Here is a 59,625-nt window from a genome sequence, read left to right on the forward strand (position 1 = left end):
TTGGCCCCCCCGCCCCCCCCAGAATGCAAATATCTCTGCATGAAAAAGTGGAGCAATTCTCCATCTCTCATTAAAGACACAAACAAAGAGTTTGTGGTGATAAGAGCAGACGCCGTGTGGATGTGATGAACAAAATCACATGATCCCTGCAGCAGAATTATTACCTTACATCCAAACCTCTGCCTGCTGCACCCCCCACCCCCCTCCCCTGAACTCTCAGGAACAAATCTGTGGCTGTTGTCTACACGTCTGTGCAGAGAGTACTCAAGACCCAATTCTCCAAGGCCATGTTTGAAAGACGGCTTAAATGTGTCGGCAGTTTACACCATTTCAACTGTGCATTGTGGTGTTTCAAAGCCATAACTCTGCATGTCGGTGAAAATGAGGATATATATTTTGGAGGAACATTTAGATTTCTTATGCACCATAAACCACACTCCAGTAATAGTGTGATCATGTTAGGGAATAAAAACAAAAATGCTGAAGGCATGGCAGGGCAGTGGTTAGCACTGTAACCCCTGTCAGAAGACATGCAGACTGGGGTTGGGTTTATCGGAGACTCTAAGTGACCATGTGAATGTGATTGGTTTGCGACCTGTCCACGGTGTAACCCTGCCTCTCGCCCAACGTCAGCTGGGATTGGCTCCAGCTCCCCCCCTGTGACCTTTATAGGTAATGGATGGATGGGAAATATTGGTGAATTAGCCTCAAGTGAATACGCTTCAGTTTAACAGGTTTTTCTCCCAAATACATAACAGACAGTGCAATAGAACCCTGCAAGACCCCTTGGATCACTGGGGAATGGTCTGCCAGTTGTGCCCAGGGTCACTCTAAACATGGAGAAGCAGCTTCTTGTCACTATTCAGTACAGAGCTGGAACCAACTGCCTTATGGTGTATTCTAAATTTTTTTTAAATCAGTTTGAAAACCTTTTATTCACAAGTGCCTTTAAATGAGCTATTTCACAAGGTCATTCCATCATTGTATTTAATTCTATTTTCATTTTATTATCCAACTGTTATTTTTTTCCCTTTCACCTTGTTTCTATATTTTGATAGATTTATCCCTTTTATTTTTTTACTCTTTTTAGTGCTCAAACTGTGCCTTCAGATTTGTCTTTTTTTTTTTTAAACATCAGTACAACACTTTGAATCTACCTCTGTGTTTGAAAGGTGCTTATAAATAAAACTGCCTCCCTCTGATAAATGGTAGATACACACACAGGTCTGAGGAGCCATCATGAATCTGTTTGTTGCATTTGAAAAGATCAGCCTTCAGAACCAAACTACGGTAAGAATGATCTGGATTATTGTAGCTGGCTGACATCACTTTAATCTGGATTAGTTAAACCATGTTCAAAGATCAGTCTCAACACTCCAGAGATCCAGTTCCAAGATTTCTGTTCTGCGGAGGATCGTCATGATGGTTTGCTGCTGAACCAATAAATAAGGACAAAACTTGTAGTGAAACTCTGTTTCTTTATTCACACCATTTTCTACTCCAGCTATGTTAGAAGTTAACATAAGTGTCAATCCTCTAGTTCCTATGCTGATCTCTCATTCATCTGTACATACTATATAAAAAAAGTCAAGATTATAATATGTTTAGAAATCCAAGAGCGTTGTGGGGCGAGGAGGGTTCGACAGTTGTTGAGGGGTATAAAGTCCTTCCCCTCACTTCCAGCCTCCTCCACCTCCACTTTGACTCTTCTTTTTCAATTTTTTTTCGTTAAACAAAAGAATATATTGAACAAGGCATTTTTTTTTTTAACCAGAGCTCAGAAGGGGGCTTGGACATTTGTAAAGCGCTTTGACTGTACAGCTCACGCAGAACACAACCAACAGGTCATATACAGAGCATGGTAAAAGAGGAATAGTATACTGCTTGGGCACAACACAAACACAATACAATGCCATTTGACAAAAAAGTACAATTGAAAAGAAAAAACGAATTTTTCTCTTCAACTTTTTTAAGCATTTCATAGAAACAAAAGAGAAAGATAAATTGCAAACTTGGAGTAAACAAATCAAGAATATATATATACAGTGAGGTAAAACACATTGGTCTTTAAAAGGAGGTATTTTCTTTTCAATTAAGTGACCTTGTTAATATGTTAATTATGCTTTTTTAAGATCTCAGCTTTTGGATGATATCTATTAAGCAGATAATGCAGACATCAATGCAGACACAATCACATGCAGTCTTGTCATTTGAGGTGAAAGGTAAAAGAAGTCTTGTCAAACTTAGGCACCAAATAAAACATGATAAAGCTTTCTGCCACCCAAAGGCCTCACAGCAGCATCGACCTGGAGAAGCAAACTTTGTAACTGAGCAGAGCCTGAGCCCTTTAGTGACCCAAACCCCTGATCACATCGACCTAGAACACTTCCCTGGCCTTTAAGCACTGCCGATGCTTCAGCAGAGACCATCACACAGCAGGTCTCCGCCGAGACGATAGAGGGAAACCACGAAAGGTGAACGATTTAATCTTTTGACCCTAACACGGACCTCTTCACAGTGTGTGGATCATACGAGCATAGTAAGGTCATTCATCCTGGTGATCCAGGGGGACTGAGTGGGCGAACATGGTTGGCCCAGACTTTGCATAACGAGAGGCAGAGACATAGAAACAGACCCGTGCGTGTGGCGGATATTTGCAATGCTCACTAAGTTGCTGCCACGACCTTTGGGTTGAGCTATGCAGGTTGTGCTCAGATCGGTTATTTACTCTGAGAGGTCTGATACATTCACAGCTGTGGGAATTTCTCAGTGCGTGGTTAGAAGCGGTAGAGCTGCTGGCATAGTTCATGTTAACCTCTCCATCTTGGTCCATCCATCCATGTTCAAAGAGCAGAAGAAAACTCTTGTTTTCCACCTTTCTTGGTTAAAAAGTGTTGCGTGAGAAGACTGCATATTTGTCTGGGTTTGAGTCACTAAATGGCTCAGCCGTGACGCTTCTCCCACTCGTGACCTTCACCTGTGTTGACCAGGGAACTGAGGTTTGAAATTGTACGGACGCTGCATATCAGCAGTGTACGGTGACCCCACCTTCAATCTGAGCTACACACAGAAAAGACAGGGTGAGATTCACAAAGGGGAGGTACAGTGGGTTTTCTTTAAATTTTTGTGATTGCAATAACCAATCAAAACTGTCTGACCCAAATAACCCACAAATTATGAAAACCCCAATGATTTCCAAACAAAAGGAGGTACAGCTGACAGTATGGCCGCTTTTATACCCCTGAGGTCAATGCATGCTTGAAACAAAACAAGTTTTCAGTGATTTCATGCAGCCTGTAAACGCTGCTTTCACATACACATAAAGACGCACACTTAAGAAAGTCTCTCCTGGAAGACATTCGTGTTGTTGGTCAAACTGACGGCATCAGAAACCTACAAACTACAGTGTGTTGGATGCAGCCCTGTTTTGAGTAACCTGAAAAAGATTTGAGATAACCAGACCTCCGTTACTTTCTCCTCATCTCTGCTTGAAGCTAAAGGTTAGATTAGCTGCTATTAGCATGCCACTCTTAAATTTCTGATCCAAGTGTTGCTGGTTGAGTTGCATTGTGGTCAATGTAGGCACCAGATTTTGTAGAAAAAGTAGAAAACTGTGGAATTAAAAAGATAATACCTCTGGTTCTGCAGCATCAATTATGAATTTGCCTTACCCCCCCTAACAAACAAATGTTATAATGCTAATGCTATATTAATTTACTACTAAAAGCAGTATGCTTAACTTGGCTGTGTCCGACAAGTTTCAGAACTTTCCAAACCTAACAAGTTGACGAGTGTGCAGCACGGACGTGAGACAGTTGAAAGTGACTACTCTGTCTCTTGTCTTGGGTAGAACTGAGGGCAACACCATGAATGCCTTAAAGGAGAGAGCGTCTGAAAAACCTGTGCAATCCATTGCATCATACACACTGGATTGTTTCAAGCGCACTCTGAGTTCAGAGGGACATGGAAATAAAATTTTGGCAGGGATGGATGCGAGTTGCTTCAGCCATCATGGAGCTGTGAGGCAAGAGAACTGACTGCAATGAAGTGTGGCCCCTGTAGCAAAGAGACATCTGTCTGTTAGACAACATGGAATGACAAGAGAGAAAGGCAAGATAGAGAGAACGACTGCTCTATAAAGAACACAAGAGGAACAAGAATTGGCTGCAAACATTTTTTTACAGTTAAGTCATCTTGGGTTTTGAAAAGAAAAAGTACAAGGCTGCTGGTGACTTTAAGACAGAATGAAGGTTGTCCGAGTAGAGGCATACCAGAGGTGCTGTTGAGTTGAGCTTTTGTTGTCCCAGAGAATGACATTGAAATGAAATATGTATACTGTACAGTTTAAATCTTACCCAGAGGCCCAGTCGGACAAGCCAGGGCTTTCTTAAAGGGATGCGTAGAGATTTAAAATTTAGGGTTTCGTGTACCACCACCAATCCCTCACCCTGCCACCCGCATGGCTTAGAAAGAAGAAGAATTGGCCCTGGTTTCGCCTGGCAAGGCCCAGTTGGACCACTAGTTTACACATTTAACATTTAATTCAGCATAGTTTGTCACCCTTTTTCTATTTAATATAGCAGCAATATCCACTTTACTTTCTTCAAATATTAGGATAGCTTTCTTCTGTTTTCTACTCCACAAGGTATTTACAAGAATTAATAAGTCACTTCTGCCACTGCTGAACATTTCTACATAATTGGGAATTCTGCATTCACAGCAACTCCGAGCAGTGGTACACAGGTGGGTATGTTACACCTGAACAGCTATTTGTCAAACTGGTTTTTCACCGAATTTGTCAAGGACAAGGGAATTGCTGAATAAAACCTGTAGCAACTGAATATGTCATTTCTTCAACAGTTTGTGGATATTATAGCCAGATATATTTAGCAACCTATTCAATTCTACCACAGCAAATAAAGCTCACTGTTGTTCAAACATTACTTTGAATTAGTTGGGTTACACTACTTCTGATTCCCTGCTGTGCCCGGCTTCAGGTTTCTTTTCGGATATTGACCATCAAAGTCTTGAAGCCTAAGATACATTTTGCATATATTCAACATTCACATAATAATTAATTCCATGAGTTAACTGACTGAACTTCATCTGCTGACAAAGACTGCAGGCTACTTTCAAAAGCACTCTAACAAATGAATAACTTTTTACCGTCAAGCTCTATTTGTACCTCCGTCAAGTTAGTAGATTACGCAAAAGAACTACCAAACTAATTTCCATCAAACTTGGTGGAGGACTGGGGTCTTGGCCTCTGTAGATCCCTATACATTTTTGTGCATGTTCAGATTAAAGCAGGGATCCATGATTTTCTTTTTAAACTTTCTTTACTTTCTATGTTTATAACTGTTGGGACATACTGTTGGTGAAAAATAGACAGAGCTACATGTTGATCCAAAGCCTGACTAAATCTTTTCTTTGTCCTGAAGACAAACTAACAGCTTCCAGAACTCAGACTCTCACAATCCCCCACGTTTTTTTATTGCTTGGTTAAGATGTCCCAACTTTAGCCAATTTTGGTCACTGTGTATTTTGGCAAGCTCTAAACTGCCAAGATTTCCAAATCCCTCAACTTTGTGAACTACTTGATGTGGTAATTTTGGCTACAGTTAAGTTAATTGTTAACTGCATCACAGTTCCAAATTCATAGTTTGATAGTCTGAGACTGGATCAGTAAATCAGTTATATTTTCCTCTTTCTTTGAAGGGTGGTGCCCGGTGGTGACTATTATCAATTTATGATTTCATATTAAATATTTTCTCATGGCCAAATGAATTGTGAACATATGGTTGCCCAAAGGCAAAACGCGTCAAATCATTCAGGTCATCAGATCACTTCCTCTTTATGTTATATTTCTACTATCTTCTTGTCCTTGACGGAGGTATGAGTTTTATTGATAGAGATTCTAGTTTGTTTTCATTCGACATGGAGTTGCAGTTACTGGTTTAAAAACTCAGTCTACTTAGGCAGGAATTAGACAAATTCTAATATTATGTTTGTTATTACATGATCAGTTGCTACAAGCCATTAATATAGGTTTTATTGTTTGATTGTTTTGATTGTTTTGAAAAAAGATGTCCTTGCTTTTGCATCGAATCGTCTGAACTTAGGCTTCGAGCGGGGCAAACTGCCTCTAGGTGCATTTTAACTGTGTGGGCCTCAAACTGGAGAGAACAAGCTCCTGTGAACCCCATTAGAACCCCATTGAAAGATTGGCACGGTGGTTTTCAGACATGGTCAATGGAGGTTGCAGCTTTCCATTCTGCAACAACTGATTGAACTGATGTGCACTTTGAGAGAGCTCATCAGTGAAATGAGCTGCTGCGGTGAGAGAGGCGGACTCTCCGCTCTTCCAGAAATAGCGGCTGCAAACACTGCTTCAACACACATCAGCGAATCTTTGAGAAGACTGCCTAACAACTGACAAATGTGCTGGATTTGCGTCCGAGCAACATGGCACAGAATGATCAGATTTAGGCAATCTGAGGATATTTACATCCAACGGCAGCTCTCACCTCGACTTGGAAAAGCGAGGTGGACAACTAGGTAGCAGCACATCAATAGGTTATGTATCCATTATGTCAGAAAAACAATGAAGACAAGACGAACTCACCGACATCCAAACTGCCACACAGGAAAACCCTGCAGTGGTTCAGAAGTGCACTTATTGCTGAACAATCAAGGGACTGTGGGATTTTTTTTGAGAATAACACTGTCTGGCAGATCTCATGTACAGGGTGTATTCATTGTTGACCTTTTAATACCTTTTGTATTTATATTGTAATTATGATTACGAACTATGCTTCAGATGGAAACAATTCTGTAAATTAAGAGAATGGGTTTAGATGTATGGCAATTTTGGCAACAAGACAAAACAAACTAACAAACTATTCAATCAGGTGCTACATTATATTTTTTTTATCCTTTAGATAGAATCATGACACTATTTTTATCATAAAGATCCATGATCATATATCATGGATCCCTATGATTTGTATTTATCTCACAAAAGATTAGAAAACAATAACAAGGAAAAAGAATAAGAGCAGATCCTGACTCCTCTGCGTTGGTCCCTTAAGGCTTGCTAAGCTGAAATGACATAAGTGTCCATTGTTTTTTTCATCTTTTGTTTTTCATAAATGTACATTCTAGTAGAAAAACAACTTGCCACAAATAAAGAGAAAAAAGATACACCTGGAAAACCTATGGCTTAGTAAATATCCGTTTGCTATATTTAAATGAATGTACCTCACTGATTTTTTTGTTGTGGATTATCCTAAAGAGAAGAAACCACTTAAAAGGTTGATCCGTGCTGCTGCGCAGTCAGCGGCGCAAACACGTGTGAAAACAGAAATCAGAAATCCAAGAGTTTACATTTATAGGGCGACGACAGTAATGCTTACAAGTCTTTGTCTCTTTTTGAAAATCGCCACAAGCTTTTTTGTGTGTTTTTCCAACTGAACACAGTTTGAGGTGCTGGAGCTTAGTTTCCAGACTCAGTCCGCTGAGTAGAGAAGCTGTAAAATGAGTTGTTGCTGAGGTGTTCAGGTGTCAGGGGGTGGGGAGATGTGGGTTTGACGAAATGGCACCAGGGTGTCGGCTGGGTTGCGGGTGCTGTGACGTGCAGCGTGTCCTTTCTTGCTTTCCGTACCTATTCTTGGGTGTGCATAGTACAAGCTTGCAGTGCTCGGCCGGGCTCCCGCAGTCCTTCTCTGATACACACACGCATAGAGCTGCATACACGCGAGAACACACACTCCACGGCAGCCGACATGAGAGGAGTTGGGTTTTTAAAGCACTGGCACTTTCCGGTAACAGCTGGCTTGGAAGGCATGGTGGCAGCTGATTGTTGTTGTTGTTGTTGTTCTTGGTGTTTGTGGTTTAGCAGAGTATAGAAAATAGACACATTTATCTACTGTATATTGCATATGTTGCAGCATGTTCGCCAAAAATGAATGAGGTCATCATGTCCTGTTAAGTTTTGCAAAAGATCCCCTGCCACCAAAAGAAAAAAAAAAAAAAAATACAATAAATTAAACTGACCTGTCCGACTCCCTGACAACATGACGGGAGACGGGGAAACACAATAACAGAAGAAAGAACAGGTGCAAAATTCTTGCAGAGATGAGAGGTTCTGCTTTTACAACTCAACTAGAAGAAGCCGACGTGTGTGTGTGAACCCCACAGAGCAGCGCACACACAGTCCCATGATTCCCTCGCTTCAGTCCCCAGTGCTACTGTACCATGACTCAAGAGTAGGGCTGCAAACAACTTCACACAACAAACTGCTGAATCATCATGAAATGGGAAATGTTTCTCCAATGTTGTTTCCTTAGCTTAAACTATTTATTTTAATTTTGACTGCTTTGATTCAGGGGAATTGAAATTTAAACAATAAGTATGTGGCAGTGGTTAAACGATACGATGCCATTTTCTGTTGCTTATATTTAAAAAGCGAATAGAATTTGTTTGCGTTCAAATGTGTTTGATTAAATAGATATTCACAGATTTTCTTTTGTTAGATTAGTTGTGCATATTACTACATCCATTATAGAATGTATGTACGCATGTAACAGTCTCTGAGTGTTGGGTCCATGCTTTTCTTACACTCAGGCCCTTTGAATATTCCATCATTTAATAATGATTCAAAGATGTAAATGAGTGGCTTGCAGCCCCACTGAAGAGTAGCTTAATGTCCAAAGTAAAGAGTGAAATGCAAATGTATAAATCAGGAGATGATAGTGAAGATATGAGGACATGAAAGTGAAGCTCCGGCAGCTCAGAGGCCTCCCGGCTGATGATCAGCTCCCTGTCTGGACTTGAGTAGAGTTGAGGAGGTGTGAGCTCTTATTGGCTGGGGGCGTAATGAGCGGTGGAGGCGGGAGTTGAGCGGGACACCAGTTGCCTTTATCTTTGAAAGAGACGTCTTGCGATGAATGTAGTGAATTAACATGTGGGAGAATGAGTTGAGGGTTCCTTTGACGCCTTTATCCTCTTCAGAAACAACCATCTAATCTGTCCATCTGTCCATCATCCATCCATAGATCCAGCCATTCATGTGTGTGTGTCAGCCCAGTGCAGCACACACACACACGAATGGTTCCTGAGTTTCAGGTGTAGGATCTAATAGGTTAATGAAATGGGTTTTGAAAAAGCTGGAAAATATTCTTCACTTCCCTTCAAACAAAAGTGGAGGAAGAATCGATGAATAATATTGAAGATAGTAATGCTGTTACACTAAAGATATAGATGCCAGTCAGAGATATGTGTGTGAGTGTGTGTGTGTGTGTGTGTTTGGTGATTGCGTCTACATCTTGATTCCCTCCTGTTGGCTGAGTTGGGACAGGGTTTTCTTGATCCGGAGTGCAGTGAGTCGGGCGGCGCCGTTGGCATACCAACACTCCCTCATTATCTTTGCCATCACCCGCAGGGCCTGTAGAGGAGAGAGAGGACAAACATTAATGTGACATAATTACAGCATCATTCTGGAGCAGTGTGATGTCTTGGGAAATGCACTAATCATCTGTAGTATAAATAGAGACAGATGTGATGATGCTGAAAGGTCTTTAGAGCGAGATGATGAAGAGAAACACTGAACGTGTTGGACAGTTCTTTTTTTTTAAGAAACAGGAAAATGCTAACTGTGGCACAGCTGTCATAATGTAAGTTAGTGTGAAACTGAGCTGTTGCCATGACAAACAACCACGTAAACTCCAAACACTGATGAAGGATGAGATGCTGTTGAAAGCTCTTGAAAGTAAATGACTGGAAAAGGTAATATTACCAGTTTGAGACTAAACTTTCAATCATTTTCACTGTTCTCACATCTGCATCTGTACGATATGCTCCAGTTTGAGTAAATGACCATTCGAAATGTGTTTCTGTTTTTCAGCAAACACTTCAGGCCACATTATTCTTTCTTTTACCATTATTACATCTTCAGGAATCACTAATTGAGCAAGAAAAGGGTTTGTGTAAGAGCAGAGACAAACTAGACCAATCATTTTTGGTTCGATTTTGCTTATTCTGGGAAACTTTTTTTAACAAGTGCAACTTAAGTCACGACTTGTGTCGAGACATTGTAAACAGACTGGACCGACAGAGAGCCGAAGCCTCTAAAGTTTACACGAACTTCTTCAGATCTCTGTTGGTTGGGGCTGTAAACAGCATCTGGCACGTATGAGTCGATGTTTGTTCGTGTCTCACTTTCTGTCAGTCTCTCGCTGTGTCTGTCTGCTGAGACGCTTATGAATCATCTGTAAAATGTTCAAAAGTGCTCATCAAGGCACCCAACACATTTTAGTCCCCCTTTCATCAGGTGGACCAATGCCAAGCCCACGCGCATGCTCACACTTTTTATATTACCACCGTCACATTTACTGAAAACCCCCACCACTCTTCAAATAAATGTCTTCAACAGCAACGCAGAGGTACAACTGTACTAAACTTGACTCTGAACGAGCATTCCATACACACTGGGATCTTGACAGGGTTGGGCAATATGCATTATTTTCACTGCTCTGAGTGCATATAAACACGATAATTATCTTCATGAAGACGAAATAATGTTTTGTGTTTGATGAAACTGCGTTTGTTTGTGTCAGTGAGAAAAGAGAGAAGTGAGCAAGAGAAATATGAAATATAAATAGTGCCCGTTTGTAGGTTCCTTTGTAGAGTTGAATTAATTGTCAGAGCCGGCCCATTTTAGCAGCAAAATAAAAAGACGAGAAAAGACAATGGGTACAGCCAGTTGCTGTCAGACAATATATTCGTTCAATCGAGTCGCTTTGATCACAGTAAGTGGCTTCACACAATAAGAAAAGCCAATAGAAGAGAGTGAAATGTACATTTATCCAGGGAAAGTAACCAGGCTTTCATCATGTTCTTTAACTGTGCTCTTTTTTTGCTGTGCCCATGCTTTCTGTAAAAAATGTATCACTGGATACATTAGAAACTAGAATGCCAACTCATAGCTACACAAAGGCCAACAGTCTTAGATTTATCTATAAATATTAAAGGTTATAAGCGATTCGATATAACATTTAGGCAGTCAATTTTCTCTATTACTGCACATGGCTGCTTTGTCATCAATTAATACAATCAGTCAGACAAACATGAACTCTGTTTTTATTAGGAAAGTTCTTTAAAAGGTATTATACAGTAACAGTACAGACTGTTACTGTTATTACAAGTGTGCCGTAATTTACAAAAATTAATTCAAAAATCAGACGACACCAGTGAGTCTATGACGGTGGTCAGTGCTCTCCGCACTGATTTAACATTCATTCAGTTCAGACTTGTGTGTTGCATCTAAAGCTTAAAAGGACAAACTCTGATTATAGCCTTTACTGCATCAAGGTGGCCCCGTCTGGCCCCTCCTTAGCAGCACCACTGCACTGAGGCGCATTATTTCAAGGGTCCACAAGTGACTCTGCTCCTCTGATGTTTTCTAATCATCGCAATTAGAACTGATCTTTATTTAAAACCTGCTGAATTCATATTTATGTGCCTGGATAAATGGGGCGTCGCTTCTTCTGCAATGATCAAGTTAAGTCCGGTCACTTTAACACTGATGTCCTGACTGTGCACGTCACGTTACATCTTGTGTTGTGTAGCAGGTTTAAAAGTGTGTCTTGAACTCTAGAGCGAATCAAACAAACACACTCACACCATAAACGTCAATCCTGTGCGTGTCCTAACTATGTGTGACCAGTGATGGTATTTATTGTTAAAGTTAAAGTGAGCGCAGGTCAGGGGGGAGTGAGGCGGAAACGGGCTCCGACAGAGACTCTGACACGAGATGGCCGGACCATTAATGAGCCTCTGCCCTGATCCTGGGTCAGCGGTGTTATAAATATGCAGCGGCGAGACATCGTTAAAACAATGAACGTAGAAGAAAACATGAAAGGAGTGTGCTCAGCCTCTGCATCGATGCAGAGTCGTCAACGTCTGCATCGTGATGAATTTAAGAGTTGAGAAATGTCCACACCTCTAATAAATACTGGTCTGTCTCACCGTCTACCATCTCCGCATGTACGCTCAGACTGACTGGATGTTGAGATCAGGGCTCTGTGGGGGCCACACCATCTGTTGCACTTGTTCTAGCCACTGAATTAGCACTGCTAATTGCTTACATCTCTGGCTGTGTGTTTGGATTGCTGTCATGAGTGAATTTGGGACCGGTCAGATGGTCTCCGGCGGTTTTATGAAACTAAACATCTTAAGTGCACACTACAGTATACACTCTTTATTGGCATTAAATGTGCTTCTCATGATTACAATTAAATAAGATATTCTAATAAGACAATCAATGCGAACCCTGTAGTACAGTGTAACCTGAAAGTAATCTGTACATATTATGTGGCGTTGTTGTTATCTGACTTTTACACAATTCTTCCTTTTTAAAAGGCAGCAGAATGAAGTGCATGCTATTCTTAGAATCCCATAACTCAACATGACAGGCACAAATGATACCTGCTGGTGATAGGTAGCTTATTAAACTCTTTTTTCTTTTCCTTCCTTTTTTAGCATCTAAAAATACCTACAACTGATACATTCTGAGGTTCGCCTACTTATTTTGTAGGAGGCAGATTCCAACCCCAGTAATCTTTGCTACTAATGGATTAAAATCAGTCTCTGTGTCTGTATGTGCACTTCCTTACTGAACCTGTTAGCCTGTGACTCATCGTTGTGCACAATTAGTGGTTGGTATGTGTGAGTTGATCTCAGACATTCCTGTGTCTAGACAAAAAACAGAAGCTGACTCGTATTGTACAAAGTGAATAAACTGGTTTTGGGACGCAAATCTAAACGAGTCCAAATAAAAGCTGTGGTACTTTGAAAAGCGCATTAATGGTGGGAAAATACAAAAACAGAATTGAAATGTTCACATTTCACTTGTCTGTAAACACTTAAACCGTGAATTTAATTGAAGGAGCCCCAGTTGGTTGGTCGTAAGTACCCTGAAGTATCTGGAACAAGAATGGCACTCGGATGAACAAGATTCAGGAATCATGTTTAAGAAATAAAATAAAATGTTAGGAAAAAAAAGTGCAAAGATTGGTGCCTACTTCATGTAGCTCATTCAGAATCTACATCAGTCTATGTGCAGGTGTCTGTTTTACACTGCATTGGGTTAGATTGTTGTATGTGTATCCAAAATATGTAACGACATGAACTGGGTCACAGAAAAGACTTTTGATGTGAGTGTATGTGCTGAATTAAATGAATGTAATATTATCATAGGTTTTCCAAGTCTGCAGAGAAGCAAAGTAAAGGCTGGCTTTACGTTGAATCACACAAAAGCTGAATGTGTTTTAAGGTTGATGGCAAAAGTGTCGACCTGTGTAACTTCAACTCTGGCTTGTTCTGAAGTTGGACCCTGTCCTGATCTTCAAGTGATGGCCTGTCTGAGCCCAGAGGCATCGCTTTCATTGAGAATAATAGCGCGAGAGACAATTTCCTGTGTCACTTTTTATGTCTTCAACCCCTGAAAATGTCTTCTGGAAAAACCTACATTGAATGAATATGCATTGAACTGTTACTGCGACAAAATGTCAGCAAATGTGGTGGTTTTCATTCTGATGATCTCAAGTCAGCACATTTCGATACCAAAAAAAAAAAAGACCTGCGGACACACTGCAAACCGCGCAATCATGCCTGAGCCTCCACACAGTGATGCCGCTTACATGCACCACTATCACCTCAAATTAAATCATAATGACCCTCAACAAAGTCAAGAAAGCAATATTAAAAATGTGTGTGCCCATAGTACAGTTTTGAAATCCGAAACCCAGGCCTGCAGATACAACACACACACTGAGTGGTTTCTTCCTCTCTGGGGACTTTGGGAATGAGTTGAGTGCTTGTGCTCCTGTGTGTCTGTGTGTGTGAGAGTGTGTGTCATATGAATGAGTGATGGTATTGAGAAGGATTCTTGGGCTTATTGCCAAATACAACTTTTCAAACATGTTGAACATAAAACATTACTAGACGCCTTGGCAACATTTCTATATCTCAGTTTTCAAGGATAGACATGGCACTGCATGTTTTTGCTGCACATACAATTCAGCAGAGAGGTTCTCCCCTACATTTAGTTTGGTGCAGAATCAGACAGAATCAAAACTACCACTGGACTACTGAAAAAGACCTGGTATTAACGTCTGTCCAGAGAGAACCAAACACAAGAGGACAGCGTTATGTCCTTCTGTTCACACCCATCATTAAAATCCATCCTGGATGTGTCTCCTGTGAACACATGCGATCAGATCTCACTTCCCAGCTCTATTTGCAAATAAAAACCTCTCAATTTCTGTTCACAGAGAGCAAATTATGGTATTTTTACAGATGTGTCCGATGACAATGTTTGTGTTTGTGCCTGCGAGCAAGAGAGATAGAGAAGGGAGGCATAGTCAGAAGAGACTGAATGAATGTATGAACTGTGAAGAAAGATTTAACCAGTTTGAGGACTGTATCATTATGAGGTGATCAGTTTGACACTGTTGCATTGGCCACAAAGAAAATGAATGTATAAACACAGAGAAGCGTGAAAATGTGTTTAAACTGTAGCAGGTCAGAGATGTCAGCTGAGTAGGCAGTAAGGTTGGGCATTATGCTATCATTTTACAACAACCACAAATGATTTGCGGCGCACGCCAGTATCGGCGAGTGCAATCATGGAACTGCTGTGATCACCACTCTGTGTGCAAAGAGGCACATTTGTGTCCACAAGGCCCAAATAAGAGGGGGCTAAATGAATGAATATACAAATAAACATAGTAAATAATAAGTGATTAAGTCATTTATCCAGTTGAATGAAATCTCAGAGGCAGACTATTATATCAGCAAAATAAAATGACAAATCCCCCAAATGGATCTGTCCCTTTCACTTCACCGCAACTCTCCATGGCCCCCTTCATCTCTCCCAGGCCACTCCTCACAGTTCTGATTTAACATTCAGCTACTGTAGTTAAAGAGGAATAAAATACCGGGGAGCAGATGCGAGATGAAAATGTTCACCACGGACAAGTCTGTGATGTATAAAATATATATATATATGCAGATGCAAAAGTGGATTGCCACATGCATTCCATTATGGATAAAAAAGAATGAACAAAAATGTAACTTCCCCCAAAATCCTGCGACACAAGTCTTACCTCACAGCTCTGCCAGCGGTTAGGAATGTTGGGCCGAAGCTTCTGCTCACAAACCACCTTCCTCATCTCCTCCACTGATGGATCTGACTGAACCAGGTCGTAGTAGGGCAGCTGGTAGTCCTCATGGATGCCTGCCAGAAAACAAAATCTGTGGTTAATATTCTGGTTTTACATTCTGGTGGTTTTCAGACTGGCTGTTCCTGCATCCACCCCTCCATCTATGCAAATAATGGTGAGCCAATATTTCCATAATTAACTGTTCCTCTCTTGCTCCATTCATCAATCATTCCTCCTCCATTAATCTGTCAACCACCCATTCATTCACTCAATGATTCACCCTCCCTGCCATCCCCTTTCATTTGATCCTCACCTCCCATAGAGCAGCGGCTGGCGATCTCCCAGAAGACAAGTCCCATGGCGTAGATGTCGGCCCGCTTGAAAGACTCAAAGTGTTTCATGTTTATGGAGTCGTCCAGAACCTCTGGAGCCATATACCTGAGCAGAGAGATAATGGACTGTTATCAGTCTGTTCTCACATTTAAGCACCCATTGCTAAAATGATGATCTGAGACAGATGGAGATTATTGGAGAAACAGTACTGAGCTGTAGAGTGCAAAGACCAGCGCGAGCATACTATAAAAAGTGGGTACTTTTCTGTCTTTGACAGTTTCATGTCCAGAGCAGCATGCACATGTACAGTACAAAACAACATGTCGGTGTACAGCAAAGAAACTGAGTGAGAGCCACAACGCTGTAATCCAAGGTTTATATTATACAAGGGTTAAAAAAATACCAAATGTCATAAGGTGCAGACGAATGGATGTGAAAATTGTGTAGCACAATTATAGTGGTCTTGTTAAAATGTGCGGAAAATGTTAATAACCAAGTTCTTGTAGCTTGACAATGCTAAACAGGCCTTGAAGAAACAAGCTACATATCTCATTCCGTTTTAGATTGTTTTTTTTTTCTTTTTACTTGAAATGTTTACATTTATCATGACATCATGTTTGATGCAAAATGAGTTGTGGTATATAAATCTGAGAAACGTATGACCGAACAAAAAAAACTAACAATGTGCTGTGTAACCACTGACTGATTTAGATCAGCCACTTTCTGTCAACACAATCTCTCCTTCCTTGCATGGATCCTTATCCAGACAGATATAATCACAGTAATGACTGCAGCAGTTTGATGTTGAAAGGCTGTTGTTTTTATATATTGATGACATCAGTGTAAGGGATGTTTGGTTATGTCATTTTTTTCATCTTTGTTCTCTTGTTGAAATGTCAGTCTTCTTAAATTCTGTTTTATGTGAATTCATCTCTCTCATGCTGGGGTGTTAGATAGATAATTCCCAATTGCTTGTTTTGTATTGAATACAGATATAATGGCAAAACAATTACATATCTACATATTCGTGAAACAGAGTCAATTTGTTTGAAGGCAACATCTGCTCAGAGCAGAGGTTGATCAAAATTTACTTCAACAAACATTGTGTGCAACAACAACAGCCAAAAGAATTCAAGGTATACAATATTTCTGTGTTGATGAACCCATTTATGCTAAAGTGATAATAGAAAATTCAAAAATTATTTCCAGAAGCATTGTCTCCTATGTTCTCTTGTTTACTGGTGTGTTACTATTCTGTTGCTTCAGCTCTACAAGGAAACATGTCTGGGGACACAAAGAGAGCAAAGAAAAACACTCAGAGACTGACTTCGGAAGAAATTCACTCGATTTGACTCACACAAACAACTGATGCAACATAATTGCTTCATATAAACTTTGCAAGAAGACTGAAAGCAGATGAAAGGTATAAGAATGAAGGAGGAGGAGGAATGATCACTGCAGACAAAAGCTGCTTCAGTGTTTAAATGACCGCCTGACTGACAAACTCGAACAATTCTCTTAATTCTGTCAAAAAGACTAAAGCAAATAGTTGGAGCAAGTGAGCAGGAGTTGTGGAATAACGCTGGTTGATGCAAATTAAAAACACGATTAACCAGGAGACAAGTTTAAACTGGGGACAGTAAAATACTATATATCAATCTATATAGTAGTGGGTCAATTTTAAACCTTATCTGTCACAATGAAAACCTTCCCTTCAGTTCATTTAATCAGTGCAGCCATGTGAAGGCAGCAGAGCAGATGTGAGTTTAGATACAGCTTCCAATTTGAAAAGTGCCACATCGCAGTTCCATCCACTGGGCTGCCGTTATTTAATTAGCGCAGTGGAGGAATGAGAAGAACCTTGAAAAACGGACCATATCAGAGTCTCTGAGGGTGTCAGTCTTTGTACGTACTGAAATCTGATCAATCAGTGAGAGTTAAACCTGCGAGTATGGATGTGCGCAGTGTTGATGATCTCTAATGAGATGGATTCAGCAGTGTAATCAAATAATTCTCACTCTGGGCTTAAGAGACCAAGTCAAAATCAAATTCTTTAACTGATTCGTGTACACATGATGAATGGATGGCCTCCAATCCGAAAACTGCTGTGCTTCAGATAAATGAGGAAAACATCACACTGTCAACATCAGACCTTTAGCAATATTGGCAAAGAAAGCAAGAGCAACTTAGAGAGGGCTTCATTTTGTGGTAAACAACAAGGCAGCAAATACACGACATTTTAAAGGCAAGCTGTCGTCATCTATATATTCATTAAAACAGTGTGTTGAGCCGAACAAGAGTGTTATTGCTTATTAATTAATTCATAATAATAAACATTTAACCTACTGCGATTTTAGATAGAATAAACAATAGACTGAAATATAGTTCAATTGAAGATGCATGATATGCTGATGGCATTGTAATAAGGTATATTTACACATATATATGCATAGAAAGGACATTCTATTTTGCTAAAGAAGAAAAAAAATATATAGACTAAAACTGTATGTAACATTAAAAACAACAAGGGGCAGAACGTGTCACTGAGTTATTCTTCAGTCAGATGACTGTGGGACCCAAACTGCCAAAAGCTGGACAGAAAAAAATTTGTAGTCCTGAAAACAGATGCCTGCACAAATACAATTTTAATCAAAACAATATGCATTCACTTCTCACACAAAACTATAGGTTTTTAAACAAGCAAAACTTTTGGTTTGTGCTGATACTTTGCTGAAAGCTTGGCATCATGATAACAAGTCTAAAAAAGAAAAGGCACTGTCGGGATCAGATCATCAGTATGTAACATGGATTTCATCCAGAGCCAGCCAGCTTCTGTCTCCAATGACCCAAGGCTTCCTGAATCATTTAGAGGCAATGAAATACACCCGCAGCATCGAACCAGCACACAGAGGAGGAGGAAGGGGCAAGACGTACACAAGACCACAGCGAGGGGGGGCATTCCAAAGCAAAAGCTATGCTGCTATCACCATGGGAGGGGGAAGAGTGTAGGAAACAGAGCACTGCTGCCTTTCCAACCCTGCAGCTACACAGGTCTGCATTACAGAACAGGAGATGTATGGATGTAGAGAAACAAGGGGAAAGTGAAAGTTCTCTCTGTCTGGAGAACTAGAAGAAGCTGAGTGGAAATGTACAAAGCAAGGGAACGTATTTGAGTGGGTGTTATAATAATTAAATAACCTTTGAATAAAGAGACTTTTCAAAGTTTGACTTGTATCTTAACAACCTGTTGGATTTATGTGGGGCTGCGCTAGCCAATTAGTTTGCTTTTGTTTATTTACTATTAGTTTAATGACAGTTTGGGCCAAATTAAAAAAAACACAACAGTTGAACTATATCAATGCAACTGTGTTGGAGCTGCATAACAAATAAAATAGATTGGATTACAAAGGGGTTGGTTGTTTAGCACAGTTGATGAGCAGTAACATTGAATGCATCTTTCAACATGTTACATCGTATACATGTGATTGACATTAACATTTATTTTAAGTTAACCAAAGATGATTGATGGTAACACAAAAATACACAAATCCCTGAAACGTCCACACGAGAAAAATTAAAGAAGGAAGCAGATAATGAGACACTAGGCTGCCGCTGACTCACCGTAAATGTGATGAGTGTTTAATTAATTTGGCATCATTTAAAGGGCTGAACATTCAATTTTCGCAGGGAGGATTAGAGGGGTAATGTTTCCTTTCCAGATCCATGGAATGATTCTGGGTGTAAATCTGCACTAATGCCTGTGGGCGGTTTATGTGATGGAGGATTGCAACTGGTAGTTGCAGTAATGGAAATTGTTTACAGTGTTGCTACAATGCGTATATTTCACTGCTAATAACACTTATCTTTTATCACCGAATCTGAAAATAGTTTTGAGAATAAATCAATGAATCTATAAATGTCAGAAAACTCTAGGGGAAATAATCAAATGCTCTTTTTTGTCCGTCCAGCAGTCCTTAGCACAAATATCATCACTTTACTAACTAATGAATCACTTACCTCAACAGTTGTCTTAGCTCTAGTCTCTCAACACTACATGATAACACTTGTACGCCCTCACACCTCCTCTGCATCACAGATCCTTTCACAAATTCCTGATAAATCTCTGTGTTGGCCCTGATGGCTTTTCTCCTTTTTTCATAGACTCCTTGAGCTTCACAACACAAAGGAAAGACTCAAGGCTACATAGTGGTTGCCCTGGTGACTAAACAGAGGACTCGTTTCAAGGTCTGTGTTGTCCAGAGGTTCCAAGTGGCCCCGGCTGTCAGGGTGAACAAATCTCTGATGGCCTGAGCACCAACACAACCTGTGTCCACCCTCTGGAATGGCATGCGAGCCAAAACTGACAAAATGACTCATATGAACCACAGATGAAATCTTGAGAACCTTGCGAGTTAAAATAGAGTCCCCTCTTGAAGATTGAATATTTGGTGACACAATAATGGCCTGACTTCTTTATTTACTCTCCCAATTCACAGCAGTGACTTGTTTTGAAGCTCAGACCTGCTGTAAAAAAAAACACTACAACCTGTGAACACCTGCCCGCACGGCCAAGTAGAGGTGAGTTTGTCCCAAAAAGAATCTCATGTCGCGGTGGAAGATACAGCACAGAATTTTGACCAATAACCTCCTGCTACAGTGAGCGCAGGACAGGTCTGTTCAATCACAAGTCCACTGCTCTTACAAATCTGATAACAACCTGTTTACATCAGAAAGGGGTCAGGTTACCTTTTGGTTCCCACTCGGTGGTTTGGAGCGATGTCGATGGTGTCGGTGGCCGAGTCATGGCGGACAGCGAGGCCCAGGTCAGCGATGCAGCAGGTACCATTCTTCTTCACTAGAATGTTCTTTGACTTGAGGTCTCTGTGGGCTATTGCTGGTTTGCCTGAAGAGAGACACAGATTCACAAGTTCAACAAAAACCCTGTGCTGAAACCCTAATATGTATAACTGGGCGTTCTATTTATCAGGAGAAAAGTCAACATGAAAAAAGACAAGGGTGATGATTTTACTTTATATTTTATTACCAAGATAAAGCTGTTTGGGCATCATGGAGGACCAGGAGTGTCACACAAATTGCAATAAAGATTTTCATTAATGGGTGAATAATTGTACAAACAAGCATTCATAAATTAAAGATTCATAAAGATCAATCTTTAAATTAACAAATTATAAAGTAATTCAATAAATACAGGATTACAAAACAATTAATGTTTGAGGCAATAATGCATCAATAAATAGTTTAAATCAAAGAGGGGTTTAAAAAAACCAAATACATTGCTATTACAATGTAAAATACATTTAAAAAATGCAGTTTGTAAATGCAGGAGTCAGGGAAAGTATGTTTAAATGCCTGATTAAATTCTTAATATAGTTTGTGAATCTAGTTAATTGCTTATCTTTCTAAACCTCATTTTCAATTTGATTTTTTAGATTTAAATTCATTCAATTTAGAATTATTTTTGCGTTTTGAATTATCAATTGTTTTTTTCTAATTCCTCTTTTTATTGCCAATTAAAATAATTCACACGGAATTTATTCATACTGTAGTCTACTAATTATAAATGCACTTTATTATAATTAAAGGTTAAAAAATGGATTCTGTGACTAATTGATCATTGCATACTGCTATGGCATATTTAATGCTTTTTACCTATTCCCTTGACACTTGTGTTCTTCCATAGGATGGGGTAATTTCTCCCACCACATACTTTTCATTTTGTTCTGAAAGAGCGGTTATAACTGAGAAGAGAGGCCCTTTCCACCGGGCTTTTTCAGACATATCTCACTAGCAACGATTACATATGCATCGAAGGGGAAATAAGGCTTGCGCACTATTTCAATATCTGACAGTGTTTGGAATTTCAATTCTTCGCCAATGGTTATTGTTTGCAATCACAACAGACATCTTTTCCTGTCTGGACTATTGCAGCGCACTTTATACATTGCCTTAGTCAAACCTTAGTAACTCGTTTGCAGCTTGCCTACAAACCGTAGGTCTGATATAACACCAATCCTTCACTGGTTGCCAGCTAAATACAGGATTGATTCTTTCAATAACTTTTAAAGCTCAATGTGGACTGGCCCCTAATTACATTTTGGAGCTCTTGACTCCCTACAATCCCAGTCGCAACTTGAGATCGGCCAGCCTGTCCATTCCAGCTGTCCCTAGGTCTGGCTGGCTACTCAGGGTGACCAGGATTTCTCTGTCAGGGCCCAGAGGCTCTAGAACTCCCTGCCTGATGAAAGTAGGCTCACTCACTCTGTCACTATTCACTGCTCAAAACATGATTTTATAGGAGGGCATTTTTAACGTGATTTGTAACTTTGTTGCTACTGTGTTGTTTTAATTCTTTTTATCTTACCGATATTACAACTACATTTTATGTGGTTTCTTAAATGGGATAGCTTTTTTTTTGCTTTTTTGTTGATGTGTTCAGCTACACGTGACATCTATTGCACCCCTTTCCGTCCTGAGATAGGGATCCCTCGCATGTGGCTCTCTCTGAGGTTTGTAGGTTTTTTTACCGTTTTTTACAAATTGGGGTTTTCGAATATGGGCTGTACAAATAAAATTTGATTTGAGTTATTGATTGATTGATGTACTGAGCGTGTCACATGCCTTTCGTAGTAATGCCATACAAGCCAGTAGCCAGTCATATTTACCTTTAGCCTCAGCGTAGCCCCAGGTTTGGCTTTTAAAGGTATAATGGTTAAAAGGTTGATGATGACGCCAAGGTAGCACTGAAGATTATCATTCATTCTTCGTTTTTTTTCCTCTCCACAGTCACCAAAGTGCTTGCTCATTGTGGGAACTGGGGTTCTCTAAATTTAAGGTCTAGACCTTAAAATATTATGATTTGGCCCTTAAAATTTAATTGAATACCTTTATTTTTATTCATTGCTTTTTTTTGCCATGTATTTTGCTAAGCACTTTGTCACCTTGTTTGGATAAGTACTACACAAATAAAATTATCAATATTAATGTTGTAACTGGCCACCCACCCAAGCTTGAAATTGCTCTGTGTAGATGGGGACTTAACTGTTTGTGGTCAAAATACAAACATAAAATCTACAAGAAGTCGAAGGGTGAGCACTCAGAATGACATTTTTCACTGTGATAGCCACCACTGCCTGTGTGCACAAGCTCATTCTCAAGCCCGCACTAGAGGAACCCTTTATTTTCCTCCAGACGCTGTCATTTCTGTTCATTCGTACAAAACTGAAAAAACTAAATGCCACTCACGATGATGGATTTCCAACTACAAGAAGACCTGTTTTCACCTCATATTTTTAGAAAACAGACAATACAATGGATACACACATGAACAGCAAATTGTCGTCAATAAATAAATGTGTCACATTAGGCACTTTTTTCTTCTTTATCTTACTGAACATAGATAATGAGTTTTCACAACTGAAAGTCTAGACTATGGTCTGAACCAAGGTCAACGTCTTTGTTACATTGTTTACACACTGCTATTTAAGGATCAGACTTAAGACTTTTGAAAGACTTAGATCTTGACATCATCACCTACGTAGGATAAGACTACCTACGATATAGTTAAGTGCATAGAACAAAAGTAGTACAGACTTTTTTTATGCTCCAGTTTGCTTTATGGAGGTTTTTCTTAAACAATGTGATTTAGAAATTAATTAAGCAAAGTCTGTTATTTGTACTTTGCAGCTCAATCGATGAAAAATAATTGATGATTCCAATCCAATCGATAAACCTAGTAGCTGTTCAAATTAAAACATAGTTTTGCACATTTATATTCGTATCCCCAGGCTGAAACACATGTGAGCCTGGAACTAATGAGTGTGTCTCACCTTGTGTTCCCACGATCTCCATGTGGAGGTGAGCGAGGCCGCTGGCTGTGGACAGAGATAGTTTGATCATGCCCTCCACAGTGACGGTGTAGCGGTTCAGGTAGTCAAACAGGGAGCCGTGTTCATGGTAGTCTGACACCAGCCACAGCTGAGTCCAAGTCCCGTTATCTACACATTAACAGGAAGACAAGCAGGGAGATAAAGGAATTAATGTGGGTTTGTCCTTGTGCTACATGTCCTTCCTTGTGAGTGTATACGTTTCTGTGACAATATAAAAGTCTTTTAACTGCTGTCCATAGGTTTTAAACACAGGTGGAAGACACAAGAAGGGATTTTCTATGGTTTACCATTAACAAAAAATGGCATTAAAAAAATTATGAAGATAAACAATCATTTATATTGATTATTTGAATCAACACCCATCCACCCACCCACCCCCACACCCACACAGACACAGACACACATTTTGGGAGCTGTGTGAACTGTTAGGCATAGGCATTTTATTTAGCCTCACAACTGTGTGCCCTGCTTTTTCCATCCTTACAGTCCGTTATTTGTGTTAAATCATTTTCCTTTTGGCTGGCTCCAGTCTGATTTATATTCCAATCTTGTTTACTGTTTGCTAACCCCAACTCTTTCACTACGGCCTCTCAGAGTTCTTCTGGAGCGTTCTTACCTTTGTTGTCAGCAGCAATGAAGCCCAGAATGTTCTCATGTCTTAGCATCACGGTCTGGTAGATCTCAGCCTCACGGAACCAGGAGCGTTCCTCCCGGGATGAAAAAATCTTCACTGCCACCTCCTCGCCACGCCACTTACCCCTCCACACCTCTCCAAAACGCCCTTTACCAATGCTCTCCTGGAGGATGATGGTTCTGGCGATGGTCCTCTGGACCAGCAGCGGCAGACCTGGAAAGGAAAAATTATAAAAAATTAAAACATTTTCACATAAAGAACGTGTTTATTTCTGGAAAAAATGTGGAAAGATATAAAAGCAGTTAGTAGGAGGACATCCATGGAAAATGTCCAAGGCTTGAGCTCAAGGACCACACGTTCTCTCTGGGCTGATAACAATACTACCAGGGAGGACAGAAGACAGAGCAGAGCTCACTCCCTCAGTTAGTTGGGTTACGAGCATGCTCTGGGACATTCCCATGATGAGGTTTCTAGGTTGACACAGTCTCAAAATAACTTCAAACCTATTTAGAAATTTTTAGAAAGTTTTGTACTGACAACATCCTTTTATTAATTTACAGCTGACATGCACAGTGATAACATATATTTGAAATAAGCTAATGTTGACCAAACCATTCGTTTGGCTGATTTTTCAGTCTCTAGCAGATACTGTAACTGATCAACACTGTATTCTTCTTTGTTACTACTACTACTACTACTAATAATAATCACACACTCTTGATGACTTTACAAATTACAACTCAAAATCATAAAACAAAGTTAGGGTTGGTGTCATAAAGTGACTGCACATTGTGTCATATTCTCTCCATAACATCACACTGACCATAAAATCTAATGTCTATGTTAGGGGAACCTGCTTTTTGTCCACATAACTTAGGGAAGACAAGTCCCCATAATGTGACTGTGTGAACAGAGTTATGTCCACAGAGCAAGGGAATTACCTGGACCCACACACAAACCCAGCCACAACCACACAAATTGTGCAATATGGTGTTAACTGGTGGGAAGACTGAATCCAAGCAGTTCCTTGGCAGTGTGTTGGAGGTGTCAGTCCCCACAAAGAGGTGCTAATTTTCAGCTCACATAAAGAAGAGCTTTTGCCAGTGTGTGTATATGCATGCCTGACTGCACCCTGAATCTGTGTGTGTGTGTGTGTGTGTGTGTATATAAACACACATTCAAAGAAACAGGCTCACACAGGCTTTTTGTATTTAACTGGTAAAGGGCCCAGAGTTACAACTATTGTAAAAATACTAGAGTACATACCTCTGCCAGAACAATCCTACAAATGAGACTCTAATTCTAGTTCAATTATAACAAATAATGATTTGCCATAAAACATGGTAAAAAAAAATTGGTAACACTTTATATTAGGGAACACATACCAACCATTAACTAGTTGCTTATTAGCATGGATATTAGAGGCATATTGGCTCTTTATTAGTCATTATAAAGCACTTATTAGTGCCTTATTCTTAATGACCTTATTCTGCAAACAGTTTTCCCTTAATAACCTCCTAATTACTTGCTTATTGATGGTAAGTAAGGACATGGTTGTACATGGATTACAATCAAGTGCTTGAATATGTTCACTTTGTGTGTTCCCTAAAATAAAGTGTTAGCAAAAATGTGATTGGTTCTTCGCAGGTCCAGGACCAATCCCTCCAACAAGTTTGGTGAAAATCGTTTTTACGTAATCCTGCCAACAAATAAACCAACAAACACACCAACTAACTAACAAACGCAGGTGAAAACAGAACCACCTTTGTGAACTTTAAACCTCTGTTAAAGTAAAAGTAACTTTAAAGAAAATAATTATATAATATACTTGAGACATACTTCATATGTATCACACTGATGATAAACAGAAACACAAAAATGAATACAACAGAGAATGAACCATAGAAAAATGTTAAACAAACCAGTTCACTTCAGTTTTTTTAAACTAACTATTCAGCTTTAGAGGAGATTTACCAGTGGACTCTATTAATTCTGGAAAAAACATGCTAGTTGTTTCCCTCTGTTTCCACAGATTCTTATTTATCAATGAGAGGAAGAAGTGTTCTCACTAAACTCAGTGAGAAAGCAGTTAAGCATAGTTCTCAAAACATTTGCAGGCTCACACTCAGATATGCACCCCAGCAACAAACTGTGACGCAACAGTACTATCTGCTTTTCCCAACAGGTGCATTCGAAAATCTGCTGCTGTCTTTTAGATAATAAAAGACTTGGTAGAAATACAAATATGTGACATCTGAAGAATGACAGAGCCAAAATATGAGCTCATGGCTGCACTTTGACATGATTACAGATTTATGTTTATTCTTTAATTAAAAAAGTTATTTGGAGCTTATAAAAGTCTTTTTCAGCATCTAAACCTCCTAAATTAGTTTTTTTCATTGAACAGTTTCAGGGCAACAGAACAGCTTAACGAGAATAGCTCACAGCTTCTTCTTACCTTCCTAAAAGTGTTTGGTAATCATTGATTTTCAAAGTTATGAGTATGGACATGAACCTTAAAGCTTCCTAACGTGCTGAGATACATCATCAGCCCTTGCTATACTGTTAGATTCACTCTAACACACTCAAACACAGTTAGCCCCAGAGTGGCATCAGTGCCCACCTGATCCAGATCCAGAGGTGGTCATGTCATAGATGAGGTCCTTCAGCGTTGTTCCAACAGTGATGAAGGGATGGTCCATGGAGGGATCTTCTTCATTAGGGACCCGGTGGTGGTGGTGATGGTGGGCCCCGGCGGCCCCGGCTCCCAGACCCCTGTGGCTGTGGCAAACATAAAATGCCACAACAAGCAGCAGGCAGAGAACACACACTGGGCCGGCGATCACCGCTGCAAGGGCCACTGGGCCCAGAGGAGGAGGCTTTACTGTGGGGACTGCAGGAGAGAGGAGACAGACACAAAGATCAGATTAGAAAATAAAGTCAACAGTTTAAATGTCTCTACCTGATCTGTGAATGTGTATCTGAGAAACTGAGCTTAACGTGCAAGCAAAACACACACTGTTGGAAGGTTAGCATGGAGCATACGGAGGGCTGGCAACTGGCAGGCCTTAAGTGCTAGCCACGAGCCAGGAAGCTAACAGGCCAAGTGGTGCGGGGGCATATTCCATCTGCTGGGATGATGGAAGATTTGGTCCAAAAGTAACACACAATGGTTTTTTCTATAGTAAAGAAGAGATTGATCTGCATAATGCATTAAATTAGCCACGGATCCTAACATCACCCATCACAACTAAATGTCATAACACTGGTTTTAAACAAGATATTCTTCCACACATATGGGTGTGAGACAAGATCATCATTTTAATACAAATAGGTGTGCAGCCCTTGCCCATGCAACCATACAAAGACACAAGCACGCACGTATGTCACCATTGCAGTGGTGTGACCTTTCTCAAAGAGGCTGCCCAGGGAAAACAGATAGAAATGATCTTGTAGATTAATTTTACAAAGATGTTTATCTCTTTGAGATTAAGGTACTTTTAAGGTACGTTTTTTTCAATGTATATATGAAACTTGGTTTGCCTGTAAAACCACTTAACTTTTTCTTCAGTTTTCCTTTGAACTTCTTAGAGATTCGTGATAAAATGACTCATGTTTCTGCGGGTACAGATTCTGTGTGGTTAGGTCCTGCTGCTCTGCTACTGGTCTGATTAGCACAATGTGGTTTCAGAATGGTTTGGCAAATAATCTCATAACATGTCTCATAACAATGAAACAGCTTATCTGTAAAAGTAAAATCTATTTTGTTTCAATTTATAGCAGAAATTGAGAAAAGCGGAGAACAAGAAAAAAGCTGCTAAGTAAATTGCATTATGCAAAATCATTACGTGCTGTGGTTGTGAAAGAGTTTACAGCAATGGACAGAGTGGGTGCAAATGTGCTGCTTTGTGTCATTCTTGTGATGCAGTCATTTCTACATTTTATAATGCACCTTTGAATATAGATCTTTATGTACTGCTGAACCTATTCTTTATGAAGATGGTCATAATTTAATCTTATTAAAAAAGCTCACATGTGTGGCCTTAAGCCTCATTAGAACAGGTGTCAGTGTCAGAAAGGTGTTGACTGTGGGAAGCTTATGATGCTTAAGATATAGAGCGGGTCTTCTGGTGGTTCAATCGCTAGATCCTCTGTATCACGTGTCAAACAGCTCTCGGGCAAGAAACTAAACAGATTGACCCTGACGGTTGTGTTGACAGTGTGTATTGTATTTACATCAGTATTTTTACACAATAGTACTTTTCTATGGTGCATGTATGTTATGTACACTACCATTAATATTGTGTTGCACCATTACCTTCAGCTCCAAGGCGGATAATCAGGTATTTAGTGGAAGAGTAATGATCAAACCCAGATCCGCTTTGTACGATGCTGAACTTTGCTGACTTGTTTTTTTTTCTATGACTCAATGGACATTAAAATCTGGTGGAACTGCTGTGAATTCAAGATGAATACAGCTGCTGCTATCCTCTGGCACTGTCTGAGATCTTTAAATTGCGATAGCAGTATAAAAAGTGTGCAGCAGTGTGAAAATACTGCACCACAAATCTCACTCCTAATTCAAGAAAGCGACACATGCTAATTGTAAAGTTATCGGCAGAGACAGACAGCAAAAAGCAGGGTTCCTACTATTTTCTCCAGGATGTTTTCCAGGAATCTTTCCTGACGTTGAGGATAGTAATTGGTGGCAAACAACCATATAATTAAATGGTAGGCCTAGTATTGAAACAAACACCATTTTCTCCTTTCTTAATGATGCAAGGTTCACAATTATGTGTCTCAGTTATCGTTGCTGGCTACAGCCATCACAACTGTCAAATAAGGTCATCTGACCGCTTTTTATTCATTGAAAACAATGGTTTTGTTACTTGAATAACTTTCATTGAATTGTTGCAGTCACTCTAAACAACATCTTATACACAGGTCCCTCATATGAACCTGTGAAAAAATATGAAACATGCACCCTGAGCATGCCCTCGGGTGAGAGCGTGTGCGGTTTTCCTGTGTGTCTGTGAGACTGAGAAAGCGGCTCTGAGAGGAATATCAGACGATATTTAGGCTAAAAAATGTGGTGTAGATGACACAGTTTCCAGTCTAATTTGAATGTTGGGGCTTGCTGACATCTGGACGACACCACAGAGGCAGTATGGAGGCATGTAGTGTTTTTTTAGAAGGGGTCCCATTTACTTTAGTTGTATTGGATTTGACTGCAACACTGTTGACCCCAGAAACCCCATAAGTGTTTTTCAAACATTTCACCCATCCCTCCATCCGCATAGTGTGAAGTAGACGATGAGGGAATTTTAATTTTACAGTGAACTATCCCTGTAGGTTTTATGGTGTACCGGTGCACATATAGCCCTTTTAAATATATAATGACGAGGGGTAAACAATACCCAGTTGTTTGCTGAACAAAACAAATGATTTGAGGGCACATATTCATAAAGAAGAGAGAGAGTATGACATCAAACTGAATTGAAGCCACGTCGGACTTCTATGATGCAGAAATAAAAAGGGAATAAGTGTTTAAAGTTACATACAGACAAACCCCTACAAAGATTGTCTCTGAACTGCACAGAAGTTAACAAAAAACGAAATGGAAAAACTCCACTTTAAAAATTGAAATGGGAACTAGAATTGAACATTTAATAGTCGAAGAGGGATTGGCAAGCCATGAGTGAAACAAACTTCTACTAACTTCACAAGATAGAGGGAATACAGATGAGAGAATTTCATCAGCTTGTTGTATTACACCACACATAAAAAATAAACAATTGGGCGAACAGCAGCAGTACTGGAGAAAGTGTGAGCAGAAACCCAATCGCTCACATATTGTCTGGTCATGTATAAAATACACTCTGGGGCAGGGTTATTGACATTCTTGAGGAGATTTTCGGAACCCCCCAGATTGTGTGACCGGGATTTCATGCCCCGGGGACATAATTTAAAACAATCTCTGTCTAAATCCTGATGCCCGCATCTAAACAGGCCAGAACATGGAGCTGGTTGAAATGTGACCCTGCTGGTGGGGAAATATATTCCATGGGAAAAGTGACCCATTATCTCAGGACTACAGCAGAGAGTAGCAAATAGATTGTAGCAAATAGATTGGATAGAAGAGAAAAGATGGGTTGTGTTCTCTGCTGGTCTGAAAAGAATGGATCAGACATTGTGAAAAATGTGCCTGTGTGATTTTTCTTATATACTGTGTGTGTGTGTGTGTGTGTGTGTGTGTGTATATATATATATATATATATATATATTTCTATCTTGATATTCATTTTATCTCCTTAAACAGAAGAAATGCTTCTGATTAATGACTCTGGTGCATAATCCAAGCTTCTGGGGAACTACTCATTATAATATTAAAGCTCTCTAAATTTCTGTTTAATGCTGTTGCGTCATTGTAAAGTCGTGTGCAGCCCCAGCACCACAATTCTTCTCCCTCTGTTCGTTTACCTGTCTGTCGATGAGCCGGTGAACAGCGTCTGCTCTGTGCAGCTGTAGTCACATTATACAGCAGTAGAGTCTTCTCACACAATGAGGAGAGAGTCTAAAGATTAAGTAATATATAACTGTAGGTATTGATAACAAGTATTTTCCAGATGAGCTTGAGATGAAATTAGATTTTTTATTTATATTTAAAACATGAAACAGGAGGTGTGGCAGATGTGTCACAACAAACATGTAACTGCAGCAACCCTACTGTGTTTTTCTTACCGGGGAAACTATCGAGATCGGGCTCTTTGTTGCAGTAGTCCGTGGTACAGCATATTGGGTAAATACCCGTGTCATGTTTGACGGACGGGGCACAGATGAAGGGCCGGTCTCGCGGGAACAGTTCACTTTCCTGTACACACTGGCGCTGCTCAGTGGTGTATCGGCTGCCGGACTTGCGTATGGCGACGAAGCAGACGCCATCTGTCTCACAGCTGGAATTTGCGCTGCAGCGTTCACAGTAACACTGGAGGGCTGGAGGAGGAAAGAAGCAGAGAAGAAAGAGTTACTACAACATGCTCCAGTAATATGTCATGGAGCTTTAAAACATTTATCTCCAGCACTTCTGCTGCATCTTCGAGCCAAATTCATTTGACATTTGGGTTTCACCAAAGAAATCTTAGTTTTCAAAGCTGCAGTTAGACCCAAGTTGACAGTTGATCAACTGAGACTGAATAGAATTACCAGCATGTAAAATCTTCTATCAAGGCCAGGACTGGGCGCAACACATTTCTCCTACATTCATGGTAACATTTTAGAGAAAAATCGGATTCATTTCTGTTTGCGTCTTACAAATTTTTTTTCCCTCTTTTGTGGCATGTCCTCTTTTTATCCACTATCAAACATCTCATGGGGAAATTCATTTCCCCATTTCTGAGCCAGGAAACTGTTCAGCGTGAGTGCTGCTTTTTCTGCTATTTCACACCTCAATCCAAATTTCCTTATATCCGTAAAGGGAAAAAAAAGCCTCTTTCAAACGTGCACTTTCTACTTATCTTGTATTGAGAGAACTTTAAAAACTTTTTCTGTCATTGTATGAACTGAACTTCAAGACAAAAATTTAAGGTTGACAACCAATCAGAGATTTCTTAACAGCACTGTACAGTGGTGCCTCCCTCGTGGGTGTCTCTGTCTGTGTGTCTCAGTGTCTGTTATGTGGGTAATTGGGAGGAAATTCTCAAGCAGGCAATGTGAGAGGTTACATCTCTCCAGTCACCCGCACTTAATGACTAATTTTCCTGTAAACGTTTTCTCTGTTACTGCAACTCTGTGTGAAAGAGGCAGATGAACATGCAGGCATGCACGCACACGCACACAAACACAGCTGCAGTGCAGCTGGAGAGCACACGGCTGACGTCACCAAAGGGCCAAGAATCTGATCGTCTTAAAATGTGTTTGTTTAATAGTCGTCCACATCTGACAGAAACGGAAATTCAGAGCCTTGTGATCCTTTCAAGAAAATGCTGTGACACAAATGTCACAGCTTAATATATATTAACTTGCTAGTAACAGCAGACACAAATATACAAGTAATGTGGGCTCCAAATGCCGGAGACTATTTTGGGAAAGTTGTACAACGCTTTCGGAAGCAATGGGGGTTTTATAAGTGCATTTAGTCAAGTGGTATTAACTTATACTAACAGTCAAATACTCGACTTACTTTTCTTAGTCTGTGGTAATATCTGATGGCTGTTGTAGAAATCAACCATCACTGACAAATATTTAAGAGCCTTTACCTCTTTAAAGTCTGAAGTTACTCTATAGGTCTCACACACACAAGCAAAAAATCTAGCAAAGGTCACACATCCAAGTGGTGTGTCTTTGGTGCATTGGCCTACATTACAGAGTTCACCATATACACCACGTAATATCTTTACCAACAAAAAAACAGATGAAAAGAGAACTAGATTTACGAGGGATCAATATTAGCAAGTCAAAGAGGGAGACTCATGCATGCCTCACAGGTACACTTCCATTTCAACTGACATCATGTAGTGATGTGGAGAGCTTGACAAAGCGGCCTGGTAGCATCTACAATTTAAGAACAACCACCCACCAATACAAATAAGTAATTTATCATCTTTATTTCACTTGTGGTGAACTTTTTCCCAGGTCGATAGTGAATAATTGCCTGATACATTAAGTCCAGTATGGAATGAATATTCATTGGCCTAAATCTGGTTTTACCATATGGATCAACTTTCCTGAATTTCTACATTCATCTTCTACTTGTAGCTATAATATGACATGATGAGGACTTTTGGGAATTACAAGTTTTTAACTTCCCTTAATAACAATATGATGTAGAAAAATGTGCTCAGAGAGGAAACTCGAGGTCATAATTGAATCTAATAAGCAGTGCCAGGCCCCAGGCTATTCATTAAATGCACTACTTTATCTTGTGATTTGCTAATTAGAGCTAATCATTAATTAGAGTCCAAGAGCTGCGAAAAGACAGCAGGGGAAACCCCCAGATACACAATGCAGATATGTGATGTTTTGACAGGCTTTCAGTTATTTCAGAGGGTTAGAATGTAAAATGTATTCAATTCCTGATGTTTCAACTAAGCTGAGCTTTTTCTGTGAAAAGATCCTGGAACCACAGCTCTTTAATCACCTCTAAACACTGGGAAATCACAAGCCAGACAGCAAGGAGGTGCTTCTTGTCGGGAAGTCTGTTTAGCAATTCTCTAGACATTAGAAGTGGTGTTATCGAGTTCTATGAATAAACCAGGTCACTCTCTCTGTGTCCTTGCCTTCAGCACAGGGTAGACAGGGAGCTCATAGCCTGGTATCACTATGCAGCTCAGAAACACTTCATGCATGCCTGGCCACCCAAAGGCAACACAACACACTTTCTAAGAGGAGACCTTTGAATAATTAACAGGTCAGGCACACAGCGTGTGGGATAAAGAGGCTTGACACACGCAGACACAGAAGGTTTTAACAGTGTGAAGGGTGCAACAGCTTCACAGTGATGATGTTAATAATTCAATCAAAATGTTCAAATTCAAATTACATAACCGGAAAAGGTGTTTTTAATATTACTTGAAAGAATCAACAGTCTGAGAATGTTGCGACTTTATCAAAGTTTCACTGTAACAGGATTTCCTATTCGTGGAATTCATGGAATTGTCTGGAGGAAAAATCCAGACAAGCAAAGTCAAGGAGGCGAGTAAGTCGAAACAGCAACAATGTGTGTTGCATTTTTGAGGCAGATCAAACTGTGGACAACAGGAGAAAACTAAATAAAAGCCAGCTGACACTGGTCTCCTCTTACTCAACCTCAGATAAGTCAGATAAGTCTCGTCTGTCCCATACATTTGCAGACTGTCAGCACAGTGTCAGTCAGGTATGTCTCACATTTCGAGACAATAGTTAAGACTGAACGCCCACAGCCAGGACGTCAGTGTTACAGTGACTGGAATAAACTGGATTCATAATCATGAATCACTAAATACATCTGGTCGTCTGTTTGTATGCATGCACGCACGCACTTTAAAAGGTTGTACTTGTATAATTATATTATTACATTATAAAATCGTTACAAAATGATGACAATAATATCATTTATAACAATATTTTCTGTCACAATAAATCGTTCAACAAGATTTGTACTGTGACAGAACTGACTTAATATTTTCAACATGCACTAAGTTGGAGGTTTCCTTGCACAGTAACACATATCCAAGCAAAATGTGTATTGTACAGTGAAATATCCTTAACTGAATGGATTTGGAATGATTTCATTAATGCTGGAGGTGGGACCAAAGACAATTACATTGTCATGTGTCATGCTGTTGCACTTAATTTTCTCAAATAACTAATTAAAACCCTAACTTAAAAAAGGGGGACAATTAACATATGAAGATACTAACTAAAATTACAAACTATTTATTAAAAGATGTATTGCATGTGAACACAACCTTTTATTTTTGTCCATGTCTTATCCACTAAAATTGAGAAGATGGGATCTATGGGCTTCTAAAGGATGACAATCCTACTTGCCACCCACCACCAAACTGAACAAAGAGGAGGTAAAAATGATGACTGACATATCTATTTTTTGTGGATAAGAAATTGACGAGAACTTTAGCCCAGATTCATCAAGGGGCTAAGACCGACGCAAAATCAAAACCAGCTGCCAAATTAACACTGACTACGAGTCTACAGCCATTCAAGTGAATCTGTGAGGCTCAGGGCTGGAGTTCAATAGCATAATATCAAATTCAAATAAGGTTTGACATTCACTTATAAAATCTGACTCCTTTAGAATCTCTTATCCTATCACATTAAGTCCAGATTTCATCATCTTGTGCTATTAAAGTTATAAAGGGGTAAAAATCTAAGTTCCAGATTAGATCAGTTGAGCAGTTGCTAGGCAAGAAACAAGCAATACTCCAGTTTTTAATGCCAACAACTAAATCAATAAACGTACATTTTAATAAAGCAGGCATACGCATTTTTAAACCCGTAGCTTCAAGCTAAAAATGATCCTTGTTTAATGTGATCGCAGTACATTCTCATGAGCAACCGAGCAAAGTGACAAGCACAGAGAGAAGGCAGGTTTTATTCTGAAGACCCCACGCCCATTGCAGGAATGAGCACAGTTGAAGAAATGACTTGTGTTACGACCAATTCTGTCTGCTTGCTAAGGGCAGGCAATACCTATTTGATATTTTAACGGCATGCCTGTGCGATGGGATTTCTCCTAGTGTTGCCACATGCTAATGCAAAGCAACATTAACGTTTGCCACTTTTATCATCTTAGTTTGGCAGGCTTACATTTGATGATTAGCACAGAACCATAATTATAGCAGAGGCTACGTTGAATGTCATTTTAATGTAATAATGGTATGAAAGGATAAGTCAGAGTATAACCTAAGTGAATAAGATTCACCCGCAAGGTAACATGAATGTCTGTGCTACATTTAATGGCAACTCATTAATCTGTAAAATATATCCATCTCGTAGTTTGGTGGTTTAACCGACACAACACCCTCACCCAAACGCTCACCTTTATGGGGGAAAAGGACTTAACATTCAATTAAGTAAACCTGCTGTTATAATCAACCTACTTCATTGATTGTGGCGCAGACTTTCTGATATATATCAATATTCTCAAAGTTCAGGGTGATAGGCCCAATGTGCACAAGTTTTGAGTGTTATATAATGTAGACCTGTGTGTGGTTCTAAATGCAAATCATGACACAGTCAGAATGTAGGTCCAGAGATAAGCTAACCAGACTGACAAGTCTCTAGATGTGCACAGCGGTCGTTGGTTTTATAAATCAACAACACAGATGAGTCAGAAAGATGTGGAGAGGAAACCAAAGCAAACACACCAATTTCTTCTGTTATTAAAGAGGGCAACAGTGTCTGAGCCAGTTATTACTTAATTAGATTTGTCTTATATGTTTTTTTTGTTCCACTGTAAAGTTAGCAGGAGAGTTGGAGGAAGAGTTTTATTAAAAAGCATTGACCTGCGGGGATTTCACATTTCAGTGCACAGCTGTAGTCGCCAGACAATCAACTGAATGCTTTCATGAAACAACTGCGAAATAATCCGAAATAACACGCCTTCTACGCTGTCCCCCGAGGGTGCAGACTCTTTCTTCTTTATCATGATCCATCCTCTCTTTCTCTCATCAGCACAGTTAGCGTTTCTCTGAGTGAACAACCACTTAAAAGCACCTGCAGACAACACCTCAGAGATCATCCCAACTACAAAGAACCCGGGCGATATGATAGCTGAAGTACATTTGAACAAATGGTTTACAATCAAAGCTCAGGGGGAAAAATTGCACTGCAGATCTAGATGCATGATTGAATATGAATTTTGCTGATTAGCATGTTTATAGATGGCCAGGTTTAGCTGAGAAATGCTTAAATTATAGAGAGAAAAAAATCTATGGGGACATCTTAAGGGTTTAGTTATTTTTTTTCATTCTCGCACTGGTGCCTGAAGCAACATGTTGCTTACAGTGGGTCCCAGATGTGAGGATTAGTTTCAGATATTTTTCTCAGACCGAAATTGTTAGTGTTGCTCACATCGTTGAAAATGCACAGAAGCAAAGAAACAAAATGACACCATTGACAGTTTACCTGGAAAGAGATGAAGCTGATGAAATAATATTATAGAATTCCAAATGTTAAGCACAAACAGGGACTGATGCGGTCTTTTTAAATTAAAATTCAAAATACTGTTTGAGATTGGTCAACAAATACATTCTAAGGGTGATGCCACACTTGAAATGCTAGACCATGCGGCGAACCAAGGTTTGTGTCTTTTTTACATTATTTACATTTGATCTGGTTAGTTTTGGTTTTACATTGAAATTTAAAGAGTGGGCTTGAGACTTTTCAATGACATATATGTCCTGCCGTTCTCACCGATGTGGGCTATGTCTAATTAACATTGTTTGATTTGTTGGCCGGCGTGTGTCTGACGTCTGCTTGTTGGTAAATGAGCTAATGCATTTTTCAACAAAGTTGTTCACTTTGTTACTTTTATCGCCACATATCATTATGGTATTTCTAACAGCAAAATGAAATCATTGACCTTCAAATATTATATCATTGGATGGGAAGACTGCAGGAATCCTGCAAGCATGTTCCTCTTCTATTTCTATTGTTTAATAATATCTAAACTTCCTGCAATTTAAAGTCCAAAATTATCCCAAAAATTGGAATTTTCACATCCAAGATCGGAACCATGATTATTTGGATCTGGACCCAGACTGCCTCTTTTGGTTGACCTACATTCTGGTTCGTTAAGTGTAAAAGTCCCTTGATGATATTTAAGATAAGACAACATGCATTGCATTCAAAGAAATCCCAAAGCCAAACCTGTGTAACATGGTAGACCCTCAGTATTGAGGACACTGAGCTAATTAAATCTTTCATAAGTACTGGGCACTTGTGTGGGCCAAGTGTGACTGGTGGGACTGGTAATGAAGACAACTGGGACAGACATTCACACAGTGTGTCTGATATGATAGAGGAAGTATGAGAGAGGAAGACAAACACAAGGCCGGTCTCTTACAATGTGGTCAGACAGAATGTGGCTGACTAATCTGAGATGCTGCTTAGAATGACGCCAGGCAGACAGCCAGACTAAACACACACACACACACATTGGACCAATAGCCTGCCTCGCTGTTCCCAAGACTGCTCTGGCATATTTTAATATGAAGGAAGAGTTTGTGTGTGTGTGTGTGTGTGTGTGTGTGTGTGTGTGTGTGTGTGTGTGTGTGTGTGTGTGTGTGTCTGTGTCTGTGTGTGCGTCTGTGTGTGCGTCTGTGTGTGCGTCTGTGTGTGCGCGTACGGTGAGGTATCTATGGAAGCATGGAATTTGAACTGCTGTCTTGTCATTACTCTGTGTTCTTATTCTGGATGTTTGATTTTTCCACCTGTCCCTTCTCCCCATCTTATGATAGATAGATATATATATATATATATATACACATATATATAAATATATATACACATTAAGCTAATAAGTTAGGTAAAAGCTCAGACAAGCTATATAGTGATAAGTTCGTGGTGTTGCTGAGATATTTTTCTGATATGCTTCTGCCTTGGAAACTATTTGTCTGTAAGTAATATGTGTAAGCAATGTGTATAATACTTACTTTGTATGTGAATATGGTCATGTTTTTATACTTTTCTACTTTTCTCTGTAATGTTTCAGTTTTACAACACAAAATCAAACCCAGTAAAATGCAAGAAAAGTCAAGCCTTGTGTGTTTAATGGAGCATTTTGGATGTCACCTGGCTGTCTTTGCTCAAGAGTACACTGATATTATAGGCACTATGGTCATTTAAAGGTACAGTGTGTAGACATTTTTGAGTGTTGAAGTGTTGAATTGCATGTTACAGCTGAACACCCCTCACCTCACCCTCTCCTTCCAAGCATGAAAAAGAAATTGTGGCAGCCTTTAATTGTCATAAAGACACAAAAAGTGTTTAGTTTGTCCAGTCTGGACTAATGTAAATAAACATATTATGCCAATATTTCCCTTTCACCCAAATCTTACACACTGGACCTTTAAAATGTGTGAGCTTTTAGTAGATGGGAGTCAAACTTAACACAGAGATGGTACAGTATCTACTTCTGCTGCTTCCATTTCCACATGACACTGGATTTAAATTTACAATTAAATCATTGGAGTGTCTCTTTAAAAATCCGGATCAAGTGTGGATCTGTTGTATTTTAAAACATTCTCTCGCAATGTCCTGATATTGCCCTTCACAGAAATCAATGATGTCAATAAAATGAAGGAGAATTTGTTCAGGTTAGGATTTCTCCGTTTCTGGATTTCTTACATCATCATCTTCACCATAACGCAACATCTCCACGTAGACATTTGTGCCAGCCACTCTCTGCCTTTAATGCTTAAAGTTCACTAGGCTGTGAAATAGACCAGAGAGAACGAGTGGAAGTGGGAAGAGTGGGAAAGTAGGTCAGTTGTTCATTCTTGAAGTGTAGTCCACAGATTTTCAAATAATTCAGAGAAAAGCTCTCTTCACCTCAGTTAGAGCAGTCTTGAGAAGCTGAACTGCAATTTTCTGTATTTCGCTACACTTACAAGACAGACAGAATGCACGCAAAAATCTATACTGAGAGTTTTCTACCGCTTTAGAGAGAAAAATAAATCCATATTGGCCCTAATAAACTTTTTCAAGCATTACAACAGTCACCTTTACTAAATTGAGAGACGATCAGTGTAACAAATGCGATGTTCAACTTTGAACTCATTTTAAAAAACGCCGGAGACTACAGACATAATGACAGACTTGACTAATTTTTTTATATCATAATCATAAAAACGCACACACCAGACAATTTGCACACACATGAATGCAAGACCACACACTTCAGGGGGTTAAAAGATCCTCAAACTTAATTTGGAATACATCCATGATGTAGAAGCACCGAGTTCCTGCAAAGGTTTCCAGGTTCCTGCAGTAGAAACAGGCTGTATGGTTTGTCCAGTAAAGCCTGACAGAGTCGCAGTAACGCAAGGTTGCAGTAAAGCAAGGTTGCAGTAACACGTTCTGAAATAAAATCATGACGAGTGAAAATGACTTCTTAGCATCTCCTGACATCTTTACTGCAGAAATAAAAAGCAGAAAAGTTGTTTTACTGCAGATTAATACATCTGTCACAGATGATGAGGGAGGAATCAACTCACGGCACTGACTATAATTTTCAAGCAATGCATATTTTAAAAAACTAAGAAACAGAGAGTTTGTAATGGTATAAAACAGACAGTAACTCCTGCATCGTATTACAACCAGAGCATGATAAGACAGTTATATTCTGTAAAGTTACTAACTATTAATTGATTCTAAACATTTGATGAATAATTGATTTAACAACCAAATGTCCCTTGACTAATACTGTGTTTCCACTGAGCACACATAAATCCACTGCATCAGACCTTTTGTTTGGATTGTCAGGTTTTTGTTTGTGGCCCACATTTTCTTTGTAGTCTCATTTTTGACTCGTCATTGAAGTAAATGCAAATGAAGAGCAGTACCATCTGGAGGTTCAGCGTGTCGTGTCATTCGCAACACACTGATCCATGATATACCTTTTTATATCTACGTTGCATATTGTGTATTGTTGGCTGTGTAATAGCCAGGCAACAAAGGAACAATGAATTACAAAGCTGCCTGTCAGCAGTTAAAGGCATGAACATGTATCCTTGCATCCACCCCTCCTCTCTTCCTTGCCTATAGTGTGCTTACCGTAATTATATCCCCCCTGTCAAATTCTCCCTCCCTCATCCCCCTTTTCTTTTCACCTACTCCCCTTCGCCTCGTCTGACCCTTTCCCTCCCTCCCTTTCATTCTTACAACAATAGAGGGGGAAACACAGATGATTGTGAAGAAAAAATAAAATAAAGGAATCAGAAAAAGTAAACATGTCAGGATACAAGCATGAAATAATTTCGGTGTTATCTGCCTGGCTGTGGATGCATTTGCATGTGAGCCTGGTGTGTGATTGAAACAGTGTTTGCATACAGTGAGAGGGTAAAGACATTATTCTGGAGGCTGTGTTAGCACCTCCAAAGTTCATGCAAACCACTGGGGTGAATAAAGCTTTGGCTAAGTGTTGTAGAGTAGCAGACAGATGGTACATTGTGTTGACTTTACACTGGTGACAGGAAGGAACTGTAGGAGATATTGTGGCATTGGCAAGTTCTGCTAAATTGAATTCTAATGTGTGTCTATGTTAAAACTGCATTTGTATGAGAATGTTCTCTTGTAAACTTGCTCTTGAATTTGATATTTAAAACCTAAATGCAATGTACTCTTTCTAACTGCTTTATTTAATCAAATGTAAATCTTAAAGTGTGAGGGATATTTTTATACAAACCTCTCTGTAATGAAGCATGATGTTTTCCTGATTGGTGCAATTGTTGATTTAGTCTATTCTCTTTTTTCCATTAATAGATTCTAACGCTTCTTGCTGGTACAGATAGTAAGGTACCAGATGAGACAATTATACCTGTTACAAAAAATGCTGTATTGTTGGGCACCCACTTATTGCCATAAGTAAGTATAAGTATATAGTGAGTATATAGCCCGTTAGCCAACTTGAGTTGTGGCAGTCCCATATACAAAAGTGTCCGAATGTACATAATGCTGAAGTTAACAGCACTAATGTAACTGAAGACAGCTCATTCCTGGTGATGAACGGATGTGGCTGTATGGTGTTTTGAATCATTCCCACCTCCTGCAGACTCTTGTGCGCTGCTATTCCAGTCGGTGTGCTAATGTCCACTAGGTGTGTGAACAGAGCTTATAGCAGCTCTTGTCCTGTCCTGTCTTCAACACTCAGGGCCATCTCTGAGTACTGAAACTCACTTGTGTTATATGGACAAATCATTTTCATGCAATGGTTAAGAAAGCATTTCCTTTGTTACCGACAAAGAATGGACTGATCTTTTTTGCTGGATTGATGTTAGAGCCAAAACTGTCTTTGAGAGCAGAATATGTTTTGTCTGGACAAAACAAGAAAAGAACCGTGTAGCTGCAGTTAATTGCAAATTCTTACTCACAGTCAAATTTACATTGTGGATATTTTCCAGTTAATTATGGATAGTCAAACTCGGTAAAGAAAAGTTAAAATGGCTTTTCCTGCTGGGTGTGTCTGTTTAACTGTTGGTCTATTCCAGTGATGTTACACTGCTTTTCCATGTGAAGTTACCTTTCCACAGTTTTCAGCTAACTGTCTCTGAAGGCTAAAATGTAAAGTGTTCTCACACTTTAGATGACTTGCTGTATCCTAGTGATGTTTGTCTAAGACATTTTTCAAACGTTAACTCCTGAGAAGAGTCTTCGTTGTCAAGTGAGCTAAAAAAAGCACAGGATGGGTGGGTTTACTGCCCCCACCTCAGGAGGTGCTGCCAGAGTGTGCCGTCACTGCTGTGCATTGTAACAGACCCGACTATAAGATTACTAAATTAGTTGCCATCTATTTTTGTAATCGACTATAATCAGGTAAATCGATTAGTTGTTGCATCCCTATCTCAAACAATACAGTCTTTGTTTCCAGGTTTTGCAGAAACCTGCATTCTTTAACTTGTGTCTAAATGGGGTCTGATTCACTGTATATCAGTGAAACCTCAGTACCAATGCCAGTCACCGCAATACAAAGATGCAGTCTAACAGGCAGTTGTTTATCTTTATCCACAAAGAAGGACCTTGAGCTGGGCATGGAGCAGGTGTGTGTTTATCAAAAGTAAGCAAAGTCAGAGAAGATGCCTTCATGTGTTGGAAGGAATTATAAGAAAAGCAAAAACCTCTCCAGTAGGAGATTAAATTGATCATGATCGATTACAAAAATAGTTGGTGACTAATTTAGTATTTAATTAGTCGTGTCTGATATAATACACGGCGCACACTGCAGCAGCATCTCCTGAGGTGGGGGCCGTAAACCAGCCAATCCGGATGTTATGCAGCTCACATGACGACGCCGTCTCATCTCTGGAGTAAACGTTTGAAAATTTCTGGAGACAAATGCCGCTAACGATACAGCGGAGGCAAGTCGTTAAAGGTGCGAGAACACTTCACAAGTCCTCCAAGAAGACGTTAGCTGCAAACTGTGTAAAGCTGATTCTACAATGAAGAGCAGCACAACATCACACACTTATAAAGACCGGCACATCCCCAGCTCGACGAGGGTAGAGCAGGAGAGAAAGTGCAGCGGTGGTCGAGAGAACTATATGCTAAATAAAAAAAGGGAGCATAAATAGCCAACACGAATCAGTTAAACAAGGATACTAAATGTATTTTTCTAATTGTTTCACAGCCATTATGTCCTTGGGCATAAAACAACCTGCCTACATTTTATGTTAATTCCCTGTGGAGCTTGTCTGCTGTAAGTGACAGAGACAGCTCCAGTCACACAGATGGATCTCTGTATGAGGCACATTCAGCAGGACAGGTAGTTTTAACATTAGTTAAACAAGTGTGATTATCCATAATGAACTTTAGAGATATAAGCGATGTCATTTTGACTAGTCGTACTTTAGATTTATAAAACATCATTCTAGATATTCAAAACAACATCTTTGTTTCTGTTTTAACTACTGAAAACTCAAATTTTCAACATCTGTAATTACATAGTAAGATTCAAACTACTTTTTTCATTCATGTTTGTGTTACGTTTTTATAAAAATCTACAATATAGTTAATCTTTTATTCCAGTTTTCGATATATGCAATTGAACACCAAACTTAATTTAAGGAATTTCTTTATCCTGGACTATAGCTGGAAAGGGTCAAATATAACTTCTGTGTTTTTATCCAATTATTAATTAATCAAATTAAAAATTATTGACAGATTAATCATAATCAAAGTAATCAGTAGTTGCAGCCCTTCTCTACAGGCTTCGATCTGTGGGAAATGTTAAATCTTATGTCAGAGCACGGTGACACTGTTAGCAGCTCCTCTGTGAGTTGTGTGTTGTCACACCCCTACTACTGATGTCACAGCAGGTATTTCATCTGTCGAAGCTGATGGGAATTACTGCCTGTGACATTAGTGCACCATGGCTGAATGCAGCTCCGACAGCTGTGCAGTATCAATGCGCTGCTCTGTGGGATTCAGCTTGAAGCCAAAGCAAGTCTGCAAACTGTAAAATTAACCAGTGTTTCCCTTTAATTACCAAGACTGTGGCAGTGTGCCATAGTGTGATTTGCCCACCACAGTCTTGTAATTACCATACATTTTTTCATGAGAACAAATAAGATCGCTAACAGTGTTTTCCACCCCTGCTTCATTGTAGAGTTGCGTGCTCTATGCCCCAATTTCTCTCTCATACACAAACGCATTGACCTGTCTTCCATTATCTCACTGACCATCAGCAGCACCAAGATAATTCCAGCCATGTCAGTGTGCCATCAAAACATACATACGTTTTTAATGGTCCTTTCAGCTGATAACTGTTCCAACTTTGGCATTTTCAGAGTGGTTGCAATTGCTTCGTAACTCAGTGCCTGAGTATGACTGCCCCCTCACTCCTGTGCTGCTTGTACTCAAGACCAGTTTTTCTAACAAACTTGGGGTCAAGTGTACTCAAATCCACCAGCGGCAGGCCGAAGTCACAATGCTCACTAAATGTTGGTGTTAGGTGTATGTAAAAACGGGGGGATATTTGTCAAAGTCAGCAAAATGATTGAGTTCATGATTATCACAACAGGCCACGATCCGGTCACATGTAAATTCTCAACACATTCTTCCCAGAAAGATCACATTTATGTAATTGGAAGCAGTGGTACGGCCATTTTAAAAAGCAGGCTGTTGGTTCTCTGTGCAAGGTCACCATGTAAAGAAAAGTACACAATACAAGCCAACCATGTACCCTGTGTGTTGGTGTTTGTTTACTTGCCTTGGTGCTTGTCAATTACAATGTTCAAACTGCATTCAGAGGCAACGAGGCAGGAGCTAAAGACTTTAAAAGCCTTCATAAAAGAGCCACATTTAATTTAGGTCTCAGTCTGTCTGTGTGCTCCATGTGGAAAGGCAGCCAATCAAAAAGCTTTTCTCCTTAAATGAAATTAAAGACATATCTACTGAAACTTGTGAAGTTTGAACTTGAGGTGAAACACCACTGAAACGGTAATGTTCCCCCACAGTGAGTTTCTCAGCACGTGATGTGTTTTGAGGGGTTAATACTGCATGTCAGGTGGTGTACAGTGAATTTTGACCTGAAAAGTTCTGAAATGTTGCTTTCAACAATACAGCCGCCAAGTGTGACATCAATAGAATGAACAGTTATTAAGGGGAGTAAACTCATACAGACACAAAGACAGAGATTCTTAGATAAGAGAGTTAGATTTACGCTGCAGTCCTGTTTTTCCTGCTGAAAACCTATAGTATTGTAGTTCTTAGTAATCCCATTGTTAGTTTGCCATGTTTTGGGTCATTAATCTGCTGATAGAAAAAAAGGAAGCAGTCTGCAACGAAGCAGCAGTGGGCCACAGCTTTGTCCTGCTGCTTAAAGAATCTAAAGTAATTCTCTTTAACAATCTATCATAACCCCTGAAAGCACTCGCTTCCTCCTAATCCTTCCACACTCCTCTGTGTCACCACAGTTTTTTATATATTCCAGTAATCACTGATTGCTCCAGTAAAAGCCTAACCCCCACTCTGGTATGTTATTTGGAAATGCAAGTTTGAAAGTGCAGGGTTTTTTTATTTGACTTTTTGTAAGTGATCTCCAGTGACCTTTGTGCGCTTGATGGCACAGTCATGTTCTGATGATGGTGGATCAATAATCTGGCTTCAGTTCCCCACCTTACGACAGCATCGTCATGTCTCCAAAATGTTCATTTGCATGGGTCAGCATTTGCATACAAGTGCGCTCATTCTTCTTGTTTTTATAGATTTGTGTGAGAAGTGGCATACACATCTTTCAGACCCGTTTTGTGTGCACACAATGATTATAAATGAGGCACCAGGTCTGTAGACCTACTTGGATTCAACAAATCCAATGCAGCGCCCTCCTGGTGGTCACTTTTCTTTATCCAGGTACTGTGAGCACACCGCTGATTTCTGCACCAGAATATTTCAAGTTCTGTGCAGACTACAGTACCAGGGGGAGACGATTCACTCCATGGTAGTCACGAGTCAGCACTTTGTTCAGTTTGCCATTCCCAATGCCGTAGTTAAAATAAATACAAAATTGTTTGCAAACAAGGGAAGAACGCCTCTCAATACAGAATTTATATCGTCCCCAAGGGGACAGGACGCCATTAGTCAGCCCTGCACAGGCAACACTGTCTGTGTGCTAAGTTAATGCACCTCCTGTTAGATCACGCTGCAGCAGGCCAGGGGGTAATGGAAGGATGGCAAAAAACAGGTGACATATCAGCTGAAGTGAACATGATGAAATTACTGATAACACATCAGTGATTTGTGCTCTTAATGTCAGGATCCACAAAACACACAAACGGTTTACTGTCGAGCAAATAAATTCAGCAAAAAGAGGTTGTATATTGTACATTATGTACACTCAAACATTTAGGGGTGCATTGACCAGTAGAGACATCACAAGAAACTGATGAAATGACATCTTCATTTCGCAGTACAACCAGTCTCAAACCTGCCCGGGTGAGAGCGGTCTCATTACAATGAAGAAAAAACTGTACATTTCTAAGCATTTAGAAAAACACACTCCCTGGAGCGGGGTGAGATGCCAGCTCGGAACAAAGGCTTGCTTTCAGGCTCCACAAACATGAAAGCTCCCAAGTTTGACTCAAGCTACTTTGAATGAGATTCCAAATGTTCGACACGTTGCTCTCCCTAAGCTCTAAAAGAGCATGCCGTTAGACATTTCAAACACCCGTCCTGAATTAAACACTAGTCTCAGCTAAGCCTACACCTAGCTGACATCACAGCCTCACTTCATCCACAAACAGGATGCCTCTGAACTTGACAACTCTTTGAGAGCACATCTCCCCTGTAGATGAAGCACATCTCCCCTGCCAATTAATGCTGTTGCCAATGAGGTCAAATAACACAATCTGACAGATTTTTTAAATCATAAAACGCAGGCAGTTGAGAGACAGAACTTCACAGAAACTTCTGAACAAACAGATAAAAATCAGAGGGGCAAATTCCCTCTAGTGAATGTGAGGGTCAGTGTCCACAAAATCATTTAATCCTGTTTATACAACAATATCTGTAATATTAAAGGTTCAATGTGTAAGATTTAGATGGAATGGATCTATTGGCACAAATTGAATATAAAATAATCCTCATGTTTTCACTAGTGTGTTTCATCAAAATTGTACAAATTGTTGTTTTCTTTAAAATAATATTACTTCTTGCATCTGAAATTGATCAATCACATGCACAGTCAATGTTCAAAGTTGTTCACATTTATATCAGATATTGAATGGTTGAAAACTGGGATTTCAGCTTCAGAAGACTATACAAATAGTATTTTATTATTAAAAAATGCATTTTTATAAATATGAATAAAAGATGCACTCTATTTGTTTTGACAGTCTTCTAGTAGAATACAAACCCTGTAAGTCATACTGATATTAGCATTGCTTTTGTAAAACTAGATATAAATGTCAAATATTATATTATTGTAACTGATTTCAACAGGACTGATCCAGACACGAGATCACTAGTCGTCCTTGAAAAGCAAAGCTGAATCATGGTGCCTTTCAGGCACATCAACCTGTGTAAAAAATCAGTTTAGGTAACCCTAACCCTAACCCAATATATTTTTAAAATAAATACAGCAAATCTGTTTAATGTCCCTTTTATTATTGCACTTTTCATTACAGTGTAAACTCAATTGAAGAAATATTTCCAATGGAAAATATTAATTAAAGAACAGTTTCAAAGCAATGTGTGACAGTAGTTATAGGAAAACAATTAAATAAAAAATATAAAACAGAAGTAATAGTAATAACCCCAATTATATCCTTATACATCTATATATAGGTGTGTGAATACTTGGTACTGTATGAAGCCTTCAGAGGGACAAATACAACAGCTGAGGATGACAAGATGGGTTCCCTGGTCTAAAAGAGCCATGTTGACAATAAATAAAATGTTGATATGCCGCAGTAACAGTGTTGTCACTCCCACGCTCTCCCTTATGTGGTCTAACACCATAACATCCTCCTGGTACTGCCTGTGAATATGTAAAAAAAAAACTTCTAGGCAGTACTGGGAGAAGTACGGTGGTAGACTCACAGTTTTCAGGATCCTGACCACAGCATTTCCTCTGGCTGTCTGAAAGGTGTGTCCCTACAGTTCATAAGAACACCATGACACTCCAGCAGAAGGTGGGTCACCATGTCTGCAGCTGTCAGCTCCTGTGCTGCTCCACACTCAGCTCTTCAATAAGTGTCTGAAAACATAAACAAAGGAGAAACTCAGGTAAGGCTTTATTATTATCTCTATATTATGTTGGTTATATGATAATGCCAGTTATTAGGGGTTGTAATCTGTAATGTTTTTAACCCACATATGCAAAACAATAACAATATTCCTGTAACATACAGCATTCTTATAATAATTGTTCAGTGGTGTCTCTGAAGTTTTACAGTCAGTGGCTGACGTGCACTGCACAGCTAATGTTACAGTCACATTACTCAGTAAGATGTGAACACAGAGCTGTGGTATAAAAACACTTTGTGTTGTTCTTGTTGATATCCAGTAGACCACATAGTAATCTAATAAAAACACAAACCTGTAGCTTCATTCTGCTCCAAGTGGTTCAGTCTCTCCTCCTCTGCAGCTCCAGGATCTCCCCCTCTTCTCTCGCTCACCTCAGTACAGTTCTCTGCCGTTTCAGTGTGTAAACAGAGAAGACACGTGTCTCTGTCTCCCTGTTATCAGGCTATATCAGTCTGTGTGCTAACATTATCCCGCATTAGCATTCAACAAATTCAGCTACCTAATGTCAGTAATAAAGCATTACCACAGCATGGTAACATATTTTCTTCATGTAAACTATTAACTACTGTTTACATACGAAATGCACAGGTAACATTAGTAAATATATCGATCTATAGACTCCTCCTCAATACTGCAGAGAAGTCAGCTCATTGAGGTCATACAGGGTTTTGACGCATGAGGGCCACCGTAGCTCAGGGAGGGAGGGGGGAGTGAGGAGCACCGAGTTTGATACGGCTACCAGCTTTTTACACACTGGACCTTCAAGCTCAGTCAGCAGAAAGATGTTTTTTTAATAACATTCATCAATCAACTACGCCAGACTCAAATGTGTTGATACAAACATAACAAAAATTCATCAAGCCAGGGTGCAAATCAGAAAATGTCTGTTTCATGAAAAGTGACTGAGACTGAGAATCTTGCCAAGCATTTCATGTCATGTTGTGAGTTTTTAAAAGAGGCCTTTGGAGTTTTTGACCACTGGTCCTTAACAGTTTGAAGAGTGCATCCCTCTTTTTCAAGATCTTGTACACGAAGAAAAGCAGGACAATCAACACAGACAAGCACAAGCATGAGGGTGACACAATACACATTCTAGCTAAAGGTTTCACTGTATTCCACTGATCTACACAAGCAGCAGTAATCTGCTAAGACATTTTGCAATTTGCCTGCAAGGCTGGATGTGGCTTCAAAAGTTACTGGATTTATCTCACTGAATATATTTGTTGCAAACAGTTATTGTTCAGTCATCAGGGAGTGCGACATGTTTGTGTTGTCCACTCCGATGTCTGCTCCGGTGTCTGCCTGTCAACCAGACCAGGCGAATGTAGAAGTTTCGTGTTGTAATGTTCATTATAAGGAGACAATAAGAAACAAACCCAGAGTATCAGTCCCCAGACAGAGATGCTGTAGAATACATTCATACCTGCGTGGTATGCACTAGAAATAGAAAATGCCAGGAGAAAGTTGCAGGATGCTGATGAGACTGCTGATCGGTGGAACAGTTTGGCAGTAGACCACTAGATGACTGTTTCATTTAAAAAAAACATGTGAAATACCTTTTCCCTTGTCTCAATGATTGTGAAGAATCAGAATTAGCACAAACCAACAAAGGAAATTGAAGGTTGCTATTTATACCTGGTACATTAAAATTTACAAGATTTGACGTTTGACGATTCTTCCTATCTTTAAGTTCTTTGTGGTGGCAGTTCTACTTTGTCAACGCAGCCTAACCAGCACTCTCCCACAGAAAGTCTCTACTTTCACGGCACATTTACATTTTGTTAACATTTAAAATCAGAAGGAAATCGAATATATTAACACCCATGAGCCTACATGTTACTGTCCACATGTTGCCCTGCCCCCACTCTCTTCCTTAGATCAATCTGTGTCGTTCCCCCTTTTCAGTGGGGCCTTTCAGCTTGGAGAGTCATTTCCATAGGTCACGGCCCCACCCACCCTACCCCCACCCAGAGGGCTAGCTTCATTATGGCCAGCCCTTTGTCCATACCAGATGTGCCCTCTGAATGTGTGTTGAGCAAGAGGGCCCACTGCCCCGACTCAGATTAACCTCCCCCCTCACAAAAACACACGAGCACACCAGAAAGGCTGCTATCTGCCCTGCTGAATTGTTTGACCTTGCAGGTTGAGTCTGGAGCCAAAGCTAAGCAACGTGCTAGAAACCGAACAGTGGCTAACACTATAACAAACAACACACTGTCCCTGACACTGAAGAAAGAGAGGATCTATTATCAGTTTTGGACAGGACACATAGCTAAGAGATAACAGAGGTGGCCTGAAAAAAAACCCTAACGGAGGGAAGTAAAATGACACGTCACACGGTCAATCCTCATTCACCTGAGGAGGCCTTTGGAGTGAGAGGACAGAACAGCGCCACTCATCTGTAGAGCGATATATTGGTGTATCCCAAAATATAAGTTAAGTGTTCTTTGACTCTGACTGATAGGCTGCCAATGACGGAACATATCTGCACTGACGATAAAGAAATGACTTGAAACTCAGTTGGTCAAAGTTGTTTCATCCATGTTGCATTTGCATAAGCACCCTTTGCTCACAGCTACCACAACCCACAACACAAATATATGGACAACCCTGATAGCAATCCAACAGCATGTGCCCTATGATGCAACCTGCCTGTTTCTTCACTGGAGACATAATGCTGAGGAAGCTTTCTGTTCCTACGTAACAAAGAGGAAGTATAGCTAAACATATTGAGAATGGTGAGGGGGTGGGGTGGGTACATCTGTCTGCACTGCTAGTATTATAAATATGCAGGAGCTTGATCTAAAGGTTAGACAGCCAGCGCCCTGGCAGCTGCTCCAACCCAGACACAGCGCGCACACACCCACCCACACACAAGGTCTATTATGACAGACACATCTGAAGTTGGAGCCTTTAACCAAGGAGTCCAATAAAATAATCACCATCATTATCGTCTGTCCTCCTCACTGTTTCCTAATGTAGACAACTTCATTAAACAGCATTTCTCAAGTTATTAGCCGGCAAGCCAGACAGGCTGCATAGCAAGGCCGTCTCTTGTTGATGCAGCAAGGTCCTGTTTCAATGCCAGCCCACTCTAGTTTGCAGAGAATGCTCAAACCCACTGTTTTGGCACCACAAATAGAAGGGTTTGATTTATACCTGTATGGTTACATGGGTAATGACAAATAGAAATAAGCCTGGGACTTTATACACCTTGTTACAGAGAGGAAGGCAGGCTTCACTCACTTTAAGACCATAATTTCCTCTTCCAAGTCCACTTTAGGTCAATTTCATTGACTCCCACTTTCAAAATATATCCTGATAAGGCAAATGTGTGAAAAACTAGCAGAAAAATAACCAAATTCATGTTGATGCATTGGATTTTTTGCTCAATAACTCAAATTTTACCAAAAAGCATCAACCAAAACAGGGGGTTCCTTTTAAATGTATGCAGGCTGAGGCATAAACACATATTTATATCAGCCCTCAAAAAAAAAAAATTTGACTTGAACTTAAACACGCCAGCATGCACATCTCCTTACACAATATTGGCTATGCTGGGCAACAGCAGATCAGCCACAGATAAATGACTATGTCACTTCAGAAATAGACGTGTACATACACACACAGGGAGGCAGGGGCAGTGGAAGAGGCGTAGTGGGGGCACCAGAGAAAGTTAATGGAGGCCAGAGAGGGTATTGTTTGAAGCAGCTGACTCACAGCTCTGACTGAGCTGGCTGACTGTCCGATTGGCTGCTGCCGAACCTGCCCCCCCCTCTCATTTGTCCACAGCATGCCTGGTTATTACAAGCCGGTCTGCTGTGCCACAAGCTCCTCATCTGCAGCTCCACGGAGAACAGCTCCGCAATTATCGTTGAGTTTTAGTTTCCTATACACTTTCTTACAGTCTATCTATGCAGGGCTGCAACAACAAATCAAATTTATTGATTATAATCCATCAGAAAAATATTAATTAATTTAGTCACTGATTACTCTTAACACAAGTTAACATGCTCCAGGGCAAGTTAGAACTTGCTGTGTCCAACCACACCACCACAATTTTCATCCTTAAAGAAGCACAAAGACAACAGCAGACAAAGCAGCACTTCTTGCGTCGCCATTTTGATTTAATTTGTAGCTGATATAATACACGTGTATGGAATGTGTCCTCCAAGCAGAGTATAATACAAACATGACCCTGGTGTCCACAGATGTCCATGTACCAGAGTATAACTTGGGCCTAACTCCTCACACAAACACAGAATCAGGAGTAGAGCTTGTGATTCCCTAACCTCCACATGAGGGAGAGCAGGGGGGTGCATTTGAATACAATGGCCACTGGCACAGCTACAACCTTTCAAATTAGTTGTGGTTCCTTGGGCCGGGACAACGGGCATCCAGGGTCACCCACATGCCTGGCATTCCTCCATTGCTAGTACTGACAGCACGGCACACAGCACCCAGAAAAACAACGCTCCACAGGCGTTTCATTGAAACACTCAACACACTCAACACACACACACAAAAAGGCCTCAGCAGCTAGAGAGGGGGGCTTAGAATGTGGTTGAGATAAAAGTTAGCGCAAAAAATACTCAGTGTACAGGGAATATTTACACTCACACAAGATGAAAAACACAGAATATCTATCTAACCCTGTGGAAAGGTGGAAGCAGAGCTCCCACTATTGTTGTTATGAAATATCTAATGACTATTGTTGTTTTTCTAAACTGGCTGTAAACTCCTACAGGACACGTTTAATAAAATATGTGTTACTCTCGCAAGTCTTCCTTTAGCAGGGCTCCTTATTACAGATCATTTGCTTGTCCACAAGAAGTGGACTTTCTCAAGAAAATGTACTTTCCACACAGGACGACTGCTTGGACTGCACGATATCAGGAAAACATGCGATATGCGATAACTTTGTTAAATGTTGCGATGACGATTTGACTTACACAAACAAATGCATCTAAAGTGCAACAAAGTATGCTGTGTTAAAGTCTTTTTAATTTTGGTTCACTGCTAACATAGACCCCATACAGTAAGTAGCCTATGCAGACACTGAAAAAAATGAAATGCATTATTTCCATTTTAAGAACATGTTTTTATTGAGAAAAGCAAATTACAAACCGACCTGCCTACGGACACAGGGACCACGGACAACTCAGGGGCCTGAGGTAGAGGATGCACCGGCCACAGTGCCACCAAGTCCAGGGCAGATACCCAGGCAGCCATGCACAGCTCCACTAAGTCAGTTTACAAGTGCTTTTGCAACTGTGGATTGAAAAAAACTCCCTCTTTATAGTGGAACCAATAGGCTGATTGAAACACCAACACAAACCCAACATAATATTTGTGACACTTTATAATACCATGAACAGTTGCTTTGTGCCATTTCTTCATACGAGAGCAGTGTGCAGCACTTAATGCCCCAATGCTGTCTACCTCACATACAAACACATTGACCCTTGTGTCAAAGTCAGAACTGCCATCAACTGGACCAAGAATTTTGCCAGGCGTGTAATAAATAAATGTTTTACCAACTTGTCTATGCTTTAGATGTACAAGTGCCCACATTATTAAATGCTGTTCTCAGCATGACTCCTGCTCTCCCTGAGTAACTGTCACTCAGGGGCATATGAGGGCATGCTGGCGGTGAGCTCACTGTGCATTTAAGCCAATAATCAACCTTCGCTGGCCCTACCACAGAAAGCTAGGAGTGGCAATACAATTCACTTCATTATCAAATTTAGGCATCATCTTTCTTTCAGTCTGATGATCCGTTTCATTTACCATCAGATCTTTGGTTGTGTAGAGACGCTAAAACAGACAGAAGCAGCAGTTTTTCCATGCACGTCAGCTATTTCAGAGGTCAGTTAAACAATGGAACCAAGTTCACAACTTTAGAAAAATAGGAGCTCTGTTATTCAGCTCAATATAAAGCATTGCAGCAACAAACCAACATTGTCCTTTTACATTGAATATACGCTTTTATAAAGAGGAAGTGATTCTATGAATGTTGCCATGACCAAGAGCATGTGCATTGCACGTCCAACTTCCTCAAGCAATTTACTATACACACAACAAATGTGAATTTGATATGATGAACAGTTCGCAAGATATGCGTTCAAAATACAGACAGACAATGTCCAGATAATGTTTTGTTTTGGAATGCAGTTGGCTCCAGCATTATATGGTATGAACCCCTCTATAACAGTGGTCCGCAGACCAGTTAGACACAAAAGTCACTGGTCCATCCATGTAAAGTCATGAGTTTATTTTGGGAATATTCCAATCATGGAGCGTGCCCGACTATCTGTCCTCTGTAGTTTCCTGTTGATTTCTTGCATTCAAACTGCCACACTACTTTAAAAGGGATACTTCACCGAAAAAAGGAAAATGAACTCGTTATCTGTTCACCGCAATGCCGCTTTTTCGGGTGAACTATCCCTTTACGGTCCTCATCGGAACATCACGTATGCTTTTCAATATGTTGTATGAAAGTGGGACACAGACACTGCAGGATACATATCTCTTAATCACCTGATGATTCATTGCTAGTAGTAACCCTGGAGCAAAAACTGAGATACCATGCTAAACTAATTCCCCACATCCTTTGTGTTCAGGGACCGTCAGGATTGATTTGGAGTCTTGCTTGGCAGCCAATTGCATTTGTCTCAGAGTGCTGACACAGCACTTGATTATACCAGCCACTCCAGCTAAACGTGGCCAGTTTACTTACTATGCCTAAAGGGGGCAATGGAAGAAACACACAACTCAGAGCAGACAAATGGAAGTGGAGGGTGGGAGGGCTGAAGGAAAGGAGAGGGAGAAACAAGTGACAGAGCGTGAGCACAGAGCCGATTAAGCGGGAGGATGACTGAGGCTGGTAGGATGAGGAGAGTAGTAGTGACACCACCTAATTTAGACTGCTGCCGGGGCTCGGGTGTGTGTGGATGCTGTTGTGTGTGTGCGCTACACAGTTGTACATAAGACAAGTGTGCGTGAGCAGCAGGGGTGTGGTGCCGAACACCCTACAGCATCTAAATGTGAAAGGTGTCATTAAAGGTGTTCTCTGGCAATCTGATATTGATTTCTTTGTGAAGACATCATATATACATACACACATACATGATGTAGACACTGGATAGTCAGGTCATTTACATTACTGGTGAAATGAACATTGGCACACTAATATTTGTTCCAGTCTTTGAATCAGATTATCTGCATCTACATTATTGGATTCTATTCTGATGTAAATGACGCAGCTCTGAGCGTGGACTCGTGCCATGACAATCCTATTGCTGGACAAGGAAAGCGGCATTCTCTCTCGCCTTGTGTGTCCCTGAGCCAACATATCAATTTGATAACCACCCTGCATCTGAAGCAGCGGTGGGGCACATGCGAACACGACCATGCGTTTTGGCACGAGGAGGTTCCGATGAGATTAATGCACGCTGCCCAAGAAGCATGCTCCTCCATTCAATATGAGGCTGACTCTCTCTCCCTCTCTCTCCCTCTGTCCACACAAAGGAATGTGACACAAAGGAAACTCTGCGATAGGAAAACACACACACACACTCTCTATCTGCTATTTGCACATATGAGAACAGCCCTCATCTTTTGCAGTCGCACGCTGGCTTGTGCAAACAAAAGGAGATGGCCAGGTTTGCGGCAATAAAAACAATGCATGAACGGAAGCATCGATGCCTGCTGGTGGCCCAGAGCCATTATCTAATGAGCAGCGACAAACGTTTGAGCCCGATTCCCAAATCATTACACTGATTCTCCCGAGTGCGTTTAAGAGACTTCCATCTGTGGCGTAAAGAAAAGAAAAAAAAAAGATGCCAAGCAGCACAGAGCAGCAGGTTTTCACTTCAACATCTCAGCCGCAGTCTGCTTCCACTGCGATCACATGAGGTGAACTCCAACTATCACTGCGGAGCGATGTTCAAAGTGGGTTCAGAAGAACGGCGTGCCGATTAGAAATGCATCAGAAGGCTCCCAGGAGGGGTCAAAGACTTCAGCAGAGCAAAGCGTCATTAAATCGGCGTTTTCTAAACGGGCACCGGTGTACACGAGTTCGTTCTGCCGTCAAGTATGGGAGACACCGACCCTTGTTTTCACAGTGCGCTGCATACATGTGGAGTACATGAGGACACGATCTGCGCGAGGAGAAACTGTGACACTCGAATACTAAAACACGGAAAAAAACGAAGCCTGTGCAAACGCTGCTGTGAGCCGAGGCTAAAGGCTAACAGGCTAACAGCCGTGGAGCAGAGTGGATGTGGACCAGTCACACAGAAAGTAAAACTAGCATTTAACACTCGGAACTGTTTGTAACTGAACACACAAGAGGACCGACAGGGTAGAGACAACCATGCCAACGGAGTAGACAAAACAAAATACCTGGGAGAAAAACTCAGAAATGCAGCTTCCGTCTTTAACTCAACAAAAACAAAAATAGCTAAATCGTTAGCTGAGCCCTAAAGAGCGCAGACTTGACACGGGGACAGTTCAGTGAGGTGTCAACAGTCACACAGAGAAGTAACGGGGATCTGGAAGTAGACACAGCCTTCCCACGGGCACCGTGGACTTGTGCTGTGTGCTCAGCAGGAAGAGAGGAAAAAAAACCTTGGGATGAGACAGCCATCAGGTAAATGAACAACCAGTGTCCGACTCAAACCCGCAAACATCCACTCAGGGATGCTGCCAACTTTGAGTTTGTCAAACTGACTGCTCCGTCCGCCGGACAACACTCCGCGGGCTCTTTGTTGAGGCTCAGTCCAAAATAAACCGAGGAAACACCCGCCCCGGTCCCGGACGGCGGCCGTGGGCATCTCCTCTCCATCCAGACTTTTAGATCCACTGCTACATTTCCCCCCCTCCCAGACAATAAACATTCCTCAGGCAGGCAGCAGCAGGCTGGCCGCCGACCCTGCGCCATCTTAGTTAGACACACTCCGCTTCTTCATGCCTCTTGAACAAAGAGCTTTTCTGACGGAGCCCGCTGGAGCCGGGAGGGAAACTTCGGGGGAAACCGCCACCGAGGAAAAAACCCGACTCAACAGTGTCCATGAAAAGCCACTTACCGCTGTTTTCTTCTATCCTTGTCCCGAGCAGGAGGACGAGCAGGAGGCACGGTGTTGCATCCATCGTGGCTACGGACCAGACTGGCAGTCCACTGCTAACTTCTCCCTGTGCTCAGGAAGGTAGCCGCCGATTGGCTGACAGCACCGTAGGTCCTGCCTCCCCAGCGCTTGGTGGGGGGGAGGAGCGGCCCTGATTGGCGGAGGGACCTGCCACACCCCGCCCCACTGGAGCAACTCTACCACTGCTGTAAACAAACACTGTTGCCATTCACTGTAATGACACACTGTACATTTACAGGCTTTACTCATTTTATTCACAATAAGAAATGTTTTAACAAATATCAAGTTCGATTATTTTTTAATAACCACCTTATAAATAAAAGTGATTATCCTGTATTCCCAATTACTCTTTTAAACCGCCTATTATTTCATGTTATTTTTATATTTTGAATTTTCTCTGAGATTGACTGTATTCTGGCCTCCGAAAAAATCCAGTGTAGTCAAAGGTTAAAACATGTGTGACTTCTCTAAACATGTCTCACATAGCCTGGCTTTAAATAGAACAGGAAAGTATATTTCGGTGAAGGGGAACCAAACTATTTAGTGCTGGAGGAAGACAGGGATGAAGGTGACACTCGTGTGATTTTTGCCAGAAATAAAGATTTTGTTACGGTGAGTCTGACTGAGGAATCGCATCATGACCATACGAACATACGCTTAAAGTCAGCCCTCGCACGTTGTTCTAAAGATGATGGCCTTCCTTTGTCTCTGCCACGTTAACTTCATCTCTTGAGTAGACACACACACACACACACACACACAGTTGGCCTGGCCTCCATTTTCTCCCCCTCCCTCTGGTGTGCACGCACACACACACCCTCCCTAGTCCCTGGAGAGTGTGACAGAGATTGATGATGGCCTATTATTTGATGTCCAACTGAGCCCTGCATGGTCCTGCATGCACACACACACACACACACACAGGCAGGTACACTCTCGCTCATGCATATTTATCATTGTGATCCCTGCATGAGGGAGAATAAGACGCATGCTGCTGGTCCAATGAATGAATCAACAGACAGTGTTTACTGTAAACTGAAGATGAGTCAGAAACACAACATATGTGGGATTTTATATAAAGTTCTAAATGGGATATTTACTCAAACAGATGTTGTTAAATGGAGAGGCCCTCTGACAACTCATGCCCAACCCACCCACACACACACACACACATACGCACACACACACACAAAGGCACCACCTGCTCTAAGCCATGCTGGTCAGCCTTACAAGCCTGTACTTTTCTCTTTTGCATTTATAATTTTGGCATTCACCTGACACATTCATACAGAATGACGCACAGTGTGTGTAAAGTGGTCGTAAATGCTCCAAGCTTTAATCAAATAATTATATGCGACCAATAGTAAGTAGTATAAAGGTCAGTGAGGTCGTTGCTGTGGACACTGAATGACGTTGAAAAAGAAGGAAAACGTAGTTAATATATTTCACCCCCTCTGTGATTCTGTCTGGAGCAGCAAGGTCAAAGAGCAACTGGGACGGACAAGCGATAGCACAGACAAATAAAGCTACATGTCATTAGTCATTTGTTTGTCCTCGGCCACTTCCCTTTGGCACTTCCACTCAGACAAATCTCTGCTGCATTCTTGAGCACAGTTCCATTACTGTGATAACTCGACTTGACTTTCTGACATCCAACCTTCCGAGTGTGTGAGTCATTCCAATGTCACTGTCAGCCATGAAACCTGCCCAGAATGCATTCACACACCACTATATACTTTGTATATATATACTACAGAGAATGTATTAAAAAATGTCTGCAACATTTTATTGCACAATATATATATGTTTTATCTTTTCATCAACCTTTTTAGGTTTATGGACAAGCGTATTGCATGAGTGTAAATCTGGTGCATCCAAATTTTAGTGTCTGTCTGAGATTGATGAGATGTTCAATGAGTCATGACCCATGTCTCACTGTGATAAGAAGATGATAGACATGCAGAAATGATGGAGACCACAGCTTAATACTGAGACTGATGTGAAGATATTTACAGCTGCAGTTCTGCTCAATGCTGGCTCCAAGTAAACTGTGATTGTTCTCAAAAGAAATCTAAATTCATAGCATGGACTGTGTTTATTAATATAAAGACACGTGTGTTAAGCAAAAGCACGCTAAAATAAGACACACACAATTAATAAAATTAGTAGGAAAAGAACAAAGCCTTACCACTTGAATGTAACAATAGTTTTATAGATCTGGGGAGGGACTTTATATGTTCCTTAGTTCTGTGGGTATGACATAACAGGCACATGATGCTTGATAGGAAAAGGCGAAAAAAACAATGGAACTTTTCTATATGGTATTAAACAATCTCCTCTGGCAGTAGCCTTGGTGAATGAGTTTTGATTCGAATGAACTCGGTGAGCAGAGGGGGGGGCAACCCACACAAGATTTT

The 59,625-nt window shown here is 40.5% G+C and overlaps 1 protein-coding gene across 1 annotated transcript; it reads right to left on the reverse strand.

Moving 5' to 3' along the window:
- Nucleotides 1-1,458: 1,458 nt before the first annotated feature.
- Nucleotides 1,459-57,291, reverse strand: tgfbr1b (transforming growth factor, beta receptor 1 b). The gene is made up of 9 exons (XM_020101418.2): nucleotides 57,149-57,291; nucleotides 30,840-31,091; nucleotides 26,722-26,991; nucleotides 24,081-24,311; nucleotides 23,405-23,572; nucleotides 20,304-20,460; nucleotides 15,538-15,662; nucleotides 15,168-15,298; nucleotides 1,459-9,445 (listed from the first exon to the last, which is right to left on the reverse strand). Exons 1-9 carry the CDS (start codon nucleotides 57,210-57,212, stop codon nucleotides 9,320-9,322), a joined length of 1,524 nt encoding a protein of 507 aa, XP_019956977.1. The 5' UTR covers nucleotides 57,213-57,291; the 3' UTR covers nucleotides 1,459-9,319.
- Between the last annotated feature and the right edge of the window lie 2,334 nt (nucleotides 57,292-59,625).

The sequence above is a fragment of the Paralichthys olivaceus genome, chromosome 17 (genome assembly GCF_024713975.1).
Source record: "Paralichthys olivaceus isolate ysfri-2021 chromosome 17, ASM2471397v2, whole genome shotgun sequence".
NCBI lineage: Eukaryota > Metazoa > Chordata > Actinopteri > Pleuronectiformes > Paralichthyidae > Paralichthys > Paralichthys olivaceus.

Coding starts and splice junctions, on each gene's coding strand:
- tgfbr1b (XM_020101418.2), bottom strand. CDS start 57,212: ATGGATGCAACACCGTGCCTCCTGCTCGTCCTCCTGCTCGGGACAAGG. Junction 31,092..57,148: donor AAGGATAGAAGAAAACAGCG/GTAAGTGGCTTT, acceptor TTCCTCCTCCAG/CCCTCCAGTGTTACTGTGAA. Junction 26,992..30,839: donor CGATCTCGATAGTTTCCCCG/GTAAGAAAAACA, acceptor TCTCTCCTGCAG/TCCCCACAGTAAAGCCTCCT.